General features: G+C 40.0%; 3 protein-coding genes across 4 annotated transcripts; 2 read left to right on the plus strand and 1 right to left on the minus strand.

The window, feature by feature from the left end:
- Window positions 1-5,649: 5,649 nt before the first annotated feature.
- Window positions 5,650-6,193, minus strand: LOC144704938 (18.1 kDa class I heat shock protein-like). The gene is made up of 2 exons (XM_078577525.1): window positions 5,989-6,193; window positions 5,650-5,924 (listed from the first exon to the last, which is right to left on the minus strand). The coding sequence occupies exons 1-2, from the start codon at window positions 6,191-6,193 to the stop codon at window positions 5,650-5,652; spliced, it is 480 nt and encodes a 159-aa protein (XP_078433651.1).
- Window positions 6,194-9,065: 2,872 nt separating this feature from the next.
- On the plus strand, window positions 9,066-14,661 carry LOC144704690 (GTP-binding protein-like protein). Of its 2 annotated transcripts, XM_078577197.1 has the most exons (11): window positions 9,066-9,232; window positions 9,485-9,538; window positions 10,110-10,283; window positions 11,818-11,889; window positions 12,235-12,294; window positions 12,482-12,591; window positions 13,162-13,461; window positions 13,524-13,715; window positions 13,807-13,858; window positions 13,948-14,035; window positions 14,235-14,661. In XM_078577197.1, the coding sequence occupies exons 1-10, from the start codon at window positions 9,191-9,193 to the stop codon at window positions 13,996-13,998; spliced, it is 1,107 nt and encodes a 368-aa protein (XP_078433323.1). In that variant the 5' UTR covers window positions 9,066-9,190; the 3' UTR covers window positions 13,999-14,035; window positions 14,235-14,661. The 2 variants fall into 2 exon arrangements, with proteins under 2 accessions (XP_078433323.1, XP_078433322.1); XM_078577196.1 differs by lacking the exon at window positions 14,235-14,661 and having other exon boundaries at window positions 13,948-14,200.
- A 10,902-nt stretch (window positions 14,662-25,563) lies between these two features.
- Window positions 25,564-27,082, plus strand: LOC144704780 (uncharacterized). Its single transcript, XM_078577304.1, has 2 exons — window positions 25,564-26,356; window positions 26,426-27,082. Exons 1-2 carry the CDS (start codon window positions 25,650-25,652, stop codon window positions 26,772-26,774), a joined length of 1,056 nt encoding a protein of 351 aa, XP_078433430.1. The 5' UTR covers window positions 25,564-25,649; the 3' UTR covers window positions 26,775-27,082.
- Window positions 27,083-72,089: the final 45,007 nt, after the last annotated feature.

Raw genomic sequence — 72,089 nt, forward strand, 5'->3', positions numbered from 1 at the left:
TCATAGAGTTTCGACCAAATTCTTAACTTTTATAGAATTATGCAAATTATTAAGTTAATTTTTACAACGCTCGTTTGGCTTTAGATAATTCAAACCGTTAAAAAATATATATGTTATGATCTTTAATTATGGTAAAATCATAATGAGATGTAAATGGGGGAGGCACAAATGAGCTTGCATTAGCCTAGTGCCAAAGAAAGGAGAAACAATGTTATATCCAATACGGGCCACTGGAACCTTTCTAGGATCCACTATTGCGCACATGCCTATCTATGTATTCTGTTGATTAAGGGATTCAAACTAAGGTTTCAACATTTTTTCCCAAGCCTGCTGTTTGTATAAAAAATCTAATAATACAAAATTCAAGAATAAATTAACTATAAAATTGTGTTCAACATCTTTTTTCCTCCATCTAGGCTAGGGATGGGAAGTTCATGTTTTGGAGTTGAATGAAGGTTGTTGGTCAACGAACAGTTCGTCAAAGGTTCCACAACGAAATGTTCTCAAACACTTTTTGTGTCACCTTTTCTACATTCGTATTTGTGCTTGTTTGCAACGGTTCACACGTTCTTGAGCGAATAATTTTTTTCTCCTATCCCTCATCCAGGCACCTCCATGGTTGAGATCCCAAAGCAAGGAGAGAGATATTATAATACTTTATATTTAGGGTCTTAAATGCCTAAAATGCCACTCCCATTCTCTTAAATCATGTTAAAAGTCGTTGACCCCATGCTTCTCTCACTATAATTTATTTAATAGCCCAGGTTTTTTGTTCCCAAATTCGAATATGAACTTGTTTTTTCCACTATGACACTAGATTTTTTCTTTTTTCTGGTGTCCTTGCTCGATCATCGTTTTGCACACTAAGATAACTTTATTTATCTATAATGAAGGGCCACTATGAATCACAACCACCTTGTGGTTATTTCGGTATGTTATTGTCCATATTATATTCAACCTCCTGGCCCTTCATGTGCTTCAGACCCATCTGCTCCTATGGCCATTAGGTCCCTGTGCTATATACGAGCCAATGTAGGCCCATTTGTTTCTCCATCATCTACCTATCATTATGATTCTGCCTAGTTTGAATCTCCAAATCGATGACGCCCCTAGTTAGATTATCAACACAATATATATATATATATATATAAGAGTGATTAAGGAAGTGCTGTAAGGCTAGCAGACTGCAGTATGATGAGTTTATCCCTCTCTATAGTCATGTTCTTGTCACGAGCTGGACTCGAACCAGCATTTAGCTTTTCAACCCACCGATCGTGACTTTTGTTAACCCGCTTCGCCTAAATCTTCAACTAAAAAGCGAATTAGAGTAGACTACATCCGGGGTGGCATGACCACATTGATCTTCTTCTATCTTTTATTTTAGTAATGCACGCTGTAATTGTTACTTCTATTTTCTATAAGTTTCTTAAATTGATTCCACTTCACAGCATTATAATGTTCATCAGAATCAATCACTTGGTTACCGCACACAGAATCAACATAGTTCTTGTAACACTTAATAAAGTGTGATACTACCATATTCCATTTCTTTTTATTTTTAGCTGGTGAAATGGTATTAAAGAAATCTTCAAGATAATCAGATGTTAATGGGATAGACTCATTACTTATTTTGTTTCCTTTTTCTGGAAGAATGAGATTTTGATTAATAAAATGATTAATTATTTTAAGTGGATGACCCATATTAATAAAGACCTTGATATATATATCAGGTATTACTTTTACATAAGGTGGAGTTGTGATAAAATTATCGTGTACTGTGTAGATTTCAAGTTGTTGATTCAATAATGATTGTACTACTTTCATGGCTATGTATGCATCCTTTTGATGAATGAAGTTTGCGAATGTTGCTGATAGTGTTTTTCGCTTATCCCGTATCGTGGTTGGTATACTTAAAGTAGCTTTTCGTCTCTTTTTTGTACTCCGTTCATAAACATTTATACATTCTTTTTTGAAAGCCATATAATCCTGTTTTGTAGTGAAAAAAGGTATACTATAGAAAATAGCTCTATCCTTTGCAGAACAAAACCAACTAACGATGTTGATCAATTTCATTAAATTTACTATGTCTGGATATTTATGATTCCAGAATTCATCGCTAAGTTTAGCGAGGTTATATGTATCTTTTCTACTTAGTGATGAAAAAAGCTCAAGATATTTATTGGTCTAATTATGAGATTGATGTCGAAGATGTGATGACAGTCTCAGCCCTTGCCCTTAAAATCTTTCGTAAAACGCTCTACAGAGCCCGAAATAAACTCCGTTCGGGATCAGATCAGATTCAGAATCGGAGAATAGGAACCCCTAAACCCTAAACCCTAAACCCTAAACCCTAAACCCTAAACCCTAAACCCTAAACCCTAAACCCTAAACCCTAAACCCTAAACCCTAAACCCTAAACCCTAAACCCTAAACCCTAAACCCTAAACCCTAAACCCTAAACCCTAAACCCTAAACCGAAGGTTTTCCAGATGAATCTGCTAAGAAGTCAATGAAGGCGCGAGTGAGCGGGAGCGGAGTCACGGATAAAGAAGATTCAGATTCATCATAAGAAAGTTCTGTTATTTTGAACATAAGAAGTCACAGCGAATGAAGAAAAAAGAAACCCGGAAACGATCGTTCCCGTTGGGTACTTTGCTTCTTATAGTCAAGGTTGTTTTCAAGCGCTTGAATTGAAGTAGCACTTTTTTAATATGAGTTGGGATTGTTTTCTTGCAGTTCTTCTGTTACTTCGGATAACCAAGCGAGGAGCGGGGGCGACGTGCGAATTTATGAGCAGGTGCGACGGAGCAAGAAAATAAGAAGAAGGAAAAGGGAGGCCACCCGGCCTCTCAATGTGCAACCTGACTTTGCTCAGCTAGTGCTTTCTTGAAGAACATTCGGTTACGAAAGTCAAGCTGGTTCAGCATCTGAAAAAAAAAAGAACTGGAGGGGCGACTTTAGGAGAGGAGAGGAGAGGAGCAGGTCACGAAGAATTCTGTCTGGTCGTACTAGGTTATCCGAAGGATAAGGTCTCACTACTGACTATGTGAATCTTTGTATCCCCAAGGAAATCCCATGCATTGAGATAGCAGGTTGGATCATCATCAAGTGCTCAATCACTGGAATGTTTGCTTTTAGATTTCTTCCAGTGCTTATCAAATAAGAATCTCAGGGTTGTAGCTTGACCCTGGTCTCGGGACTTCCCAAGTCACGGAGTCTTTGATAAAGTTGTAAACAAAAGTTCCCTATCCAAACTATTTATTTCAGAACCGAATGTTCAGCATTCAAAGGTTCGACCGGAGAAGAATACCGGGAATGAAAAGAGAAGGATCCCTAGAGGAGCCGGCATCCAGCCCACCTATCTCAAGTATGAGTTTCGCGAGATAGAGACAAATACCCAAGGCGCGGAAGCGGTGAATATTAAGATTCAGACGCGACTGACGGAGCGAAGATGCTGAACCTTAAGTTATTACATTCTTTATCTTTACTTCTACACTTCTTATAAATCATTCATCGTTTCTTTGACTTCGTTTATCCGCTGGATAACGTTTCAGCGCTCCTGTTCGCCTTGGAGTTCGTAACGTTCTTTGACTTCGTTACTTCGCTCCGTCGCGCGCGCGCGCCGCTCGTCTTCATCTTCATCTTCACCGCTTCCGCGCCTTATGCTCCGTAGCTTCTGCTCCCTCGCGCCTTCTTCATTTTTTCTGTTCTGTTTACTTCGCTTTGTAACAGCATCATTTCTTGAAGAACGTTTCTAACACTTCGCCGCTCGCTCGCTCACTCGCGTCTTCATCCTCATATTCATCGCTTCCGCGCCTCTTGCGCGGTTCTGGGTAGAAGTGGAAGCTCTGGCTTTCGAAAGGGCTGCTTTGCTGGTTGAATGAGGTGTGAAGTGTGAAGTGTGAGGTTTTAAGTGCTACCTTTGTGAAGAATGAGATCATGAATATAGAAATTGAATGGATTAATATATATATATATATATATATATATATATTAATCCATTCAATTTCTATATTCATGATCTCATTCTTCACAAAGGTAGCACTTAAAACTCTCTTTCTTTCTCTCTTTTATTGGATACTCTGATCATTCCTGACTTCAACTTTTCTCCACCTCATTCCCCTTTCCTAAATACATCTTCCCCTCTCTTCAAAATACAAAAAATCAGGTACTAGTATCTTTTCTATGTTGTTTGATCCCTTAAAGTGATTTCCACAACTATTATCTTTCCAGTACATTTTGTTACAGTGATCATACTTAACCCCTAAAATAGAGTTGTGACCTAAAGACCGGGATGTGGCAAAATAGATTTTCAAATAGATCACAGCCGAGAACATCAAATTTTATTAATTTTGAAATCATCTGGATCATGTATATAAAGATACACTAACAACTTTCATGCCCAGAGCCCAACAGTGAGGGAACTCCATTACAAAGTCAACATCCTCCACATCAATATCTTATATTTTTTCTAAAAATTCTGAACCATAAATATGTGAACCATGATACATCTTTAATACTGGAACACAATGCATTATTACTAATAAATGCCGCATAAATCATCTCATCGATAGCAAGAAAACAATCAACCTAATTTAGAGGTGATGGGTCAAGTTTAAAATTTTGATGCCAGGGTCCCCACAAATTTTAATATCACGCCCAGTCCAGCTGAAATTTTTTTTTCCCTGTTCCTGAAATCATTGATATTTTATTATCTATTCACCAAACAAAATCTGACAGTACTACTTTTGAGTTTCATTATACCAGTTGAAGACTGCAATTCCTGGGAAAGGACATTCTCTCCATATTGCACAATAGGATAGGGCACCTCAGTTTATAACTATCCAACTTTTAATTCAGATACATGATCTACCAATCTCATAACCTTCTAGACATAACATTGTGCGACTTCTTATCCAGTTAAGATATCACTTAAACTTGTACATCGTACATTGATTTTCGAAAATTGAAGTTGGAGTTGACTCACTTGTATATCAGGGACTAATATTTGGGCTTCAACATTTTTTTTTTAATAGGGCGATTTTTATTTATCATTACATCAGTTACATCTGAATATATGAACACATAAAAAATAGCTCATTCGTTTTTAATAATCAAGGGTCAACTAAAGAAGTGATTCTCAGCTAAAAATCAATCTCCACCTAAATTCCACAAATCAACATGAATTGCTCTTACATAAGATGTAGCATGGCTTTAAGTTTCTCTCCAACACGATTCATTCATTCCACACATATTAACTAAAATGTTTTATGATAATTTACGAGGTTGATGAATATGTTATGTATCAGACCATTGTGTATTATTCGTGGAGTTACATAACCATTCGCTATACTATAATTTATTCACCTATTAAAAATTAATTTCCAGAATTCAAACCATTCGCTGCTTACGATTAGGGTGCTACTAACAGTATGCATATCAGACGATTGTGAAACTACCATCATCAAATTATTCATTATTTCAAACATAGAAGGGACAAGCTAAATATTTTTAAATGATAAAACCATTGGCGGTCCACGCATTTTCTACATCTTTGCCGTTTATTTACTAAGTTCTGTATTTACGGAGCACTATATGTTTGATATACACACACACATATATATGTATATATTTTATTAAGTGCCTGATTTAGAAGATGTCGATGGGCCGGACGCTGGGCCGGCGGCCCTCCATTCCGGCCCGCTTGGGAACCGTCACAGTCAGCACGCCGCGCTCCAGCGTGGACCGTACGGCATCCATGTCAGCATCCTCCGGGAGCCTGAAGCGACGCCGGAACTTGCCACGTCGGCGTTCCACGCGGTGCCACGTGGCCGTCCCCCGCTCCTCCTCCTTGCTCCTCTCCCCGCTGATCTCCAGCACGTTCCCGTCCTCCACGTGGACTTTCACCTCTTCCCTCTTCACTCCTGCCCAACGAGAACATGACACGTGTCAGATGACGTCAGATCGCGGATGGAGGATGCGGTCAACCGGGAATGTCGGCGCGGAAGATGTGCGCGTCTGCGGTCTCTCGCCAGTCAACGAAGGTGTTGGCGATGGTGTCGTCGCCGCCGCGCCACGTGTCCGTCAGCCATTCGCTGCCGCGGCCATATGGATCCCACACATCGGATACGAACGGATCTAAGCTCCTTCTCCTGCCGCCGCCGCCGCCACCCCAGGGTATCAGAGAAGCCATTTTTTTATCTTTTAATAAAAGATAAAAAACAAGACTTTTATTTCTCGGAATTGAACCGGGCAGGGCTTTTTATGCGCTGCGCATGGTGCCATGCACAGTGACACGTACTCTCGATTTAAGCACGTGGCGATGAAATGCCCCGCTGCTTTAACACGTGGCGATGATATGACAAGTGTCTGCCACGTGGTGAGTTGTGTAAGAGTACAATTATTGAAGGAAAAAGTTCGTTGTGCAAGGAAAACTGTAAACAGATGACGGATCGTCTCAACCCTGTCGCAACGGCGACTATACGACGTCGTTTCCCTCGGTAGGCATCCGTCATCCGTTTCAGATGACGGTGATTGACAACGGAAAAGGGAAGACGGACGACGTAAATGAAGGGTGACGAAAGAAGAACGGAATAATATCGGAAAAATTAAAACATTTTTTAAAATTTAGAGCACCGGAGTAGAATGCTAACACAGATGCCGAGAGAGAGAGATTTAGCGAGTTTGAGAAAGAACTGGGAGAGATGGGGAGAGTGATTAAATGAGCTAGTGAGAGAGAGAGAGAAAGTTGGGAGAAAGAGAGATATATAGAGAAAGAGAGATATATAGAGAAAGAGAGATATATAGAGAGAGAGAGATATATAGATCAATGGAGAGAGAGGTAGAAAGAGATTTAATGAGAGAGAGAATTGGGAGGGGGAGAGAGTTTAGTGAGCGAGTGAAAGAGAGGGAGAGTTGGGAGAGGAAGAGAGATTTGGTGTCTGATAGAGAGAGAGAGAGAGATGGAGATAGAGGTAGAGAGAGGTGGTCCGGTGGATACCTGAGACGAAGGTGGCACAAGCACAAGGGCAGATGAGGGCCTATGTCGAAATTCTGAATGAAGTTCTCTCTTATGTTCCCTTCTTTATAACAGACGAACGAGTGAATGGAAACAAAGATGAATTGTGGATAGACAATGGTATAGATGACATCAAAGCATTTAAATAGACAACTGAACGGATGGCCATTCAGTCCCATCCTATCTGTCTATAACTGTCATTCATCATCCCTCCATAATCTTCTCCAAAAGGGAATAACATGTCCCATCCAGGACGTCGGGAACATGAAGGGAAGGACGGCGATGGTGACAGGCGGAACCATGACTTATAAACATCTCTGGTCTTGTCATAGGTCCCTAGGTTTTATGAAAAACTATTCACATCCCACATCATGGGCTCTGATGTCCCGTCCTTGTCCCATAATCCGACGGTGTCCCTGTCACACGTGACATAAGGTTATAGGAAGATTTTTTTTTTGAGTCTCTCGGTCGATCTCTCTTGGTTGCTCTCTCTATATCAATGTCTCCCTCTCTCTATATTGGTTACTCTCTCTCTCTCTCTCTGCCTCTATCGGTCTTTCTCTTTCCCTGTTCTCACTATCCCATCTTTCAAACTTTAAATCCATCACCACCGTCATCCATGATGGTCACCCCATCACGTTGCCCATCAGAGACTCTCCGACACATTCATGTCATCTGTCACTAGAATTTCATCACATCATCCCCCATATTGTGCCCTTTAAAAATGTCATCTGTCATCATCACTCACTCATCATGCTTCCATCTTTAGTTCTGGATCGACCCGGACGTGGACAATGGACGGGACGAATTTTGTCCCATCCGATGTTCGGATTCAGTGCAGGGACGAAGGACGGGATGAATTTTTTGTCCGACGGTATGAAAACCATCCCGTCCAGTCCTCCCGGGACAAACATTCGTCCCATCTGGGAAAAAACCGTCTCGTCCATTGTCCCAGACGAAAAAAAACCCATTTTATATTTTTAATATACTAATATAGATTTTTCTAATTTTTTTAAGGAAAATATGGAGGAGAGAGTATACAAAAGGACCTATGTACAATTATTGCTGAGCGGCGTCAGTTTGCCTGCGCGTAAAAAATACGGGGACTTTGATGCTAATTGTCATAGCGAGGCCACATGGATATATCTCAACTGTCAGATGTGAATCCGATGGTCTTTCATCCAGATTCATCCGTCCATCAGACAAGACCTCCGGACGGACGGTCTTTTTGTCCTACGGGAAAAAAACCCGTCCTGTCGGGTGGTCCCCGGACGAATGTCAGTCCCGAATTTCGTTCGCGTCCCCACATTATACCTCCATCACCGTGACAAATGACATGACGGATGACGTTTGACTTTCCCTACTCAGCAACTCAGCTGTCCCGATACAAAAGTAATGCCTTAAATCTCTGAAAATTTGTGAACAAGGCCCACTCTATGAGAAAATTTTGCCATGGTGAACCAGGTGAGAGTACAAGTGTAAATATAGTGCAGGGACGCGGACGGAACGGGACAAAATTCATCCCGTCCTATGTCCCATGTTAGCGTAGGGACGAAGGACGGGACGGTTTTTCGTCCGCGGACAAAAAAACCGTCCCGTCCAATAATCCCGTGACGATTTTTCTTCCCGTCCAGTCCTCCTGGGATGAATTTTCGTCCCAAAATTTGTCACGGACGAAAAAATACGTTATATATATTTAATTTATTAGAATATATTATACATTGTACTCGGGAGGCCACATGGCAACATCTCAACCGTCGTATGTGAATCCGGCGGTTTCCCGTCCAAATTCGTCCGTCTGTCGTCCAGAGACCTTCGGACGGACGATTTTTTCGTCCACACAGACGAAAACCGTCCCGTCCGGTGGTCCTCAGACGAATTTTCGTCTCAGAATTCGTCTTTGCCCCTAGACGGACGATTTTTTCGTCCGGGGACGAAAAACCGTCCCGTCCGCGTCCCGGATCTATAAGTGTAAATTAGGAAGAATTTGGGCCAGTGTAGGCTGGGCCGATGGGGGGTATATAAATGAAAGGGAAGCCCAGCCCACGACGTTCTTAGCTTGAGTGGGCTAAAACCCCGAAGAACGCGACTCCGAGGCGATCGAGAAATCGCCCGTCGGGGCTGTGGAGTGGGATATAGAATTTGGTGTGGAGCAGTTCAGGGGAAGCGGAAATGGCGACTGTAATGCAGAAGATCAAAGATATCGAAGATGAGGTAAACGAAGAAGGAAGAAACCCTACGTGTAGACCGTATTTGTGTGTTTTTGTACTCTTGGATTGTTCTGTTGTCTAATTTGGACTGGGGAGTTTTCATTTGGGGACTCTGCGATGCGCTTCTCTATGTTCTGTGGTAGATTTTTCAGTGTCGGCTTCGCTGTTTGAGTTCCATTTAGAATAGGGGATTTTAATGAATAAGTTTTTTTTTCTGTGTGGATTGCTCTGAGTTTAATTATTGGTCTGGTTTCAGATGGCGAGGACACAGAAAAATAAGGCCACTGCCCATCACCTTGGCCTGCTTAAGGTAATCTGGGTTTTACTTTTACTTCGATATGAGATGAAATAAAAATTATGTCTCAGCTGAAAAGAAACTCAATCTTAAAGTCCTCACTTGTGTTTGCGAAAAAAGTAACCGTACGTGAGCTTCTTTGATCTTTGGAACTAAGCAGATTGTTCCCTTAAATTTTTTCACCAGCTTATGTGGAATTTTTTTGAGATTGAATTCAAAGCAAACTTTTTCGAGCTGGAAAAGTTGCAGTGCACCTGTCAAGAAGTGCTTGTGATAGAATTTGCTCGTTCCGCGTTGATAATTACTGGTTGTATTTTTTCAAAAGAAAATAATTACCGGTAGTGTTGATGTGATCTGTTGTAGAAAGGCGAGAACTGGAAGAGCTTCTTGGTTCACAGAGAAGACGGCCAACGTTCTGATGTTATATATCTATGCCTGGATGGAAATTTTTTGTTCTTTAACATTTATTTTACTTGAAAATTCTATAAAAGAGATATCTGTAAATGGTTTTTGCTTACAAGCAGACGCTTCTGAAAGTAGAAATATCTGTTTCTGATCAACTTAATGTCCTTTTTCTTTCAATAAGGCTAAACTTGCCAAATTAAGGAGGGACCTTTTAGAACCATCGGGGAAAGGAGGTGGGGGAGCTGGTGAGGGCTTTGATGTCACAAAGAGTGGAGATGCACGAGTTGGCTTAGTTGGGTTTCCGTCTGTTGGAAAATCAACTCTACTTAATAAGTTGACTGGGACTTTTTCAGAGGTACGTCGGGTCAAAGAGAAATATTAAGATGAAGTCCACCTCTTTGTCTCATTTTTCGTCTATTTCTTGTAGATATTTCTCGTTTTTGTCAGATTTGTTTTTTACCTGGCATCATAAATTTGATTTCCATTTCATGTGCGGCATCAATTTAGAGTCTTCAGGTATAAATGTTATAACATTATAGCTATAAATTTTGCTATCTTGTGTTTTAAATTAGGCAGTCTTATTTTCGCATAGTATATCCCTGTCAAGACATACCTCTTGGCCAGAAGAGATCTATCTCCAGCGCCTTCAGGCCTGTAAGCTCAGTTAGGTTCCCAAAATAAAGATAACCACACTTAAAATATTGAGAAGTTACATATTTCAAAAAACAATTGATTAGTTGCTTTCTGTACCAGCTTACTCCTAAGTGTGCCTAGGCCCACTCTACTTGGGTCACTTATTCTCATATATGAGAAAAGGCAAGTCACTTGGGCCACATTTATAGCCCACTGACACAAGGGAACATAGAATAAAAAAGGGTGAAGTAGGGCCTTATAATTTGGGGCCTACTAAAATAACATAAACATGACATAAAAGAAAAATGACATAGAAGGAACAGGCTAATGATCCAATTATGTGTTAAAACTCAACTATAATTGAGTTATTCATTACGTATTCACAGGTCTCTTTGTTTGCCTCATCCTGAACGAGGGAGGCAAAATATTCTAGTGTCTTTATGAAATTTCATTGCCATTAATTTGTATACCCTTCTTGGAGGAAAAAAATGACAGTCGATCAGAATTTTTCAAGCAGTATCGATTGCATTCCCTAAAGTCGCACTATTTACATTTCAGAGTACTTTAAACTTCTTCCCAGAATATGAAGAAAAAGTTTGATTGTGATGCATACAAACACTGATTTATTTCTCCCCTCATTTTTACAATTTTTGGAGCTCCATCCGTAGATTTGTTGAAAAATGAGAGTTTCATTGGAAGAGAAGAAGTAAATTTTAGTCTGTCAAAAATTCTGGAATGCTAATTTTCTCATTGGCGGTTTATGTGCCTAAATTATTATTATTTTTTTGAATGAAAATGTGCCTAAATTATTCAAATGTAAAGTTTAATATCTTAATCCCACTAAATTTTAAACTTCGTTGGAGATTCATGCTGAGCGTCATACGTCCGGGCTAATTACTGGGAATTTCTGGTTCAGTTGCATACCTTCTTTAGAATGAATAAACTTCAGTGGCGTTTAATTAAAGCCTGAAGTAAATGAATAGGATATTTTAGTCTTTATGTATCAAAAATGTTTTGAATTACCTGTTAGAAAGTGGTGTATTAATATTTTTTTTAATAAAAAGGCTCTGTTCGATGGGTTCCCGCTTGTGATGTTTTTTCTTATAGTCTCTTTTGCTTGCTCTGTCCATAACTTTCTTATCTTCAATTGTTTTTCGTGTTCATTCTCCGGTGAAGTCATTACCTCGATTATATCATCTCACAGCTGAATCAGATTATTTGTTATCTCTGAACGATATTTCAATTTAATATTTCAGGTTGCGTCTTATGAGTTCACCACATTAACATGCATCCCAGGTGTTATTATGTATAAAGGTGCTAAGCTTCAGGTATCTTTTTTCTCCTAGTATTTCTTGCACGCTTTTATCTTATATGAATCATCATCGAATATATTATCTTTTGAATGACTTCTTTGGTCAGTAAACTCGGCAAACTGGACACTGTTAATTGCAAAATACTTTCGTAGATTTCTTTCGGGGATATTTCACCTACTTCTTACGTGTCATCTATTTTTTATCGTCAGTGTTTCAATGGTACTGACAAACCTCTGGCATATTTCTTTTCTGCAAGAATCTTTTACCTCTGTTGTGCTCATGTAAATCTCCATAGTGTTAAGATTTGACAGACTTTTTTGTGTTGTACTGTTCACTAATGACATCTTTAATTTCTCTCAGTTACTTGATCTACCTGGTATTATTGAGGGTGCAAAAGACGGAAAGGGAAGAGGTAGACAGGTAATGCTCTTTTACCGGGTCTAAAATGTTATTTCCTTGCTATATCAGATCATTGCATGACGCTTGAATTTTTTTCTTTTTCATATCCTAAGCTCAGGCCTTTTTTCTATTCCTCCTGGTTCTACTGTAAGATGCTATTAGACTATTTTTTTCTTTGTAATGTGATCTACGTGTCCTTGACTTTCAGGTGATCAGCACTGCAAGAACATGCAATTTAATTTTGATTGTTCTTGATGCGATTAAACCTATAACCCACAAGCGGTTGATAGAAAAAGAGCTTGAAGGATTTGGGATACGGTAAAGTACATGACTCTTACTACTGGAACCAATATATCTTTTTTTTGGAAAGAAAAAGATCCTGGAACCAATATTTTTTCAATGTAGTGTCTCAATTTTTCATAAAAAGTCTAGATTCGTGCGTATCTTTTATCTTTTATATAGTTCAAAAAAAAAATCATTGTATGTTTTATGCTGATGGAAACCCTATTTTTTGATTGAATTTTTTGCTGGCCTCATGTCTTTCAAGAATAATAGGCTTCTTTATTTGATTTGTTAATGTTTATCTGGGTTCAGATTAATTTGTATTTTTTAATTTGCACTGGTATCAGCACACTAAAGTACCGTATACCATTCGAACTTCGGAGTTAAGCGTGCTTGGGCGAGAGCAGTACCAGGATGGGTGACCGCCTGGGAAGTTCTCATTGGTGACCACAGCATGGGCATGTGATCACAGTTCTAAATTTTAAAAAAAAAATGTAGTTTTTAATTTATATTTTTCCTGTTTCTTTTTTTTGTGGAAATATTTTCCCCTTATATTTGATTTGAAGCCGTTTATGATGACACTCCGGTCCTCTTACTCTTTTGCAGGTTGAACAAGGAACCTCCCAACTTAACTTTCAGAAAAAAAGACAAAGGAGGCATCAATCTTACATCCACGGTCGCGACCACTCAGCTTGATCTTGAAACGGTTAAGGCTATATGCAGCGAGTACAGGATTCACAACGCGGATATAAACCTTAGATACGATGCCACGGCCGATGATCTTATAGATGTGATCGAAGGCAGCAGAAAATACATGCCATGCATTTATGTCATCAACAAGATCGACCAGATTACCGTTGAAGAGTTGGAGATCCTTGATAAACTTCCACATTACTGCCCAATCAGGTTATTAGAATTTTTTTTTTCACCCTTTAAAAATCCTGCTGATATTGGTGCCATCACCGCAGTGCACATCTGGAGTGGAACCTTGATGGGCTGTTAGAGAAGATATGGGACTATCTTGATCTAGTCCGTATCTACACAAAACCAAAGGGAATGAACCCTGACTATGAAGACCCTGTCATCTTATCCTCAAAGAGGAGGAGTGTGGAAGACTTTTGTGACAGGATTCACAAAGACATGGTTAAGCAATTCAAATAGTAAGTGTTCTTCATTCCCCTCTTCTTTTGGATTCCGTCGCTCTTGTTTTAATTTATTATAATTCCATTTGTCTTCGTCTTTATTCATCAGCGCTCTCGTTTGGGGTTCAAGTGCCAAGCATAAACCACAGAGAGTTGGCAAGGTCTTCTGACTACCCTAAACCCTAATCCCTAAAATCATTCTTCCTTAAACCCTTATACTAAAGCTTTGTTTATATTGTCTATATTGCAGGAACACGAACTTGAAGACGAGGATGTTGTTCAAATAATAAAGAAAGTTTAATCCTTTCACTATCACTGCACGTTCTGCTTGATGGCAGGTGAGAGTGTCTTATCTGTAACATGAAGGAACGTACTTGGTAGGCTAAGGGATGTTTTTGTTTAATTTTTCCATCAATTATATCTGTTTCCTGGGTAAAATTTCTTGTGAGGGGAGTTTTATCATGTTTGTTTTCTTAAATCAATGTCTCATACCTCAATGCTCATTGGAAATTGGTATTTAATGATTTTTTTTTACAGGAGCATATAATCCTGCTAAATCTCCTGTCCCTCTCTCTCTCTTTCTTTGACGAGAGGGAAGGAGTGAGGTAATGAGCTCTCAAATGATGAGAATGCTCAGATGATACTCACAGTGTTGAACTATTGCACTTGTGGCGACTAATACTCTCCATTGCCCCGGTAGTTGCCTTCATTCTTCTATGCATATTCTCATCAGGGGTTTTATGAAACCTAAATCTAGGAGGATCCAGCTTGGTTTGAGTGGTGTACTTCCAGATTTCCAAATAAGGCAGCTTGGTAGACAATGCTTTAAGGGAAGCTTACCTTCATCTCTGCTGAGGATCTTGGTTCAAAGGAGTCTAAAATATGTATCCAACAAAGCTTAAAGTATTTACCAATAGTGCAAATGAAACCCAAGTAAAAATTGGAGAAAAACAACCTTCTTGAATGGGATGATAAATGCCAAGTATAGAGGTCTATTATAGAATAAACAAAGAGAGCAGGGTCACAAAAGGCACAAGCTGATGTGAGGAACCACATTCAGAGCCGTCTTCAGCAAGTGAGTTTTCTGGAAAACTTTGTTGCCTTCCCCTTATCTCTTGAAGCTGGTTCAGTTGAACTCTCCAAATTGCTAAGCTTTGATTCGCAAAACCTCTTGTAGGTGGAAGTGATCTCCTTTAAAAATGGTGCTCTATGGAAACTTATGGAGAGTCCCTTCTCTACAAAAGGTACTCATCCTTCCAGAATTCTAGAGTGATCCAAAAACTACTAGAAGGGTCTAGAAGAGTCTATCCTTCTAAGTTTAGATCATCATAAGGGTTTGAGAGGAATATAGAATAATATTAAGGAGTTCAGAAGAGCCTAGAAGCTTCTAAAAACTCAAGAGTTCACCAAGTCAACCCTTATAGTCTTCTTTGTGTTTTTAGGCCATTCGAAGCTCATTTTCTGGTCATCATGGATGACAAAGAACTGCCAACAACTTTAATGATATGCAGCTGCATGATAGAGATGCCTTCAGGTCATCTTATAACTTACAATTGACAAATTTGAATTCTATATAAAAGAGATTCATTGTAGCATCATTTGCCTGGTTGAGTGAATTCTTCATGTTTAGAATTTTCTGGTAGCAGCCCTCACACACGTGAGGTTTGGGCGAAACATTTCAAGATAGGGAAGCATTGAGCTCATTATTGCAGCTGTCTGTCAGCCTCCATGTGCAAAACCTTCTCCATTTCTTTGTCAGTCTATGGTTAAATGGGCCTTTATCTCACCAACATGAGAAATAGTTGATATTCACATTACAATGACATTATGTGCACAAAGAAAAACATGAAAATAAAGATAAATAACTTCGAAAATAAAATAAGTCAAATGACATAATAATTAAAATAACAATCTGAAAAAAGAAGCCATAATTTAACTTTACATACATATTAATGTTGAATTTTGCCCTTGTTAAGCAGCTCTTCCCCCAGCCTCCCCGTGTCTCCATGTGTAGCTATGGTTTACAAATGGTAAAAAAGACTTAATGGATTTCTCATACTGGCTGGTTTAAATACCAACTGGTACAGTTAAATGGGCTGGGCCCATCAAATTACATTTTGATGTAAATGAAATAGAATGGCTGGTTCACACTTATTAACAAATTTACATATTAATGTAAAATTAATATTTTAAGAACATTAAATTTAACAAAAAGAAACTTAATAAATTTATACTAAAAATTAATTAATTAAATTATTTCAAGAAGTATTGAAATAAATTCACTAGAATATGACAAAGAGGGTTTTAGTTAATAGTACTAAATTAGAAAAATATGTAATTTATTTTTTGTTATAAAAATGAAAATAATTCAAAATGATAATAATGTTTAAAGCAATAAACTAATATAATAAACATATTAAAAATTTTAAGGAGATTGACTAAATTCAAGGTTCATTAAAAGGATTTTTAAAAATTTAATACAAAAAATCATGAAAAATGATGAAAATATATTTTCTAGATAAATCTATCACGTTCTTTTATTGTATTATTAAAATAAATTATTGGGATATCTAGTTATATTATTAACTAAATAAACAAATGCGAGAAGTCAAATATTCTAGCCAATATCGAGAGAGAGTTAAAAGTAGAATAAATGATTAAGGCAAGAATGGCTGATGGAGATTTGTTCAAGAAATAAATCCTTTAACATCAAGTGACTAATTTTCAAGTACAAAAGACAAATGATATCTTATGGATATATATTTATGTTTGTACTATGACCTACAAGTCTCTAATTATGGGATTAAAAAATCTTAATAGCTTATAAAACCACAAAGGTTGGCCAATATAACATTTTTCACCTTTAGTATGAGAAGAATAGATTCTAGTAAGATGATGCAATTAAGTCATTGGCCAATCCATTGAAAATATTATAAATTAATTCTTTAAATGTTTCCTAATGCATTATTCCCAAGTAAGGTGACCAATTAGGTTTTCGTAGTTGATAATATGCAATGCATTCTAGGAGTGTCACACATATGTGATATGACACATAAATAGGAATTATTGACAAGAATGGTGTATGAGTTAACTCCTTTTTGCCTTTAAAGATCATGCGTATGTTCCCATACTTATCAATATAATTTAATCAATATGATATTACATTATTGTTGTAATAAAAAAATTATTTGGTTAGCCTATAAGGAGATATTGGGACGATTATTTGTTAACTAGACTATTAATGGGATGTAAGGGTCACACATAAAAGGTTCATTATGTTTCAAAAAATATACTTTATGCACGAGGATTTTGTGAAAAACTCCATTTGGTATAAAGGACAATAGATCATTGGGTAGAGGGATCTATGCAACTGTATCCTTAGGGGGCCAATTCTTCTTCTCGCATATCTCCTTTCACGACCTCCCCAGGTCATGTACCTTATAATGTTGAGAAGATACCAAATTTATCTAGGACAGTGCTGATCAAGACGAACAGGAGAATATCTGACATGCATAGGTGATAACTCAAATTTGGGTATTTAATTCATCATTGATAATTGATTTAATATATAAGATTTATATAAGACATTGACTCTTAAAAATATGACAAGACAGTGAGGAGAACGGGTCATCTCCATAAGGAATGATGATTAGGGAACAAATGACTTTTAAATGGTGATTAGGGAATGATAATACAATTTGAAAGGTGAGAAACTCAGAAGTATGGTTAGGTGAGGAGGTAATTGACATAATATATGTGAAAATATGGGTAATATTGAGATGGTAGATATGTGATGAATAAATTACATAAATATGAAGGGATGAGAAGGATAATAAGTAGGGATATATATATATATATGTATAAAAATATTTATTTGTGTAATAATGGGCCATTTTGGATGATGATGATGGATAAATTAGATTTGGATAAATGGATATGGATAAGAAAAAGACAATAATGTAAGTGCAAGGAACTCCCCATAAATTCTTATATTTTGTTAGGATCAACGTGATTTGACACTTCGCAAGAGCCCTTTTACTCATTTTTCTTTCTTCAATCAATGATTTTCACCAAGTAACTTGATGGATCTCAAACTCACTTTCTTTCATTCAGTTTACAAGTGCAGGAAAAAATTCAGTATGATGTGTTACATCGATAGGGGTTGCCGATAAGAGAAAGATATAGTGTATGAATGAAGATAAGAGAAAGATATAGTGTAAAGCTTCATGTTTTTTTTCTGAAATTCCTTCTAGAGTGAGATATCACATTCTGAACTTGGATCATTTGCATCAATCCACATGTTTTATTGCCAGCATGTTAGTGGCATACTCAGATTTGCCAAACATTTAATCCATATTTTTGGCTTTTAACTACCAATATGACAGATTCACAGATTCTTAATTTTTTCATAATTGATATGTTCTCCCGAATATTCCGTGATCCATCATTCTTGCAGTGTAACATATCCTGTGATGAAATAAAAATAACATGTTTTAAATGACATTTAATGAATGATATGGCTCCACGGCCATGTCAGAGCATTTTTTTATTCAAGGCCAATGATGCAAGGCCACATGTCAATGCATTTTCAGCCTATTCTCATTACTTAATGATATTTTGATTTATATATTTTTCTGTGTTGAAACATGCCCCATTCCTTATTCCATTTATGTCAAATTTAATCTCCATATTTTTTAATGCTAACACCTATCTGATGTTCCCATCATATTTGTTACAAATGAAGTCAGTCATTTTTTCCTCCGACAAATGTCACTCATTAAAAAAAGTTAAGCCGTGATTGGACCATTACGACATTGTGATTTTCAATTCCATAACACAATTTCACAATTGCTATTGTAGCTAATCATTGTAATAAATTAATGTTTAGTGGTCATTTGAATAAATTGAATGGCATCATGTGGAGGATGGAGATTACTAGAAGAAAAATCCATCCAAAGACAAATAAATATTAATTTCAAATTGTATTATGATTTCAAAAATTATATCTCTATGAATTTTATGTCAAAAAATTTCAAAAAATAATATTATGACGATATAATTATTTCATTTACAAATAGTACGCTGAAAAATTCCATAAAAACCTAAAAACATAGAAAAGTCAAAATACCACTCCAAAAAAATATTTGATAATTCTAAGCTTGTTAATATGGATATAGTATATTTAATGAAAATAAATGTTTAAAATCCATGAAATTAATTTAAGAATGGTTGTGTTATAAATATTCTACAGGTTGAGAACCTATTGGATTTCAGGGCAATGATTGACAATATGAAGACCACTCACATAACATACCTTTAGAATACAAATGAGAATGTCAGTGATAAAATCAACTTGCATGTAAGCGAATATAATATCTTTATGATTACGTGAATGAGTTATCACCAGTGGTAAAAATATGAGACTTCTAGATGTGGTAGTTAACATGTCAAATATTCTTGTTTCTTACTCTAAAGGAACTGCCTTCAATATGAGAAGGGATCTTCTCAAGATTTTAATCATATTGGGAAGGGAGAGAACCCAATAAGAGATGCATGGACACCCAAGAAGAGATGGAGGTGGTGCATCCAAGGAAAGGCTTGGAAGGTGAACTTAGTTTGGATATTTATCTTGTTTCTTTTAAATGGGGGTTCTCATAAAACCATGTAACTTAAGTATATCCTTTGATCTCAGTAAACCTTATGCATGTGACCCTCTAAAATTATGAAGCAATATACTTAATTGATCTAGAAAAAAGTAACTCTTTATCGACTTAACCCAATTAATTAACTACAGTCAAGCCATGAGGTGTCAAGCTACAAAAAGTGCCCTAGAAGGTAGAGGGGATTTCATCCATTCTTCACTGAGCCTTTTTTTGTCATCGGGTTACAGAGTATAAATATTCTCTAACCTACATGATATTGGAAGAATGGCTTAGGATATGTTCAACTTACAAGAATGTGTCATCAAACGTAGTTCTAATGTCTCTAGAAAATTATGTAGAACTCTTTCTCGGATAGTTCCATTACCTGGGACAATGACATGGACACATCATCTTAATTGAGCTATATTATTTTACACTACAGGTGTAAGATCTAATATTTATCACACAATCACCTTCATGGAATTATATTTGAATCTAAGCTACAATAAACTAGAAATCAGGGTTAAATGTGGCATTAAGGTATCTGTTTATGAAAAAGTATTTATAAATTAATTTTTTAGCACAGAAAGAGGCGTTGAATCTACATAGAAAAGGTATTGAAAAAGTGAAAATTTTAATTTATTTATATTTTAGTTTTATTTAACCTCTCTGTACTCCACTCAGTTCATGCGCACTTCACATGGCTGCTGCGACCAAAGTGCCAACTAAAATATTTTAATTAGATTAATAAGTAATTTCATAAAATAAAATTCCAAAATTTTACAAGCATTATTGAATAACGTTTGGATTTTTAGCAGAATGTGGGAAAAATGGCAGCATATGTGACATCAAGCGGCGGAGAAGAGCGACAAATGTGGATAGTGTTGTTGATTATAAAATAAATGAATTTTAATTTCATGTCTCTTTATATATCCCAAAAACATAGATTATTAGAGGAGAGAATGATGGAGCTACCTTCAAAATTTTGGCCTGAAAATCCTAGATCTTTAGATATCATGTTTGGAAGCCAAATAATTCTACACCATTCATTATTCACCTCCCAGGCAAAGAGAGGTAGCCGCCCAGATTTCCTCTCTTTAGATATCATGGAGCTACCTGTCATGGATCATCGGCATGGTGGTAGAATTCTCAGATTTCCTGAAGGTTTTATGTTAAAATCTGCTATTGAAATGCATTTCAATTCACATTTGATAAGTATCTCAAAGTTTATAAAAATCTTCAATGATTGACATGAAAATGTGTGTTTGAACTTTGATTCCAGTCATAATTTTTGGTGGTGACGACGTCCACGCATCGACACCGGACGTGTCACCACCATCGTCCGAAGCCAGCACGACTGCTGAAGACTTGCCACCATCATCACCAAATCAAGTCAACACGCCGACATCAGGCACGTCTCCACCCACGCACGCCCCCTCACACGTCCTGACATGTCGCCAAAGGCAGATTCAGAACTGCCCCCTGACGTGATGCGAAACTACGTTGCTCGTCACGTCGCTCATCTTTATTTTATTTTTATTTCTTTAAGCTGTATTTTCTCTTTCCTCCAAGGCCTATATGTATAGGCCATTGTTTCAAGAAACAGTTAGGCAGTCATTATTCAAGAATTGAGTTTGTTTTTAACTCTTCTTGGAGGACTGCACAGCCTCCCCTATCCCTTCTCCAACCCTACCGCCGTTGCCGCCGCTGCCGCCGCCACCACCGCCGCCTCTCGTCGCCAACCATCTTCCTTCCCATCCTCTTTCCCCCTCTCCATCCCTCTCTTTCTCTCATTCCCTCTTGTCTCTCTTCTCCCTCCCCCTCTCTTCCATCGCCCTTGGCCACCCAAGGCAGCCACCCCAGGCCACCCAAGGCCGCCACCCTAGGCCGCCCAAGGCCGCCGCCCAGGCCGCTCAGGGTAGCCCACCCTAGGCCGCCCAGGGCCGGCTGCCCCAGGCCGCCCAAGGCCGCCGCCCCAAGCCGCCCAAGAACCGCCGCCCAGGCCGCCCAGGGCAGCCCGCCCAAGGCCGCCGCCCAGGGCAGCCCACCCAAGGCCGCCGCCCAGGGCCGCCGCCCTAGGCCGCCCAAGGTAGCTACCCCAAGCCGCCCAGGGCAGACAGCCCTAGGCCACCCAAGGCCGCCACCCTAGGCCACCCAGGGCTGCTGCCCAAGGCCGCCCAAGGCTACCGCCCAAGGCCGCCCAAGGCCGCTACCCCAGGCCGCCCAGGACAGCCAGCCCTAGGCCGCCCAAGGCTACTGCCCAAGGCTGCCCAAGGCTGACGTCATCCTTGTGCCACCCAAGGCACGCCATCTGCACTGGTGCCCGCGCAGCCTGCCCTGTCCATGCCCGCTCGTCCGTCTCGCTTTCTGCCAAGGCCGTACAATGCCCAAAACGCCCAGACCTTCTCGTTCAGTGGGCCATTCAATGCTCGGAATCGTCCAGTCTCGTCACGATCAGAATTTCCCGTAACCTCTTCACGCACTACAGTGCCGATGTACGCTTGAACTCTTTGGTGTCGATGTGTTCTTCGTCCATTGTTCCGTGAGAATCCTCCACCGCCATCAGATTTGATTTGATTTGGAATTCCCTAAAATTCTCTCTATCGTGAGTTTCTCTCGTGACGTGAATTCGAGTATTGAATTTGGTGCTTTGGCATCGTCGCGGTGGTTGAAGACAGTACTCCCGCCCTCGACGAGGAACGGGACTGCACCACCAGTTTTTCATCAGTTTTAAGTTCATAATTCGTTCGCGTGGAATTCTGTGGTCGGTTTTATCCATCCATCCTAGCCGTCCAGTATTCTCCACCCGTCGTCGCCCTACCCATAGTCGTCTTTTCCCCAAGCCGTCCTGCACCAAATAAATTCTGTGGTCTGTTTTATCCATCCATCCTAGCCATCCAGTATTCTCCACACGTCGTCGCCCTACCCACAGTTGTCTTTTCCCCTAGCTGTCCTGCATCCATGTGGATCTGAAAAGGAATAAAGTCTAAGGTAGTTTATGAGAGCTAAATGAATTATGGACCATTATAAAATAACATTTTTACACGTGCAAAGGTGCATTTAATGGGTTAGATGCACTTATTAAAATTAAATAATTGATTTTTATCCATTTGTCTAATGTCCTTCATACCAGATTGCATTAAGTAAAATTTAAATCACACACATTTTCATTGACTCCAAAATTTTCAAGTAAACAAGTTTGTTATAATTGGTGATCTGATTGGAATAAATAATCAATGGCCACATCCTATGATTGGCCACATTCTCAATGTATTATATTGAAATTAATAAAAATATCTATTATATTATGACTTCTCATTTTAATGATGAGAAACATGTCAAATCTACGATATTAATATTATAATTACCATGTTATTTGTGATCATGAATATGTATCCTTAACCATCCTTACCATCTCTTCACCTTCCTTCACTTTATCCCTCATCCCTCCACTATCTCTATATCCTCTTTGTTTCCAAATTTCATACATAAAATCTATTTCTCACTTTCGCATCTTACTAGAATTCATATTTATCTCAATTTATTATCATTTAAAAGATCCATTCTTATCCTTTAATCCACATCTAAAAAGTATAATTCCCTGATATATGTTCCCCATTTATAGAAACATTGCTCATCATTATCTAATAATGTTTTTAAGATTTATATCTTACATAAATATTGATACCAATATGAATTCTTATCACGATCTTAAACTAGTTTCTTCCTAGATACCAATACCTGAAGAGACGACTTTACTCGTCACCTTACAATTGAGTGATCTAACAAAATATTATTTGATTAAATCAAATTTGAATACATAAACATAAAGTTTATACTCCTAATTTTGATTTATCAAAAGAACAGCATCGTGAATTACAAGTGCATATGACATTTCCCAATTATTAGTTAGATGACTACACGAATGCCCTGCATAAGATATAAAGTGACCGCAATTGGTGGACACATTGAGCCAATTTCAAAATTTGAAATCTATGAAGATTGTGAAGCATTTCTTGTTTATCTTTGCAGAAAAAAATACATCAATATTCTTCAATGTGTCACGGTATGGTGAGCAAAAAGAGGTGAATATTCAATAAAGACAGTACTGACATTGAATTATCGGATGAGATCTGACAAATTCATAAAATGCAATGAAGATAACTATGATGACAGTAGATGTGGAAAGGTGACGTGGGTTGATACTTAAAAGGTGAACTCAAATTTTCACCTGTTAGGATCCAAAACCATTTTTTATTTAGATAAAAATACCATATTTTGAAAATATATTTTTTTATTGGAATGCCATTTATCAAATTCTAATATGGTGATGTAAACTAATCTGGTCTCAAGTGTTTAGGCATATAATATCATCTCTGATACATATTTAAATAAGTATTATAACTATCCTGATTATTAAAATGAGGAAATGGTTGTAAACTAAAATTTTAATAAAATTCAATTTATTTCATGTTTTTCATCAACCTCATTCACTACTAGTATAGTAGTACATGTAAACTTAGTGTTTAGTGAAGGAATTGTATGTGCAATTGAAAAGAGATGGGGGATATTCCAAGGAGTTAATATAAGGGCTAACAGGCGAGTTGATACTCAATATCATGCCATTATCCATTTCATTCACATCTTTGACTTCTAACATTGAATCAGGCATGTTTTAATATTAATCCCATTTTGTGTGAGTGGCCCTCTGTAGTTTAATATAATGTCTAAATGCTTCAACATCTTAATTTTGTATGTGATACAATCATGTTTCATGGACATTATTATTTTATGAAAAAAATGGTCAATAACATTCGTTTCTGACAAGCGAGTCACAATCCCAAATTCTTATGTAATTTAATAATTCATCATTTCATTTGATGCTAAAGTTATTGAGGTTCTTGACTCTATACACTAGTGTGCCTTTCTTTTATCTGATTTTTCCTTATTATATTATGAAAAAATGAGCATTACCATTTTGATTTTGATCCATGAACCAGAATCCAAAATCAGCCTTTACTTGTCTTTCGTTTTTCATTTGATGATAAATTTCTAAACATGTGAGACGTCTGTTTTTGATTTGAAATGGATAATGGGATAACCTAACTTAATTTAGAATTAGTATAGAGGTACGTTATACAATTAACCTATTTTTATGATGGATAACAACACACATTATTTGTTTCTTAAATGTCTAAGAATCCTACTTCTATTTTCTTTACCCCTTAAAGGTATATAGTGAGACATGTACATAGTTGACATTAGCGTTATAATCTTGAATGCATCTAACAATTAAAAATTAAGGTGAATAAAAAATTAATCTATGTTGAAAGCTAAGACTGGTGACATGCTACAAACTTTGGACAGAATTTTAGATTCTCAGAGCGAGTGATTGAACAATCAGAATGTGGGTTTATAATTGTTGATCAACAACCCAATCATCTAGACAAAGAGAATGCGCCTTCTCCCACATCCTCTCCTCAAAGTACCACTCTTGCTGCACACCACAACCTCCCTCAAGATTTTTCAACTGTATCCTCGACCAGATGGAAAATAATGTCAAGAACTACGTTGGCATCAAATAAAGCTAAACTTCATTGAAAAATATTAGAATAAGTTAAAGTACTGTACAATATAAAGAACTCATTTTTGACTACTTTGACTGTATCCATGGCCAGTAGGGCAGCAATGTCAAGAGACACTTACCATCAAATTAAGATAAAGTTCATGGGAAAATATTATAATTAAGTTCAAGTACAACACAATATAAACAACTTATACTTGACTGTTTTGACCGTATCCTCTACCACTTTAGAAAAAGTACTGTCAAGAACCATTTTATCCTCAAATTAAGATAAATTTCATGCAAAATTATTAGAATAAGTTCAAGAACAATACAATATAAACAACTTATACTTGACCAGCTTGACTGTATCCTTGACCACATTAGAGTTTTTTTATAGTTTACTACTCTAAAGCAAGTCTGCAAGTCCCCATCTTCTTCCTCTTCCACACTTTGAAAGATAGTAAGCAGCTTCATAGACCACTATACCCTAAAATTAAGATAAAGTTCATGGAAAAATATTAGAATAAGTTCAAGTAGTAACCCACCTAAACAACTGATATTTGACTATTTTGACTGTATCCTTGACCACATTAGATTTTTTTTTTTTAGTTTAATAACACTCCCTACTCCAAAGCAAATCTGCAAGTCTCCCCCCCCATCTTCTTCCTCCTCCACACTTAGAAAGAAAAGCAAGCAGCTTCCTCTGGGCAACACTCTCCCCCTCACCTTCTTCTTTCCCTGAGAATGAGGGCACGCAGTCTCCGCCTCTTCTTCTTCCCCCACGACGCCCTCTCCCGACCTCCTCTCCTCCTCCCAACCTCGCTCTTCTCCTCCGACTCCGACCCGATACCCACCTCGCCAATCCTCGATCTCCTCATCAAATCGCTCGGGTTTTCCCCAGAAGAAGCGGCCGGGGTTTCCAAGCGCCTCAATCGGCTGAAACCCCCCAAGAACGCCGAATCCGTGCTCTCCTTCCTCAAGCTGAAGGGCGTGAGCGAGGAAGCCACCAAGGAGGCCATATCCCGGCGACCCACGTTGCTCTACGCCGACGTCGACCGCAATCTCTCCCCCAAATTCGAAGCTTTCGAAGCCATGGGCTTCTCCGGCTTGGATTTGGTCCGGACATTGGCGAGGAACAGCAGTCTTCTCCACTACAGCCTGGAGAGGAAGCTGATGCCCAACATCGAGCTGCTCCAGCGAGAGTGCGGCATCCCCGGGCGGCGTATTTCCAAGGTTCTTCGCCGGAGCTCTCGCCTCGTCGGCCGCAGCGCGAGCTCCCTCAAAGATCTCATCTCCCGGGTCAGAGAATTGGGTTTTTCTCCCGGGTCCGTGGCCTTCGAGACCTGCCTCCACATCGTCGATTCTCTCAGCCGGAGCTCCGTGAAAGAGAAGATCGAGCTCCTCAGAAGCCTCGGCTGGAGCGAGGAAGAGACCCTCGGAGCAATCCGAAGGTGCCCATTTCAATTCTTCCTCCAATTTCCTCGAATCACGGCGAAAGATCGAACCTTTTTCTCCTGCAGATACCCTTTGATTCTCGGGTTGTCGGAGAAGAAGCTGAGGGGGTCGGTGGAGTTCTTCGGGGAGAAGATGGGGTGCGAGGTGTCGTACTTAGCCGCGAACGCGGTGCTGTTGACGTTCAGCGTGGAGAAGAGGGTGAGGCCGAGGTTTGTGGTGTACGAGGCGCTGAGGAGGATGAAGGTGCCTGAGGGGGGGTGGAGCTTGATCTCCATTTTTTCGCTGTCTGAGCGGGTTTTTTATGAGAGGTTTGTGCTCAAGTACGCTGACAGACATCCGGAGGTGAGAGAAGCGTATAAGAATGCCAGCTTTGGGACCAAGGTAGATTTTCTTGCCGGTGCCCAGAGTGGGTGATGAATGATCATGCAAGAAGGGCCTTTGGCGACGGCCATGGTTCGAATTTTAGAGAGAGAGAAAGGGAGGGGGTGAAAACTGTGTTGCTTGCTTCTCTTCCTTCTCTTTTCTAATGGTCTCTTCCTCTCTCTCTGTCTCTCTCTCTCTCTTTCCCTCTTGCCCTCTCTCTTTCTCAACCTCTCTATCTCTCTTGGCCCTCTCTTTCTCAACCTCTCTCTCTTGCCCTCTCTCTCTCAACTAGGGTTTGACTGTCCCGGTCCGGTTTTCTGGCATGGGCCTAAACCTTGACTGAAGTTCTGTCTGGTTCCTGTCCGGTCTTGTTCGGTCCCGGTCTGGTCCGGTACGGGGGTGGCGGAGGCGTTTTGCGCGGGGAGCAGCAGCGATGAGCGCTTGGGGCGGGTGATGGGAGGGGCGACGGGGAGGGGGATGGGTAGTGCATGGGACAGGGTCCAGTCTGTTCCGGTTTTTTGGCATGAACCTAAAGCTTACCTGAAGTTAGGTCCAGTTCCGGTCTGGTCTTGTTCAGTCCCGGTTCGGTCTCTCCTCCTCTTTTATCCTATCTCTTTCTCAACCTCTCTCTTTCTCTTGCCCTCTCTCTTTCTCAACCTCTCTCTTTCTCTTGCCCTCTCTCTTTCTCAACGTCTCTCTCTCTCTCCTCTCTTGCCCTCTCTCTTTCCCAACCTCTCTCTCTCCTCTCTTGCCCGCTCTCTTTTTCTCAACCTGTCTGTCGGTCTCTCTCTCTTTTGCCCTCTCTTTCTCCACCTCTCTCTCTCTCTCTCTCTTTTGTCCTCTCTCTCAACCTATCTCTCTCTTACCCTCTCTCTCGCTGCCCTCTCTCCATCCCCCTCTCTATCATCTCATTCTCTCGCTCTTGCCAGCTCTTTCTATCTTTCTTGCTCTCTCTCTTTCTCCTCGACCCTGCTTTGTTTCTCTTTCTCAGTCTCTCTCATGCACTATCCCTCGCTCTCTCCCTCTCCCAATCTCTGGGGCATACTATCCCTCTTGCTTTTGCCGTCTCATTCTTTGTAGACAAAGAATACTAGAATAGTATATTTGGATGTGAACAAATAAAAAAAGATTATGAGGATTATCAAATAACCAAGGCATCTTCTTTGGGTCTGTTACGTCCTGATATACTCTGTTAAGAGAAAACACTGGATCTAATGGAGAAAGAGAGATGAGAGGGAGATACTTCTTCAAGTTCAACGGAATACAAGAACTCCACAAGAAATCCTATTCCAAACATGAGAAGGAAAACCTTTAAATAGGTATAAAAGAAATGACCTAATTCACCATTTGATCCTAAAATAAGGAAAACCCAATATTGTGTGTGTTGCATGACAACCTTGTTGGGTTTCAGAACCCTCTATCACCATGATCCAGGATCTAGTGTGTAACAGAATATTGAATCCAAAATGGATTTGAAAACCAAAGGTATCACTTTTGTATGGATCAACTCCAATATCTCTTGGTTCCTTGAGTGAATATCTTAAAACAGTTCAGATGTCCGGCCTCAAACGTATCCACTTGATCTTTAGAGCGCTAAATCTCATCTTCTTTACCCTGAAAACCTAGAAAGAGAAAAACAAGAGAGGGGGGCACTCAAACTAACTCGCATGCGTATCAAATGAGGTTGCCAACCTCTATTTATACTATCCGAAGATATTTACATAAAGGTCCCTTATAAATTCCCCATTAGTTAAGCCCTTAAAATTTAGAATATATGTACAAATGTCCAAAAATCTTGTGTATGACCCTTTGCGCTCATGTATCGGTCTAGTTCAAAACTTCACTCGCCAAATAAAATTTATTGGAATGACCTTATTCATTAACTATATTAAACATAGAATAATAAATTACATATCAATTCAACCCAATTGATTGGTCATAGTTAAAATACAACCATCTATCCATAATTTGTCTTTTGTGTCTTAGGCTTGAGGACCACTTATATGATCATGACATAAATCAACCTAATTATGTTTAACAATCGTACCATTTAAGAATTAATACAGATCATTTTAGTGAACTATTTATCCAAAGAGCAAAAAAAATCTCTCCTTCGTGTCTCAACACTAATGGCTACATAATTGGCCATCAGTGTGAGACACTAAGGACTAGATAGTTTTATTCTATTAAGATATATCAATGAATGTGGGATGTGCGATTGGCTTGCAGGTCAGATACATTTACAATAATACTTACTGAAGACATTTACTAAGATGACATAAAAAATATAAAGTTAGAAATAATGGGATAGGGACCCTAGAGATCATAGTGAACTAGCTCTTGAGGTTTTGAGGCTTTCCAACCAGGTACATAATTTTGGCGAAGGAAATGGAATGCATCATGTATCATATACCTAATTTCTAATTTATTTGTTGGAGCATCTGTGGAAGTAGAAAGATGGTACAAACCATCCTTCAAATGGCTCCTTAACTGAACTTGGCTAATTGTCTTTTCGTTGACTGATAAAAGTGATATGTGATTAGTGGTTAATTAAAAAACATTAATTATTTATTATCTATAGAAGAATGTAAATTTATTTAAGTTCATAAGATAGGAAGATGAACTATTTGATGTTCAAAATTGAGCCATTACCAATGTAGAGCCGATCACTGCCATCATTGGTAGTTGTTGAATGATAGATACATCAAAAAAAGTTGAGTTGTTTTATAGGTGTATGGAGGACGATTTGAATGGTCTACGTAATTGTTGGGTTGTTCATTTTGCCAAGTTGGGTTGTTAAACCTTTGGAATGTTTAGTTAATGCATTTACAGAAATAATGAACTATGTGACCTAGTTGGCACCATAACTTACATTTGGGTGTGCATAGATTATTATGGTGCCCTCTTTCTTGTCCTCATCTTCCTGATCTGATTGGAAATAATAATATGCTTTATTTTCTATTAATATAAATTCTCTCTGTCCTTGGATCTTGTGATGATGGCATATAGCTTCATAATTTAATCTGACATTCAATACCACTTCATCCAAATGCGTGCCATCATATTTTGGACCAATTCCTGTTGGGGGGGGGGGGAATTAGAACTACTTCTTTGACTGGTTTACTAGTTGCTGCTAACTCATCACTGATGTGTCCGACCTGCCGCACACCCTTTCACCTGATAGTCCAACCTCCCGCGCACCTAAAAGTTGACATCTGCCGACGACGGCGGGGTGGACTGCACACACTCCAAGCATCGTACCCGCTACAAGGGCTTCACATACTCCTGTTGGTACGAGTGCTCTTATTATGGCCTTTATTAGATATCACTCATGTACCTTTTTCCTTTCTGCACCATGGGCGTGGGCGAGCAGGGTCTGTGTGTAATTGGGACATGTATGCTTGCTCTATGCTTATAGGCTCTGATAAACACTACATTTAATAAATAAACACCCCTGGGTGGCATTCAGGTCATGGATGGATCGGTCTACGGGCACAATCTTAGGGTTGGCCCTACCGGACACTGTGTTTTTTGCCAATAATAAAAAAACTCATCAGTCATGGATCTGATTTCTTGCACATATTCATCATTTCTCACAGACCCTTTCATCATATTATTCAGCTTTATACATAGGCTCATCAACTTGGACTGATTCCTTGGCACCAAATTTTTTTCATTGGACTCCCATGTATCTCAAAATGCAAGGATGTATGGATTCAGAAACAAAGGCAAAAATAAGCATAAATACATGTTAGTCCAGATGAGTCCAGCCCTCATATTCCAGATGAATTTCAATGTAGCCATTCTAATCTAAAAAATATGCAAGAGGGAAATCTTGTTCGATGATCATTTTCAACCTAGGTGCCTTTGATTAATAGAATGACCTGTCCTTTACAGAAGATACAATTAAATCTTTCCAATTGAAGAAGAATTGATATAACCGATGGAAGGACATACATGACATTTTCTTGTACATGAATAATGGATTGGTATTCTTTGGGAGGTTGCAATAGCATCTGATGTCAAATTTGTAATTGTTGATGCTAGACTGTCACCATTAGGAAGATCACCCTGATACCATAAGTAAATTTGATGGAAATGGAAGGAATAGAGAAGAGAGGGGACAAGAGAAGAAGAGACTGAAATCAATTAATAAAGGTTGTTTATAATTATTGTGAAACAAAACTATAACATAAAATAGATTTATATTGAAAAAATAGACGGTCATTATAGAGGCCCATTATAAATTGAACATTAATTGTTACTTGATTTGAATCTGATTGGTTTGATTATACAGTTTTAATTTATAGTTCGAGGTACATGTCTCGAGGTGTTTCATGTTGGTATTAACTTAATTCCTATAGGTCCTTATCAACTGTATGGGTTTAATCATATTGGATATGATTTATCCTTTATTAGATTGTTTTTCATCTGATTGAAAGTCTGGATAAATCTGAGACACATTTGTGAGCCCTTCCTACACCACTCTTTAACCTTATTTATGGCCTCAAGTTATGATAGAGTTTTAGGTCTTTTCTAGTGATCATTTGTGAGTTTGTGATTGAAACATGCACCTTAATCTTTCACGAGTATTGTGTATGATGGTGAGGGGGATATCGAGAGCAAGGTGGAGTGAGGAGAGAGAGAAAAAAATATGAGAGCGCGAGAGGGAGCGAGGGTGAGAGATAGTGGAAGGAAGATGGAGACAAGGTGAAAGAGAAAGAGACGGAGAGGTAGAGGGTGTAGAAAATAAACTCCCAGGATTTAGAAAGGATATCAAATAACCAGCACACAGAAAATACCCAATGTTTTTTTGTTAGTATTATCGTGTCCTCATGTATAATCATTGTAAAGTGAACAACATTCACTCTAATGGGGACACAGAGAGAAAAAGTTAAAAGAGGAGAGAAAGTCCTTGATCTATGGAAAGAATCCAAAGTATAAATAAACAGTATAAAATAAGCAAAAAATGACTTAACATTTTCACCAAAATGGCGTAGATGGTCCAAAATCCTAAGATTTAGAACCTCCCAAATTTGGTTTCTTTGGGTAAGTTAATTAGCCAAGATTTCTCTCCTGCATTACTTGGCTGGGCTAGTAGGATACGTTCCATTAATCTCCATCGTGGCAGACACTCCAGCCCAATAAGCTATTGCTCCACTATCTCATGGTCCTTCACCAACATCAAACTACTTGCAATGCGAATAATGTCCAAGCACTAATGGAACTCATCTATCATGACCACATTCATCAATATACTTGTTGCATTTTCATCCATGTGTATGTTTCATATTGCAATGTACATGTTGGATTCTGTGGAGAAAACCAGAACAAACAAAATATGATGGCAAATTAAGGTCCAACTTCATCCTCAAACAAAAATTTTGATGCTAAAGATGCATATGTTGGGTTCATTGGCTTTGGTTTTTTGCTTGAAATAAAATTTCATGCAACCTGAGGTGGAAATCAATTCATCATTGATCTATAAAGACCTCTATCATCTCATCACCTTGTGTGGAAATGATTCTACCCTTTACTTGCTCCCTGGAATAATTTTTTCATGCGGCTCATGTGTTTGGCATCAAGATGTATCCTTGCAATTGACATGGTGATGGATCTCCTCTTCATCTTAAATATTTATTGAAGATCAATATAATATTCCTGCCAACAAGTCTCACTAGAAGGAGGGGGATCATGAGAGGGAGAGAAGACAAGTGATATGTCCAGATTTGGTAGGCATGGGCACCTAAAATGGGGGCCACCAATAGATATTATGCTTGTGCTCCTCTAGGCCCATGTATCACTCTAGTTAATAAAATTAATGGCCTATAATATATTTTTCAACCATATTTATTATCTCTATCAACATTTACTCTCTAATCGAGCCTTAATTGGCAAGTTTAGTTTCCAGCCCAAGGCTTACCAAGTTAGACCTTGTGCTCTATAAAAATATAGTAATTAAAATCTCTCATCGAACCTTTGATGTTATTAGTTACTGTATATGTTTAACCTTTCTTCTGCGTGAAGACTCTAGCATGAATTAGAGTATGATTAACCTTCAAGCCCTAATCAGTCATTTATTTAATGTTTATGAGTAATAGAGATCAATGGAGAGTGTCCTCTCCAATATCTTTAATATCTGAGCAAGGGATTTAATTCATATTCTTCCTTGAGTCAATCTCCTCAAGCCCCAATCCTATTTTGACCACTCAATCACCTTTGTGAACTTCTTGCTATATCCAAGCTAAAATGTATGAATCCCAATGTCTTAGTTTGAATACAGCCATCCATACAGAAGATGCCATTGGTGCCTTTCGTCGTCAGACCACTTATATGACCATCACATGAATCAACATGATTACTATTTAGGTGTGATACTATTCCGGATTCATACACATCAATTCATTAAAATATTTCTCTAAAGGGAACCCAGTTTTTATCTTGTGTCTCCACACAAGTGGCCACATGATCAACCATAGTTATCATATAAGTACTATCAAATAACACAATTCTTTCCAAATAATTTGATGTCTGTCTCTAATATCCATCAAATAGGAATATTTATAATACATGTTTGAAGACTAATAATCACTGTTTATGATCTCATCATCATTCACTAAGTCATTACACATATTCAACGACTTCATTATAAACGTCTCAAAATAACTGTTCATGTGAATGAATTTAATCTTGACATCAAAGTGTGATTAGTTTTACGATTGCATAATAACGACCATATCGATCATATACATCGTGTAAAGTGGGAGACTTTCGTGTTGACCTTGTTGACTAGCCATGAGTGAGTGCATTAGCATCATTTCCACTATAGATGAGAGCACATTAGAGTTATTAGCATTAATAGGGTGCTATGGTTTATCCTTTATAAAAGTAAAATATCACTGGGCTCCTAACATCTAGTTCAAGCTACTCAGCTGGTCGTCCAGGTCCTTGAGTCATAGAGGGAGCTAATAGTCTTCCTGGACCCATCCAATCTTAACTGAGAATTATCCGAGGATCCCATTATGCATTATATTGTCATGGCACCTAAAATTATGCTCCTTGATACATCAAATGCATCATATTGTACTTGAATACTGAGATGGAACTTAGGGGGCTGCAAAATATCAGTTTCCACACCGGTTCTTACATAAATGTAATGTGAGATCTTACTCATTTTATACGAAATAAAAATGAAAGTACTGAATAAATTTACAAGGGAAACACAGTTGCTGAGTGTAAACATGAATGAATAGAAAAATCCATCCATTCTAACACTATAGGGGGTCCCAAGTTGGTAACCTCGTGCTGTATGAGAAAGTATAGTGGTAGGGATGTATTATATTGTTGGGTTATGGTGTCATGGTTCAATGATAGAAAACATCTTTTTTATGCAACGTAAGATATAATCAATTCAGAATCAATATTTAAATCAATACATCATATGTACCTTGTGGAAACTTGTTCCACCCTTGACTTGCTTACATCAAGATTTTTCTAAAGCCGTTCACATGCCCGACCTCTAGAAGTATCCACGCGATCAAGTTGCTCTTGGATTTCCTCTTCTTCTCCAACTCTTCTTGAAAATATTGAAGATCTTCTCACCACAAAGACCCTATCATTGGTTTAGTGGAGAAGTGATCAGAAGGAGAAAGGGGGGCTCCGAGCTCTGGCTGACCTGGGTGACCCTTCTCTAATTTATATTTTACTTAACATTTTTCTCAAAAACCTATCAAGCAAAATATATTCACGAATGCCCTTGTGATATTATGTGTGTGACCCTCTACGACCATGTGTCATTCTAGTTATTAGAAAAATGTTTCCCAAAATGTAGTCATTAGAAAACCTTATTCATTAAATATAACAACAAATAAATAATTAGCTAAGGATTGATTGAACCCAACCGATAGGTTAAGTTTCCAACCCGTGGGATGCTATGCTACACCTCATGCTCTAGAAGATATAGAGTAGTTTTCGAACTCTCTCATGGAACCTTAACCATCATCTGTTACATTATATGTATAATCCTTCAACTGTGTGAGACTGTTGAATGACTTAGGTTATGGTTGATCATCAAATCCTGACCCATCATTCGATTAGTACTGATACATAACATGCATCATTGGAGAAAACCTTCTCTAATATCTTCACTCAATCATCTCCATGAGCTTCTTACTATGTCCAAGATATGACTTGTTTGAACCCTGTTATTAGAGACTTGTAAATCGTAGTCAAAATATAGTCATCCATGTACGAGATGTCTTTGGTGTGTCTCATATTAGTGGATCTCTAATACAACCGTGACATGAATCAACTTGATTGGAATTTAGGTGTAATACCATTCAGAGATTCTTTGGATCAATTTAGTGAACTCTATCTCCAAAGAGCACCTACTATCTATCCTTAGAATTGTTACACTAATAGCCATAAGATCAACCACACTTATCGTATAAGTAGGATCAGATAGTGCTATTCTATCTGAATATTTCGATGTCCATCTAGACTCTCCATCGAATAGGAATATTTAGAACACATGTTTAAAGACTAGTGATTAGTGTATGATGATCTCATCATAATAATTAACTAATATTTTATTCAATGAACTTAAATAAAAACATGGTGGTGTAATTTGGCTTGACTACCAGATAGTATCCACCATACATGTCATAGGAAGTACCAATATCACCAGCTTCCAGTATGCAAAAATATTCCTCTATTTTACACTTAATGGATACATGCCAACTGTCCAACGTTTCCAAAATGAAAGCCTGTCAACCACGTTGTGATCTGTTAAATTGGAGAATAAATGATGATAAGTGGGATTGATGATAAAAATGATCAGTTGGGTATGACTGTGCCATCTCTAAATAGGATAATCTGTTCGGGTTTGACGGTTTCATTCCATAATTCATTTAATGAGTAATATGTGGACGAGAAATAGTACATACCTGGTAATTGTTGATATACAAGTTTGATGTGTGCTTATTCTAACCCCATTCTCTTCTAGGATATGAGCTGAATCTTGGAATTGAATGGGTTGGATGCTGAATGAAAACAAGCTAATTATAGCTTTAAAATATTTCTTAGCATTAAAATATTTTAATGATATTTTATAAAAATAAATTAATTCTGAATGTTGAGATATAATTTTATTGAGATTTTAAAAGGTTTTATGAATAGGGATTCAGGAATTTGGAATTGAGTCATCTCATGTATCAGAATATGAATATTATTGCCAATAGATTGGCACATTTCTCAATACAAATATTATTTTTTCAGAAGTTAAATGAAAACTGGATAATGCTTGGAAAGTGGCAGTATGCCATCGAGTTGCATAAAATTAAAAAGGAGAAAATACCATCAAATGTAATGTGATAGTGGAAATTAATATTTGTTTCATCACACATTGGAAAAAATAAAACTGCAATGAATGCTTTGACCCGAAATGAGCATGTGATAACCCATCCATCCCAAGAAACAATGTACCAGAGAGCCTGATCATTCTGAAAATGAACTCCTATTCCTGACAACATGGCAATAGGGTCAATATCAGAGATGATTGTTGACCAAATACACGTCAAGAATTCGTTGATGGCTCAATATCTAAGAATCCAAGAGTCTTGAGCCAACATTTTGAGATCTGATTCTTCTCTCTCTCTTTCTCCTCTACCCATCTAAGAAGGATATTACAGACATCTTGGAATTACTGTTATAGTCGTATGCAAAGTGAAAGAATTGGCTTCATGATCCATCAATTTTCCTGACGTATGAATTGTGCAAAAGGGCATAATACTTCATCTCAAAGAAGAAAAGTGGATGATCCTGGAGGCATATAAAGATCGAAGGTGAGTTCTTTCTGTTTGCATCTTTGACCTCCTTTCTGAATGGGTGTTTGTGTTTCCTGGGGTGAAATGAATCACTATAAACATTTTATTATTTAATCTGTACATTTAATTTAAAATCCACTCAACTTAGAAACTTTAACATTTTTTGTAGCAGAGAAAGGAGGTCGTCCATGAGGAGATTTGATCCATTTTGATTATTTTTGTAATTTTTATCATGGGAATATACAGAACTGGATTAGAACGAGACTATTTTTACAAATGGCATGATTATTGAAACTTAAAAATTGCGTCACACCCAGAAGCCTCCATAACTCCATTTGTCAATGACCCGGGCTTGCCACGTGGCAACGTCAGTTTTTTTAATGTTTGATAGTACTTCACACCCAAAAAGAAGCGAGCTATATCCGAGCAAAGCTTGGACACATAAGTCAGCTTTCATTTCTCTATGGTAAAATAAGAGCTGATCCACGTGCTTATTATTTATCCTATGTCGCAACAGGTCGATAGAATACTACTGATAATCTCAATTTTAGGGTTAAAATTCATCATTGGTGATTGAGATTATTCAATAAAAATATACTCACAACCGTACTTAAAAATACGTAGTTAGTGATGAGTACGGATCGTCTCCACAAGGAACGATGTTTAAGGAATTACTTTCTTATACTAGTGATGATGAACAAGAGGATCGATGAAAACAAGATTGGAGGAAGTGAGCTAGTGATATCAATTAAAAATACGTAAGTTACAAGTTAATTTAACTTAAATAAAAGAGTAAGTGCACGTGAAAAACATGATGATGGACGATGGTATGAATGACGATAGTGATTGGATGTGGAATGGTACGGTGGCGAGAATGAAGAGACAAGAAAAAAGAGTAAAATGAGAGTCAAAGAACGAAGATGAACCCTGATTACGTTAACTACGACGTTGGGAAAGAGACAATGTAAGGCGAAGATTGATGGGGGACCATCCAGCCTTACAAGCATCTCGTCTGTGTTTTCCTTCGCGTGCACGTGTATCCGTTTTCTTTTTTCCCTAATTGGGCCCTCCGTTTAAACTTTTGGGTCTTATTTTCTTTTTCCAAGGAAGAAGGCCCATCTTTCCCCTACAAGAGGGGAGGGGTGTCCATCGCAAGAGAAGAGAGCCATTGAAAAAAAAGAATTGTAAAAAATGTAGTCCTTTGTGATCTGTGGTTTAGTTTAGGAGTATTTTGAGAGATTTTAAAAGTTGGAGTTATTTACGAAATTGCCCCTGCGAGAGGGAAGAGCTAGGGTTTCGTCGTGAGTTTGCAAGAGACCCGTCGCCGCCGTTCCCTGCCGCCGCCAACGCCGGGCTGCCACCCGCCAGTTTGCCGCGCCGTCAGCGGACCAGGCCGTAGTCCCGCGGGCGCCACTACGAGTAGCGCCCGTAGCCACGAGCCGCGGCCGTAGCCGAGCTTAGTGGCCGCAGCCACGGGAGCGGCTGCAGCCGCCCGCAACGGCCGTAGTCGCCGGAGCAGGCCACAGGCGCCTGAGCAGTGGGCACTGTACACAGCGCCCACCGCCGCTCGCAGCGGCCACGACCCCCGAAGCAGCCACAACCGCTCGCAGCGGCTGCAGCCGCTAGAGCGATCGCTGCCGCTCGTAGCCGTCATGGCAATTCCAGCCGCCAGAGCAGGCCGCGGCCGTCGAAGCAGGCCGCAGCCACCAGAGTGACCGCAGCCACTGGAGCAAGCCGTAGCTGCCAGAGCGACCGCAACTGCCAGAACAGGCTGCAGCTTCCGGAGCAACCGCTGCCGCCGTAGTGGCCGCGACCGTCGGAGCCGCCATGGCAGTGAGGCCGTGCAGCCGCACCGCCGTGCAGCCGTGAGGACGAGCAGACACGCAGCCATGAGGACAAGCAGATGCGCAGCCGCAGTCACAGCTCTCGTCATGCAGCCACGCGGCCGCATGGCCATGTAGCCACGTAGCTGCGCAGCCACACTGCGCAGCTTCGCCACCGCGCAGCCGTGCAGCAGCAGCCGCAGTCGTTGCCGCGCAGCCGTGCAACCGTGCAGCCGCAACCGCGCAGCAACACAGTCCTCTCCTACATGCGCAATAACCGTCAGCTTTACCACCGCGCTCGCCGCCGAGCCATCACCTCGCCTTCATGCGCAGCCGCCGTCGGTACCACAGTGCTCACCTCCAAGCCGTCATCGTGCCTAGCTGCGCCTCGGCCGTCATCATCACAATACACATCCCCGAGCCCTTCGCCGTGCCTAGTGGCGCCTTCAACCTCGATACCGCACTTGCCTCTGAGCCCGTCCCGGCGCATAGCCGCACCGTCACAGTCCCTGTCACCGTGCTCGCCGCCGAGCCATCCCCGCCCCTATATGCGTGACCCCATCCGTACCACCGTGCTCGCCTCTGAGCCGTCACCGCGCCTAGCTACGCCTCGGTCGTCATCATCACAACGCTCGTCCCTAAGCCCTTCGCCGCGCCTAGTGGCACCGTTGTCCTCGATACCGCGCTCGCCTCCAAGCCCGTCCTGGCGCTTAGCCGCACCGTCACAGTCCTCGTCACTACACTCGCCTCCAAGCCCAACGCCGCACCTAGCTGCGCTACAACCGTCCTCGATACTACAAAAATTATCTTTGTTTTGACAGATTACATTGAAGAGGAGGAGACCTCCAAGAGAAGGGAGGAGTCCCTTGAGGGAGAAGAGGAAGCTGCCACCGCCTTGCCGCCACCGTCGCACTGCCATCGATCATAACTCGCATTAGCAACGCCAGATCGCGCCGTCGCCCCTACTTCAGTCTCCTGTAGGAGAGACCGTCGGAGTATGCCGCCGCCGTCGCCGCCGCCGCCGCCGCCACCGCCGTCGACTCCGGCGCCCAGCGACCGTTGTCAACACCCTTACCAGGACGCTCGCCACCGTCGCCTTACCCGCCTTATGCCGCTGCTCCGTTTGCCGTCACGTACCTGCCACTCCGGTCTCCTAGAGAAGCTCCAAGGAAGACGATTGCCAGATGACATGCCGCCGCTAGTTTACCGCTTAAAGTACATGCCGTAGTAGGATATACAACCGCCGCTGTGCATCGCCGACACCTATCTTTGTTGCCCGATAGCAGATTGAAGCCGGGTCCAATCCGCTACCACTATCAAAGTGTCCGCCCCGTGCTGCCGGTTTGCCGCACTGCCCTCCACTCCTTGTGGTGTAAACACGAGCCGTCGATCCCGGCTGGACGTGTTACATCAAAGATACTTACCGTAGATCCTTATGTTCTGACAGGATAATGGCAATTTACGAGTGCCAGTAAGCTCTCCCTCTTCTCCAATGCTTCTCCCCATACACCCAGGACACCAAAAAGACTCTTGATGCATCTCAAAACTCATTATCTTTCAATCAGCCTACACAAGTAGGAAGCAAGTTCAAGATGAATTTTATAATGATACATGCCTCTATTTATAGATCAGAGGGAATAGATGGAAAGAGGAGAAAAGAAGAAGCAAGACTGAAAATTTCAGCTCAATCAGAGTTGTAGATCAAAAGTTATGGCCGTTTGAAGTTGAAGAAATCTTAGCCCTTGAATTTTTCTCTCTCCTCATCATTGTCATCATTTTTTGTGCACTTTGAGAAGTCAAGGCACCATATATTTCATGTCACTTGGTCTTTTGTGTGCGTTTTTTTGTATCTCGAGTGGCGCTTGTCATTTTCCACGCCACGTGTGCCTAGAAAGAAGACAAAAGGTGAAAAGGACAAAAAAAAATAAAACAAAGAAAGAAAGATTCACACTGATGTGGCAGCGCATCAGAGCGCGCCACGTTATCGCAGTTAGAATCAAAAGAGAGAGAACAAAAAGTAAAATTTTGTCTTATATGCCTCAGTCTTCTAAGCATTTATTATTGAAAAAAGGGGGATCTTTTTTGGGTTCGTCCACGCCATCCTGTGCAGACAGAAATAAAAACACGTTTTCGTTAGTCATAAATGCAATCATCGCTTTGCGAAACATTAAGTGATGATTGCCCGGTCAATGATTGGCTGACGCCAATCATTAACTCAGCTAATGATTAGCTGAAGCCAATCATCATAGATAGCTAAGATTCATTGCCATTTGACAAATCGAACGGTGACATGTGGCGGCACAAAATAAAGGGGCTTAAAAAATATTTCAAATTTCATATTAATTAATAAAAGCCCAAATATATACATATATACTCAGAAAAATCATATATTTCCAAATTTAATGTCAAAAAATTCCAGCAAAATCATATTTTGTCTCAAAAATTATATTCTTCTAGAATATATGGTTATACAAATCCCAAAAAATGCAGAAGATTCAGAAATGCATTCTAAAAATAGATTTAATCATTTTAATCTTGATAACAGGCAAACATAATTAACTTAATGCAGATAAACATGTAAATATGATCATATAAGGCACTAAAAATGCATGTTATCAACTATTGAGGAAGATGATGATGAAAACCCAAATATTTCACCTATTACTTTGGTCATATTCCAAATTTATTCTTTCAATCTGATGGGTTTAAATTAAATCCCGTAAAAAAAAAAATCAGTTACCAACTTGGGCTCAAACTCCCAAATCCATTTGAACTAATATCACCCTTCTCCAACCTCAACTAGAGAGAGAGACACATCTATGTCCCATTCTTTCAACTGGGCCAACCATATCTAGAAATGCCCAAACAAGCCCAAACCTTAGCCACCACCACCTTCCTCTTCCTCTTTGGAACAACGAGCGAAGAACTCTACTCCCTCTTCTTTGATGAAGGAAGATTCTCTCTCAAGCTGCCATCTTCCTCGCTCTCCCTCCGCCTTCTTATTCTTCTTCTTCTTCATCACATTCTTCTTGCAGAACGAGACTTCCTAGCAGCGCAAGAATGCGCATCGCCACAACCACCGCCTCTTGGCCATCACAAGAAGAAGAAACCTCACTGCGGTGGCGATGGCAATGGCGCTGCCTCCAACACGGCGCAAGGCCTCGTCTGCACCCTGCTTAGAAAGAATGGCCATGCCAACCAACCATTGATTCCCACCTTAAACAAGCACGTCCACTCACCAAACTGAGCACTACTTCCTCATGTTTGAAGAACTCGACAAGAACGACCGCTGACCCCAATGTCTCATGGTTCATTAAATCTCCACCCCTAAATTCAAAAAATCCAGATCCAAATTAAACCCTAATTTCCTATTTTTCCCCCAAAATTGCAGGTCTTCTAGTGGATCCCAGCTCAGATCTAAATCAAGAACCCTAATTTTATTTTTTCCCCTAAATTTGTAGATCTTCTGGTGGATCCCAATTCAAATCCAAATCAATAACCCTTATTTTCCTTTTACCCTAATCGCAGATCTTCCCATGGATCCCAATTCAGATCCAAATCAAGAACCCTAATTTTCTTTTTCTCCCCCCAAATCGCAGATCTTCTAGTGGATCCAAATTTAGATCATAGTAAAGAACCTAATTTTGTCCCCCCCCCCATATCCCAGATATGGATGCATGACCCAATTATACGACCCTATTAAGGATGCATGATTAGGACTCCACCCAATTAGCGATAGCCAGTGTCTCATACTATAGTTCACTCCTTACTTCACAACTGACAACCGTGAGTGAGGATCTACTCAATTCCATCCCCCACTTGGTGACCGACCAAAAAAATGCCCTACTTACGACCCTTCTTACACGAGTAGAGATCAAGGAGGTGGTAGTTTCCTTTTGTTAGAACAAGGCCCCATGACCGGATGAATTTTCTACAAAGTTCTACATAGCATCTTGGGATATCATAGGTACGGACTTGGTGCTACATAGCATGTTGGAATATCAAGGAAATATTCACATGTCAAGTCCTACCTAGAAGTTTGAAATCCACTTTTCTGGCGCTTATACCAAAAGTTGACAATCCAGTTTCTTTTAGAGACTTTCACCCTATTAGTCTTTGTAATGTATGCTATAAAGTTGCATCAAAGATCATTAAAAAACAACTAGGGACCTTTATTTAAAGACTCATCTCACATGAACAGTGTGGTTTTGTCAAAGAAGGACAGATCCATGGCAATATCATGCTCGTTCACGAGTTAGCTTAGCCACAAGACACATATTCTGAGCTCGAACGTCATCATCAAACTAGATATGAATAAGTCTTTTGATCGAGTCAAGTGGAATTTACTTACCAAAGTGTTACATTACTTTAGGTTCACCGATGTATTCATCACTCTAGTGGATGTACGCATCATAGAGAATCATTTCTCTCTCCTGGTACACGAAAACTCCACTGGCTTATTCATGACCACGAGAGGCCTATGGCAAGATAAACCCATCTCACACACCCTTTTTATATTGATGGATGTTCAGCTGATTGCTCACACGAGCAATCTCCCGCGGCCTCATCGAACCATATTCTACCAAAAGGGGATGCTCGGTCCTCTCCTACACTCTATTTGCAGATGATGCCATCCTTTTCCTCAATAGATCTAAAAAATCTATTAAGGAACTTATGAGTGTACTCCCTGCCTACGAGCGGGCTTTTGGCCAGCTCGTCAATGCCGCGAAGAGTAGCTTTATGGTCGGTCCATCCACCACTATAAAGCACTCTAAAATTATCCAGCACTATACCCAATACTCACGAGGGTGCCTCCCTTTCGATTATCTCGGATAGCCTATCTTTCTCGGACATGCTCGGTATCATTATTCTGATGCCTTGTTGGCCAAGCAGAGAAAGAAACTAGATGGATGGAAACTTTGTTTTCTATCGTTTCGTGGCCGCATCCAACTTATTCGACATGTCCCCATGAGCATCCCGTTGCATACCCTAGAGGTCCACTCACTATCGCTAGTACGGGTCGAGCCCATCTGTTACGTGCGAGAGCCAACAAAATTATTCTGTTCCACGCTTTAGTCTGCGTTGTCGCTTTGACGATGATCAGAAGATCACCCTAGAGCTTGGAGCTCAGCAAATCACCACGAGTCAGGGCTTGCAAGTACATCCGTCTAGGGTTCACGCCATCACGTAGTTGCATCTCGTTAGGAAATTATCCATCAGACAACATCATTGATGACGTCTAACAACATTTAGGTATCCGAGCATCAACTCTGTACCCCGGGATGACGTCACCAATGTTGTCCTGCATCACCCCACTTTGCGCCTCATGGACTTTGATTGACCGTGGCACAACTGCTCACGAGCAACACACGTCGCCTTTTGGAAACAGCATGGCCATCCCTTAGACACGTTATCCCAGGCCTTGAGTACTCCCATCGGGACCTCTCATGAGCATCCTATTTGGACACTTACCCTCGATGGGTCCTTCTCCTACTGCTCTTCTTGGGCGCATTTTTGCTAGAATCCCCCCTTCCAACACTACGGTCGCCGCATCTGCCATCCGACAATCATCACTCATGTCTCTTTCTTCCTCTAGAGACTCAAGCATCGTGGCCTCCCGACTGATGATTGCATGACTCGTATCGGTCACTCACTCAGTTTGTGTTGTAATTGTTGCCCCACATTTTCCCAAGCTGAAACTATGGAGCACCTCTTCCACAGTGAGACATCCCTATAGACTGTTGGCACCAAATTACACATCATTGGCGCCCACTACTATGTACTCCTGATGGAGGACCATCCATCTGATCACGTCCAGACTCGTTGCCAGCCCCTACACGGAGCTCGAGCCGACGTGAAGAACTAACACTTCCACTATCAGGCTTGAAGAAAATTTCGTGTCATCTTGGAGCGTCTCAAGTCGTCTTTGTGTTCTTTTTCTTTTCATTATCTTTGGATTATCGAAGGCCCCTTCCTGCATGAGTAACGCCCTCCTGCGTGTGGTTTCAATTTTTTTAATTGTGATTTAGCTATCATCTTTAGGGGAAGGAAATTCCTATTGGGCTTCTTCTCCCCCTAAAGATGCCTTCTAAGGGGAAGCCCAATAGGCTTTCCCCTTAAAAGGGGGCCCAATAGGCTTTCCCCTTAAAAGGGGGCCCAATTGGGCCTCCCGCAACTACCAGTTCCTCTCTATAAGGAGGAGGACGGGTGGACGTGGGAGGTTTAAGGCTTGAACGTTGTGAAGAATTTCAGATCTGCATTTCTTTTGACAATAATTTTCTTTCTATCGTGATGTTATGTTCTTGAGGAAGAAGAAGAAGCTACTTTGAGAAGAAGAAGAAAAAAAATTATTTCGTTTCTTGGTTGTGTTTCCTACTCGTTCTGTTATCTGCGTTAGATTACCTTACAGGTCGAAGCTGAACAACTACAATTATTGATTTCTGAAGACTCAACCCATCATCGCTGTGATTGTCCTTGAGAGAAGAAAAGATTGTTTTGTCATAGTAGATATGTGAACTGATTTGGGCAACTGTCAGATTGATCGAACAAGTGCAAATCTCTTCATCCTACCCGGCATTTCTTCGATTCACCGAGAACTATGAGTTTATTCGGTCACATTGAATCATCTGCTCACTGAGGATTTGATTACGATTCTGGAATCAGTGGGCAATATAGTTGCTGGATTTCAAGCTCCGTCCTTCAGCTTCAGCTTTAAGCGGGACCGTCATCGATTGGATTTGTCTTCAACACGATATTATCTCCGCTGATTCTCGAGATCACTGTACACAGATCAGGGGCATTGAGTTCTTCGGGAATCTAGTGCCGATCGGTCGCCGATCCTATGTCACTGATTTGGTGGTCCTGCTGGTTGAAATTCAACCATTCCAAATCTCCCTTACACCGACGGATCATCCACGAGTCTGTAGAACATGGTTTAACTCCGACAATCAGTTCGTGTTGCGCCCGACATAAGGATGCTTGGCCGATTCAATCTTTTTTTCAACCTTCGTTTGCAGGGCTTGATTCAAGAGACTTACATGATCTCTATCGATCCCCTTGAAGCTTGGTCACCCCCTGGATCCATTTGTTTTACTTCTTCGACGTGTCTTGATTACTACAAGGATAATAAATGACTTCTGCAGCCAATATCGTCACCCGAATCTTGTTATTGACCGTAAGATTCTACATTGACATTCTGTGGAAGGAGTGTCTTCATATTCTTGTTCTTCTTAAGCGATGTTGACCAAGCATTGGTTGTGACTTTTCTCTTGCTGTGAGAGTTGCCATCCTTTGGAAGACGTATCTCACATCGCATAAGATACTAGTTGCTCCGCCTTGTGAATGTGACTCCTGAAATTCATGCCACCCTTCTTGGCATTGCCTTCGTCAACCTCAACAGTCAACCGCATGCCAGAAAACATATTATGATCTGCTGAGCTATGGATTTCCTATTGGATCTATCATGATACGCCTCAAGGATTTCCTACACCAACCCCATGTCCGCTCCTCTCTCCTTACATTATAGTGTTAATTACTTCTTTCAGTGCCGATCTATAATTGCTCGTCGCCTGAGGAGTTTTTAACAATTATAGGACTTAGCCGCCATCATCATGTTAGGCCATTCTCTGCTCTTTGCGGTATTCGGATCTGCTCGTTCACGTCGACGGTGTGGACACTCACGGGCGGTGATGTTCCCCACCTCGTTGGCATCGAGCTGAACACCCCGATCCGTGGAAGCTTGATCGTGATAAAACCTGTCACATGTCGTCTGCTGATTCACATCTCATTTCATTCGACAACGAATGTATTTCTCATTATTATTTTCTCAAATCATATATGTTAATTCACATCATTTCCTTGCTTTTAGTGGTTGTCCTCTGTGACGTAACATGAATTGTTGATTCCCAACTATCGTGTTACATCACCTTCTACTCTACTCCGTTAGAGTGTTTTGGCAAGAATTTTCTATCCCGAATATGGTTTCATCGGAGCACATACCTACATGTCACCATATCTTACTTACTGTGGGAGATTTGGAAAGGGCAAAATTCTTCTAATTTTTCAGGGATCCACATGCAAGCACTCCACATCATGCGACAAGTCAAGCAATGGATGCAGCACGCCCACCATCTCATTCCCCCCTCACCCTCACCACAGCCCTCATATGTGATCTTCTTCGCAATTGGGGTATTCAGGTGACCCTAACCCCCATCTCCATTCAACTACGAATTATCCATTGGCACCCACCGCCAATTGACATACTCAAGTGTAATGTGGATGGTGCAGCCAGGGAACCGGGGTCTTAACGGCAGGGGAGGTATCTTTCGTGATCACTCATGGAGTATTCTCTTTGCTTTTTCGTCTTTTTATGGCATAGAAACTAACACATCAGCCAAGCCTATGGCGTTACGTGATGGTTTGCTCCTCTGTGAGTAGCAAAACCTTCACAATGTCATCGTAGAATTGGACTCACATGTGTTAGCAAACATGCTCTGTGTGGGTACCTGCATCTAGAGGCCGTAGCAATGAGTATGGCAAGAAATCATGTAGTGCCCCCCCACTTGATTAGCATCCGTCACCAGCTACGCAAGGGCAACTAAATCACAGATGCCCTTGCAAACCATGCGGTATGCACTCGAGCCCCCACTACTCTTTACTTCTCCTGGCAGGAAATCCCTCGGGCAGCTCGTGGTTGCCATCGCGTTCAGCGTCTTGGCTTACTAGCTCTTCACACGCGACGCACCCTATCAAAGGATGGCCCCCGCGATTGGCCTATTGCATGGAGTACTAGAGGCAGGAGCGTCACCCTCTCGCCTTACTCATGTACGCGTCATGTACCTCCACGATGTCACGTGTTGACAATGGGGAGAGCTCAGCCCACTCCATCCACCATCACCGTTGCAGGGGACCCTGCATCATGTTGGTACGAGCGACCATCTCTGAGCACCTTCTAGATATCACTCATGCACTTTTCCTTTTCCTGAACCATGGGCATGGACGAGTGGGTCTGAGTGTAATTAAGATATTTACGCTCGCTCCACGCCTATAAACGCTGATAAATAATCTATGTCATATATACCAAACCCCCTCGTTGGCGTCCACAACATAATTGGATCAATCTACGTGCACAATCGCACAGTTGGGTGTACCCCCATCGTGTTTTTTGCCAATTCAAAACATTTTCAAAAAAATTGCAGATTTTCCAGTGAATCCCAGCTGAGATCCAAATCAAGAATCATAATTTTTTTTTTTCCCAAATAGCAGATCTGCAGGTGGATCCCAATTCAGATAAAAAATAAAGAGCCCTAATTTTTTTTCCACGAAATCACAGATCTTTGGTGGATCCCAATTTAGATCCAAATCAAGAGCCCTAATTTTTTTTTCTCCCCGAAAATTACAGATCTTCCAATGGATCCCAATTGAGATCCAAATCAAGAACCCTTAGTTTAATTTTTACCCCAAATCGTAGCTCTTAAGGTAGATACCAATTTAGATCCAAATTAAGAACCCTAATTTTTTTCCTAGATCACAGATCTTCCAGTTGATCCCAATTCAGATACAAATCAAGAACCCTAGTTTCCTTTCCCCCCACCCCTCCCCATTTGCAGATCTTCCGAAGGATCCCAATTCAGATCCAAATCACGAACCATCATTTTATTTTTTTTCAAAAATAGCAGATCTTCTAGTGAATCCCAATTTGGATCTAAATCAAGAACCCTAATTTTCTTTTGTTCCCTAATAATCGCAGATCTTACGGTGGCTCCCAATTCAGATCCAAATCAAGAACCCTATATTTCTTTTTTGCCCCCCAAATCGTAGATCTTCTGCTGGATACCAATTCAGATCTAAATCAAGAACCCTAATTAACTTTTTCCCCCCAACTCTTAGACCTTACTTGATCCCAATTCATATCCAAATCAAGAACCCTAATTTTCATTTTTCCCCCTTCAAATCACAGATCTTTCAGAAGATTCCAATTCTGATCCAAATCAAGAACCCTAATATTCCTTTTTTAGCCCCAAATCATAGATCTTCTGGTGGATCCCTATTTAGATCCAAATAAAGAACCCTAATTTATTTTTTTCCCATAATCACAGATCTTCTGGTGGATCCCAATTCAGGTCCAAATATAGAAGCCCAATTTTCTTTTTCTCCCCCAAATTTCAGACCTTTCGATGGATCCAAAATCAGATCCAAATCAATAACCCTAATTTTCTTTTTTTTCCCCTCTAACAGATCTTCTGGTGGATCCCAATTTAGATCCAAATCAAGAATCCTAATTCTCTTTTCTTTTCCACAGATTGCAGATCTTACGGTATATCCCAGTTCAGATTCAAATAAGGAGCCCTAATTTTGTTTCTTCCCCCTAAATCGTAGAGCTTGAGGTGGATCCCAATTCAGATCCAAATGAAGAACCTAATTTTCTTTTTTTCCCCCAATCCGCAGATCTTCTGGTGGATCCCAATTCAGATCCAAATCAAGAACCCTAATTTTATTTTTTCCCCCAAATCACAGATCTTCGAGTGCATCCAAATTCAGATCCAAATTTAAAACCCTAACTTTTTTTTTCTTTTTTTCCCCAATCGAAGATCTTTTGAAAGATCCCAATTCAGATCCAAATCAAGAACCCTTTTGTTTTTGTTTTCCCAAAATTGCAAATCTTCCGTTGGATCCCAATTCAGATCCAAATCAAGAAATCTAATGTTCTTTATTTTTTCCCCAAATTGTAGATCTTCCGGTGGATCCTAATTCAGATCCAAATCAAGAACTCTAATTTTTTTATTTTTTCCCCAAACTGTGTATCTTCCGGTGGATCCTAATTCAGATCCAAAGCAAGAACCCTAAGTTTTTTCCCCCAAATCGCAGATCTTGAGGTGGATCCTTATTCAGATTCAAATGAGGAACCTTAGTTTTGTTTTTTCTCCCCCTAAATTGCAGAGCTTCTTGTGAATCCCATATCAGATCCAAATCAAGAACCCTTATTTTGTTTTATCTTGTAGCGAATTGTAGACTTCTGATGGATCCCAGTTCAGAGCCAAATCAAGAACTCCAGATTTCTAAATTTTCCCCAACTTGCAGATCTTTCGGTGGATCCCAATTCATATCCAAATCAAAACTCTAATTTGCTTTTCCCCCCCAAATGCCAGAACTTGCTTAATCAAAACTCTAAGTTGCTTAATTCAGATAAAAATTAAGAACCCTAATTTTCTCTTTTTCCCCCAAATCATAGATTTTCTGGTGGATCCCAATTTTGATCCAAATAAAGAACCCCTAATTTGTTTTTTCTATAAAATTGGAGAGCTTCCCGTGGACCCCAATTCAGATCCAAATCAAGAAGCCTTATTTTGTTTTTTCCCCCAAAGTGCAGATCTTTCGGTGGATTCAAATTCAGATCCAAATCAAGAAACCTAATTTTGTTTTCTTTCTAGTAAATCGCAGAGGTTCCACTGTATCGCAATTCAAATTGAAATCAAGAACCCAATTTTTTTTTCCCCCCCAAATTGCAGATCTTCTTGTGGATCACAATTCAGATAGAAATGAAGAACCCTAATTTTGTTTCCCCAAATCCTAGATCTTGAAGTGGATAACAATTCAGATCAAAATCTAGAACCCTAATTTCTTTTTTCCATTAAATCGCAGATCTTCCAGTGGATTCCAATTCAGATCCAGATCAAGAACCCTAATTTTCTTATTTTCCCTCAAATATCAGATCTTTTGGTGGATCTAAATTCAGATACAAACCAAGAACCCTAATTTGTTTTTCCCCAAATCGCAGATTTTGAGGTGGATCCCAATTCAGATTGAAATTTGAACCCTAATTATATTCTTTCCCCTAAATCTCAGATCTTGTGGTGGATCCAAATTCAGATCCAAATCAACAACCCTAATTTTGTTTTTTTCTGCCCCAAAGTAGACATTCCGGTGGATCCAATTCAAATCCAAATCAACAACCCTAATTTTCTTTTTTTTCCTCAAAATCACAGATTTTTCGGTGGATCCCAATTCAGATCCAAATCAAGAACCCGAATTTTTTTTCCTCCAAAATCGCAGATCTTTCGGTAGATCCCAATTCAGATCCAAATCAAAAACCCTTATTTTATTTTATTCCTCCAAATCGCAGATCTTGAGGTGGCTCCAAATTTAGATTCGCATCAAGAACCCTAATTTTCATTTTTTCCCCTCTAATTGTAGATCTTTTGGTGGATCCAAATTCAGATCCAATTAAAGAACCCTGATATTATATTTTTTCCCCCAAATTGCACATCTTCTTGAGAATCTCAATTTAGATCCAAAATAAGAACCCTAATGTTTTTTCCCCAAATTGTAGATCTTGAGGTGGATCCCACTACAGTTCCAAATGAAGAACCCTAATTTTATTTTCCTTCCCCCCAAATTGCAGATCTTGTAGTGGATCCCAATTCAGATCCAAATTAAGAACGATAATTTTATTTTTTCCCCCCAAATCACAAATCTTCTGATAGATCCAATTCAGATCCAAATCAAGAACCCAAAATTTATTTTTCCCCCTTAAATCACAGATCTTTAGGTTTATCCCAATTAAGATCGAAAGAAAAATCCTAATTTTATTTTCTTTCCTCCTAAATTGTAGAGCATTCGGATGGATCCCCATTCAGATCCAAATCAAGAATCCCAATTTTGTTTTTTTTCCCAAATCACAGATATTCTGGTGGATTACAATTCAGATCAAAATTAAGAACCCTAATTATGTCTTTTTCCCCTAAATCGCAAAACTTCAAGTGGATCCCAACTCAGATTTAAATAAAAAACCCTACTTTTTTTCTGCTTCAAATCGTAGACCTTCAAATGGATTCCAATTCAGATCCAAATCAAGGACCCTAATTTTCTTTTTTTCCCCCAAATCACAGATCTTTTAGTTTATCCCAAATCTGATCTAAGTAAAGAACCCTAATTTCATTTTATTTTTTCAAATCACAGATCTTGAGGTGGATCCCAATTCAGATCCTATCTCATACACCCTTTTCATATTGATGGAGGAGGTCCTCAGCTGATCACTGATACGAGCGATCACCCGAGGCCTCATCCAACCCTATTTTACAAAAAAGGGGTGCGTGATACTCACTCATTCTCTATTTCCAAATGATGCCATTCTTTTCCTCAATGGATCTAAAAAATCTATCATGAAACTTATGAGTGCACTCACTACGTACGAGTGGGCCTCCAGTCAGCTCGTCAATGCCTCGAAGAGTAGCTTTATGTGTGGTCCATCCACCACCGTCAAATGCTCAGAGATTATCTAACACTATACTCAATACTCACGCAGATGCCTACCTTTCGATTATCTCAGATTATCTTTCTCGTGCCCGCTCGACATCATTATTTCGATGGCTTGCTGGCCAAGATGAGAAAGAAACTAGATGGATGGAAACTTCATTTTCTACCCCCTGGAGGATGCATCCATCTTATTCGACATGTTCTCATGAGCAATTTGCTATATACCCAAGCAGTCCACTCAATATCGCTCATAGCCCTCCCATCTGTGGAGCAACTGTCTGCACATTTCTTATGGTGTGGTCACCTCGAGGGAGAGACTCACCTCCATTGGGTTTCTTGGATCAGATGCCCTTGGGACGTCCAAGAGATGCTTCAAAAGAAGCTCGTGAGGCATATCGTACCATGCACTCCCCATTGGGGAGTTTCATCTCGGCGAAGTATGGCGAGTGGGCTCGTTGAGAGTCAGACCTGTGAGACCATCCCCTGAGGCGTACTTGGCGGTGACACTAGCTAGAGATAGCCAATCTCATTCGGTGGCATGTTGGCAAAGGTGTGATTAGTGCATGGTATGATACCTCGCTTGAAGACACGCCTTTAGCCTGCCACCCCCACTTCGCTCCTCATTGACTGCGATTGACCGTGGCACAACTGCTCACGGTTAATGCGTGTCATCTTTGGGAAAGGCATGGCCTCCCCCTACATATGTTACCCCAGGCCTTGAGTACCCCCATGGGGTCCTCTCACAACCGTCCCATTCGGACGCTCACCCTCGATGGGAGCACTTTTGGAGAAATCCCCTAACCAACAATGGGGTCACGGCATCTGGAATCTGGTGATCATAACTCGTGTTTACTTTTTCCTCTAGAGACTCATGCATTGTGGCCTCCTGATTGATGATCCTGTCACTCGTATATATCACTCACTTAGTTTTCACTGCCATTATTGTCCAACTTCTCCTCAAGTTGAGACTATGGAGCACCTTTTTTTCCATAATGAGACATCTTTAGACTACTAGCACCAAATTCTACATCATTGGCGCCACCTACTTTGTGCTCCCTTTACTGTAACACTGCTAGAGTGTTTTAGCAAGATTTTTCTCTCGCTGGCACACTCTCATTGGAGCCCATACCTACCCGTCACCATTGCTTTTCTACTATGGGAAATTTCGAAAGGGAAAAATTCTTCACATTTTGCAGGTACCCTATTTGAGCATTGGACATCACACGACGAGTCAAGCAATGGATCCAGTGCATCCACCATCTCATCCGCCCTAGCTCACATCTCAGCTGTCACTTGTGATCTTCTTCGCACTTGGGCCATCCCGATGACCCCAATCCCCATCAGTATTTGATTACATATTGTCCATTAGCACTCCTACCAATTGGCATACTTAAGTTGAATGTGGATGGTGCAGCCAAAGGGAACCCGGGACAACCCAATGGGGGTGGTATCCTTCGCGATCATACATGGAATATTCTCGTCACTTTCTCATCCTTTTTATGGTATTCAAACTAATACAATAGTCGAGGCTTGGGCGACACCGGATGGTTTACTCCTCTGCGAGGAACGAAACCTCCACAATATCATTGTAGAGTCAGACTCACATGTGTTAGTTGAAATGCTTTGTGCAGGTGTGTGCTCCCAGTGGTGGCTGCAACGCGTATGGTAAGACATCATGCGGTGGCCCCCTCGCTTAACTAGTGTTTGTTACCATCTGTGCAAGGGCAACTAGACGGGGGATGCCCTAGCCAACCATGCGGTATGCACACAAACCCCATTCTCTCTTTTCCTCTTGATAATTCAGATTTTGGGGTAATTAGTGATGAGCTAACTTCACTAATTAGTGTCGTTGGTTTATCCGAATTAAAACAACAAAAATTTATAATAACCTTACTAGCGTAGGGAGAGTAAGGGTCGATCCACAGGGAGCAAGGGTTTTGTGCTTTAGTTTTGTACTTTTTAATAATTTTAGAGGTAGGTTTACTACATATGAAGATAAATAACTAATTAAATAAAAATATATAACAAATAAAAATAAAATATTATTATAATATTATAATAATATTAATAGGCAGAAAAAAATTTTGGGTATTTTTTAGGAGTATTTGAAAGCTAAAACAAAGTAGGAAATGAAACAGTTTGGCGCTCTGGACTTAGTCAAAATTTGGCTAAGTCCGGATGCCAAATGGGGAAGGTTCCTTGGTGTAGGAGAGAGAAAAAAATGGACTGTACTAAAATCACTCTAGAATGAGTTCTAGAATGAATTTTAGAGCATGGTTGGATGCACTGGAACCGTCTGGATATTGGCTAGCTGATCCAAGACTAACCAAAAGAAAAGACGAACAGAAAAGAATGAAAAAGGAGAAATAACAAGGTAACCTCTTTGTCACACCCGCTAAGGTCCAAGGGACTTCTTCTCCTTTCCACCAGCTTCTTCAGCCCTTGATGCTTCCTGCTCAGCCTGGCACTCACTGAGGTGAATGGATCTATGACTCAATTGCACTTAGGCCACCAAACATTACTTTGGATTGAATCACAAGATGAATTTTACAATAGGGTGAAGGGGTTTATATAGGGAGAGAGAGCAAAGGAGAGCCATTGGATTTTTAATACAATGGATGGCCAGATCTTCTTTTTAGGGTCATGATCCACGTCCATTATGGTCCTCCAATCAGCATTGAGACCTTTGAAATACCCCCTGGACGTTCAAGGCTTCTTTCCTTAATTAGCATTAAAGGTGCTATCTTTAAGTCTCCACCCTTGGATGTTTTGTGGATTGAATGGCTGGATCTTCTTCTCTGGCTTGGATCCACGTCCAAGGTTGTCCTCCAATCATCATTTAAGCTCCTGAAATATTCATAAATAATCATGACTGGACCTTCCCCTTGCCCTCCTTTCTTTGGCCCAACATGCCTCTCATAGTGGGCTTAGTGGAGCTTCCTTAGTGGGCCTTTAGACTAGAGCCAATTGTCGTGCTTTGGGCCTTCTTTCTTGGCCCAGGGTTGTGGCTGAGCCTGCTCCTCTGGTCCAAATAGCTTCCTCTTCATTTAATTATCCCCTTTATTCATGAAAGTTTCCCCTAATTCCTGCATCTTCCACATAAACTAAGAAGAGAGTGAGATTCATTCCACTTAACTCATTGAGTTAAGTGGGGTTAGTCCCACAAATGATAATAATTAACTCCAAATTAGAAAAAGGTGATTTTGTTTCATGATGTTTCACAACTTAACATAAATGTTGATAATATATCCAGATAAAGATAAAGAAGTACATAAATTAGCTGAAATTGCACATATATATTACTATCATTTTGGATTTATCACCTCTCTTGGCACGAACCCCCGTAGGCTGCTCATGGATGCTACCGCGTTGAGATTCTCGGCCTGCTGGCCCTTCGTATGCATCACATACTGTTCAAGAAGGGCCCCTCGGACTGGCATATTGCATGGAGTGCTGGAGGCAGAAGAGCTCGCCCCCCCGCTTGACAGTCTGACCCGCTGCATACCTGAACGTCGACATCTATAGACGACAGGGCGTACTGTGCACACTCTAAGTATCAACATCGCTACGAGGGCTCCACACAATGCTACTGGCATAAGTTACCCCCTCCCCGCTTTTATAGGTATCACTCATGTAATTTTCTTACCTACATCATTGGCATGGGCGAGTAGGTTACTGTATAACTGGGACATGTACACTCACTCCACGCCTATAACCGCAGATAAACAACCTATTTAATCACTAAACATCCCCTAGGTGGCATACAAGGCACATATGGATTGGTCTATCGGCACAACCGTAGGGTTGGTCCTACCCAGCACTGTGATTTTTGTGACAAAAAAATAAGAAAATTGCAAATCTTCGGGTGGATCCCAATTCAGATCCAAATCAAGAACCCTAATTTTCTCTTTTTCCCCAAATCACTGATCTTCTGATGGATCCAAATTTAGATCCAAATCAAGATCCCAAATTTTGTTTTTTTCCCCAAAATCACAGATCTTGAGGTTGATCCCAATTCAGATCCAAATCAAACACCCTAATTTTGTTTTTCCCCCCTAAATTTTAAGCCTTCCGGTAGATACCCATTTAGTTCCAAATCAAGAACCCTAATCTTGTTTTTTTCCCTCAAATTCCAGATATTTTGTTTAATCCCAATTCAGATCCAAATACAGAAGCCTAATTTTGTTTTTTCCCTAAATCACAAAGCTTCTGGTGGATCCCAATTCAGATCCAAATCGAGAACCCTAATTTTGTTTTCTCTTGTTCCAAATTATAGACCTTCTAGTGGATCCCAATTCAGATCCAAATCGAGAACCCTAATTTTGTTTTTTCTTGTTCCAAATTGTAGACCTTCTGGTGGATCCCAGTTTAGATCCAAATCAAGAACCCTAAAATTCTAAATTTTCCCAAAAATTGCAGATCTTTCGGTGGATCCCAAAATAGATCCAAATCAAGAACCCTAATTTCATTTTATTCCCCCAAGTCAGAGATCTTGGTGTGAACCCCAATTCAGATCCAAATCAAGAACCCTAATTATATCTTTTTCCCACAAATTGCAGATCCTTTTAGTCAATCCCCATTCAGATCCAAATAAAGAACCCTAATATTATGTTTATTCCTCCAAATCACAGTTCTTGTGAATCCCAAGTCACATCAAAATCAAGAACCCTAATTTGTTTTTTCCCAAAGCACACATCTTCATATGGATCCCAATACATATCAAAATCAAGAACCCTAATTTTCTTTTCTTTTCCCCCCAATTGCAGATATTACAGTGGATCCAATTCAGATTCAAATCAAGGACCCTAATTTTATTTTTTATCCAAATCACAGATTTTTCGATGGATACCAATTCATATCCAAATCAAGAACTCAAAATTTTGTTTTTTTTCCCAAATCGCAGATCTTTCAATGGATTTACATTCAGATCCAAATCAAGAACTCAAATTTTGTTTTTTTTCCCCAAATCACAGATCTTTCAATGGATTTAAAATTCAGATCCAAATCAAGAACCCTAATTTGTTTTTTCTCCCTAAATAGCACAGCTTCTGGTGGATTCCAATTCAGATCAAAATCAAGAACCCTAATTGCTTTTTGTTGCCCCAAATCATAGATCTTCCAATGGATCGCAGTTCAGATCCATATCAAGAACCCTTATTTGGTTTTTACTTTTCTCCCAAATCTAATATCTTCCAGTGGATCCCAATTCAGATCCAAATCAAGAACCCTAATTTTATTTTTTGCCCCAAATCGTAGATCTTTTGGTGGATCCCAGTTCAGATCCAAATCAACAACCCTAATTTTATTTCCTTCCAAATCGTAGGTCTTCTTGTGGATCCCAAGTCAGATCCAAATCAAGAACCCTATTTTTTGTTCCAAATTGTAGAAAATTAAGGTTCTTTATTTGGATATGAGTTGGGATCCACCAAGAGATCTGCGATTTGGTGGAGACAAATGAAATTAGGTTGTTTTTTTATTTGTGAAACCCTAAATGCGGAGGTGAGATGTTGGTATGTTGTGCTCCAGCAGAGCTGAAAAGGTACCTAAGTCATGGGATGAATGCATCTTGCTCAACTTGTGAGTACCTTCCGCTGCTTATCATCGTCACCTACCACCCAGGGGTAGTGTCACTATGAAGAGGGATATGTCAGAGTGACTTTAGATGGACAAGAATATGGAGAGAAGCTTGTCTCTATGAAGATTCTACATCTATTGGCTCAGGTACCTAAGTTAAGTTCTCTAGTTTGAATTTCTATCAGTGGGAGAATTTTGTATTATTAACACTAGAAAGCTACGTGTTTAAGTAAACACTTAGTGAACGACCCAATCGCAAAAGATACCCCAGGGTTTGAAGCCCAGGACGTAGAGGAGGCCTTCATCCAAACTTCTATTCTTCGCACTCTACCCTCTGAGATGTATGACTTCTTTCTCCACATTAATACTGTATAGCAAATGGGGGATCAGATCCACAAAAATTGTTTCAAGATGAATGATATCTGGAGGGTTTATGCTCTCATGGATTGAGATCAGAAAATAACGCAAGGTATTCAGTGTGTTATGGAATTTTCATGTGAGTTCAAGGCAATTTGGCGTGAAGCAGATCACTATTAGCCTTCCAAATATCTTGATGGCCGTGATAGACAATATACCATTTGACTTCAGATGCTTATATTTATGATAGGTGTGAAATCAGTGTATGATGATGTGCGGTAGTAGATCATTTGCCAGGAGATAGTACCAACTTTACATGAAGCCTTCCGTACTCTCATGGAGGAGGAAACCATACTGAAGATCCGCTTTCCTGATGAGAAGCATTACTCCTCTATCCTACAATCAAGAGAGCTCCTCCACCAACTAAAGCCCAAGAGAAAGAGTAAAAGGAGTGTGGACAGAATTGTCACGGTGGCAATAAATCTCTCTCCTCCAGAAGTAGAAGTTCTCCATCACCTCCTTCAGTTCAACATCCATAGCTTCACTCCATAGTTTAGAGGGGATTGCATGTTCGACATCATGTGGAACTTTTAGTGTTCCCACTTTAGCCACGAAGGTCTGATATGGCTGACCAAGTTGTTCATAGGATATGATATTGGAACTAGGGTAATGGGACTTCTTGGTAAATTTCTGAATACTCTTGCACATTGTGATAAGCCAATATGCCTGCTCAACATCACCCTCCTTTTCCCCAAGCCTTGGAGATACTAAATCAGTGCTCACAGCTTCAGCATCTTCAACTGGGACAACTGAGGAAGGAGATAAGTCTAAGACTGCTCCAATTGGGTGGGTCACTCTGTGACCAATGTCAGGATGGACAGACTCATCAAAACACCCTTCCCTTTTAGATGGTCATTTAGTGGATACATCTGGACTGTATGGTCATCATATGTGTTGTGTGAAGTGACCTAGGGTTCAATTTCCTTCAGAAAAGGTCCATCCACCTCCATAAAAAGCCTTGCCTCATTAAATGTGACTCTGGTTAAAGGTGTAGAACCATTGTGAGGTTGGATGATGGCATTTTTAAGCCTTCCGATTAGAGGAATAACCCAAAAAGATGCGCCTTATAAGACTTGGGATCTACTTTGTCCACATATGCTGAGTTTTCATGGACATAAGGGACACAACCAAATGTCATGGAGAGGAGATTAGTCCTCAGCTTGACATGGGGGAAAAGTTTTGGTAGCTTCTCAAGTGGACTCTCATCCTCCAGTTGTTGAGGATGTATCTTGTTTGTGAGATGAGTTCTAGTGAATAAAACTTCCTCCAATAGGCCTTAGAAACACGTCTATGCAGATGCAAAGTTCTAGATATATGCATGATGTACCCGATTCAGCACTCTGCTAACCCATTCTGCTGGATTGTACAAACACATGATGATTCATGATCAATTTTTCATGTTCAAAATAGCTTGACACCTCAGCATTAAAGTAATTCTGCTCTTTGTGAGACATAAAAAAGTGGACGGGATCTTCCAGCACTTCCATACAGATAGAGGCGCCTATCAAGAAGATACTCATAAAGATTTAAGATTGAGGTCTCATTAGCTGAAGAAGACCCTGGTGAATCCACATGGCCTGTTTGATGAACGTAAGTGATGGAGACATCGTAAATCGGTCTGCGGCCATCACGATATGTCTTGAGTCCTACTACAGATACCGCAATAACCTTTACCGAGTATGGAGAATTGTCGAATAACAGATACCTTGGTCTGCTATATTCACCCCAGCCCACAGGCACAAATACTCGGCACAGAATGTAATCCCATAGTACTCCAAAGACTCAAAAATAGTCAATCAAGAAGGTGCTAAGGCCCTTCATGAAGAATTATGTCTGCTTGTTCGAGGTTATCCAAAGGATAAGGTCTTACTACTAACTATGTGAATCTTTGAAACCCTAAAGAAATCCCATGCATTGAGATAGCAGGTTGGATCATCATCAAAGATAGGAATGGGTGCTCAATCACTGGAATGTTCGCTTATAGATTTCTTCTAGTGCTTATCATATAAGAATCTCATGGTTGTAGCTTGACCCCGGTCTGGAGACTTCCGAAGTCACGGAGTCTTCGATAAAGTTGTAAACAAAAGTTCCGTACCAAAAATATTTATTTCAGAACCAAAGAAAGAACGTGGGTACCGTGATTAGCATCAGCTCAGAATGTGCTCCATCCCAAATATAAACAATTGGGACATCCAGAAAAGTAGTTTTGTATCCAGAATAAAGTAGGTTGGATCATGTGGATGTCTCTTCTCAGAATCTGATATTCACTTCAGCATATCACATTGCAGATCCAACGTAAGATCCATATTTATTGTCTGGGATTGCACGTCATCCTATGTAAAGTGAAGAGGTTTCTAAGAAAACTCTCTTTATTGAGGTGTCAAACTGATTATGGATCATTTCATAGATTAATTTGATGGTCTTCTAGACATTAGATTTTTTCAGTAGGTAAGCCTGCCTAAGCTTTGTACAGTCATCTACTAATAGAAGGAATATCTTGGCACCCAAGAGATTGGATAAGGGGTTGGCCCCAAATCATTGACGTGCAAATGGTGCAAGGGAATCATACTCAGTGTACTAGCATTACTGATGGAAGATGGTATGTCTTTGGCCAACTGACATGCTTCACACACCAATGAGTTTACATCACAACCAGTGACTAAAGAAGGAAAGTAACATCTCATAAGTTCAAATGGGGGGTGGCCCATGTGGCTATGTTGAAGAAGTACATTGTGGGGTGGTCCAAAGGCATTTGTATCAAATGTGACGGTTAATAAAAAAATTTGGGTAATCCGAGGACAAAAGAGTTGGAAGATAATGCCTGTTCAAAACCTAAGCAAGTTTCCTCATTAGCGTCCGACCACTTCAACAAATTGTTTTTTGACAAGGTTGTCAATGGCTGGGCAACTAAGGCATAAATCCTGACAAATCTATGGTAATACCCTGATAGGCCCAATAATCCTCCACTTCAAAAGGGTTTCAATTTGGGGTCAGTTGATACTACCAAGGCTGATATACCATGACCCAAAATACACAATACATTGATGACCAAAATGACTTTTTTTGAGAGTTTATGTAAAGCTGGTGCTTGACTAGCAACTGAAATACAAGGGTTAAGAGCTGCTCATGTTGTTGGATACCATTGCCTTTAAACCATAATATCATAAAAAATACCGATGCAAATTGCCGGAGATGCTTTCTGAAGGTGGAGTTCATTAGAAACTAAAATGGGGCTGGTGTGTTGAAATGGCTGGAGCCTGAATTGAAGATAACCACCATTCATAGAGGAGAAACTCATCTATTTGCATACGGTTCTCCTAAGAGATCTGTTGTCCCACTTTCTCGTCTTCTTCTTGTACTATGTAAATATGAAAATTTTGATACGCCCTCACTTGTAAATCAATACTTGGAAGGAAAATTCTAGATCAACCCATTCCAATTCCAAATGGCTCCTGATGAAGAAGGAGAAGAGAGAGGGAGAGAATAGGTAGAAGGGCGCTGGAATTGAAGAAGATGTCGAGCAAAAAAAATGGACGAGGCTTGGGCTCGGTGCATGAATGCTGACCTCGTGTAGGGATGGACGTCTGCAAGACGAGGAGGGGTTAGGAGGGCCCTAGGAAAGCAGTGCAGAGATGCACTTACAGCAATCTAAAGCTCTTATTCCTCTCCAATAATCCTCTTAAATAGCTCGTGTTATTGGGCCTCCATGGATTGATCTGTCCTTTTACTTCGGCCTGGGTCAACATTCATGTATGCGATGGTGTATCACATCAGCTTCTTCTGACATTAGTGACCTGGCGTATATCACATTGCAATGGTAGCATAGGGCTTTACCTTTCCCCTACACACATCATTTATTTAAAAGTCGAATCCCTTTTCTTTTTTTGTGGCAAGAGTTGTGGTCTCCGGTACTTGAAAGAGTCTTCCCTCTGCTTCCTCTCGCTCCCATACGATGAATATTATGTGGCCGTCAAGCCAATCCCACCACCATGTTTATTTAAGTTCATTGACTAAGATATTATGTTCATTATTATTCTAATGTGATGTTTATAATGAAGTCCATGAATACGAGCAATGACCAAGTGAATTATGATGATATCATAATACAATGATCACTAGAATTTAAACATGTATTCTAAATATTCCTATTCAATGGATAGTCAAGATGGACATTGAATTATCCTGATAGAATAACACTAACTGATCCTACTTATACGATAAATATAGCTGATCCTATGGCTATTAGTGTGGCGACACTAAGGACAGATAGTGAGAACTCTTTGGAGAAAGAGTTCGCTGAATTGATCCACATGAATCCCTAACTGGTATTATACCTAAACGTCAATCAGGTTGATTCATATCACAGCTGTATAAGTGGTCCACTGACCTGAGACACCAACATTTTGAGTATGACTTACGGGCCTCTAATCATGGGATTCAAACCATTCATAGCTCGGATGTGGTGAGAAGTTCACGGAGATGATTAAGTGATCAACACGGGATCATCTGCCCTTTGTTTAAGATGGGATTCAAACAAGTCTTCTTTAAGTCAATCTTGTGGATGGACAACAACATTTTGAGTACGACATACGGGCCTCTAATCATGGGATTCAAACAAGTCATAGCTCAGATGTGGTGAGAAGCTCACGTGATGGAGGACCATCCAGCTGACTCTGCTCTGACCCATCGCCAGCCCCGTCGCGGCACCTGAGCCGACGTGAAGAATCCACAGTTCCACTACCAGGTTTGATAAGCGGCATCGTCGTCTCGCTACATGTCTAATGTCCAGGTGCAAAATTTTATGATTTTATGTTTTCATTGTTGTTGAAGTAACGCGAGGCCCCTCCTGCGCGAGTACCGGCCTCCTGAATGCTTTCCTTATTTGAATTTACTTAGTGTCCTCTTTAGGGGAAGAAAACCTTGTTGGGTTTCTCTTCCCCAAAGAATCCTCTTAAGGGAAGCCCAATAGGCTCCCCTTAAGAGGGGGAAGGGCCCAATAGGGCCACCGTCCCCCCACAACTGCCACTTCCCCAATATAAGAAGGGAAGAGCAGACGTGGAGAGGAAGAGGTCATTGTGTATTCCAGATCTCGTTTTATGTTCAGTAGTTATTTTTTTTTTTCATCGTATTTGTACTGTGAAAGGAGAAGAACTCAACGAAAGGGAAAAATAGAAAGCGTGGATTGTTACTTGGTGTTGACCAACACCAGATCGCACCAGTGTTCACTTGTTGAAGAACCGATCCCACGTTGTTTTCAATTGAAGAAGTGCAGACGTCCTCTTCCAGTTTTGACCTTTCAGATTCTTCAAGGAGTGTCCTGTTCAAGAAGAAGAACATCGATCGATTGTTGTCACTCAAGGGAGTGGTTATTTCTACGATCGTGATTAAACAACGGCGCTTGTGGCTCACTTTTGGCAGAAATTTACCACACTTATCATCTGATCAACGATCTTGACCAAATTCTTCCTCATATTTCTGAAATCTTCGTCAACAAATCCCGTTCTTCAGACCCTGGATTGTATTTTAAGCCGCGCGAATTTCGATGGGAGCCGGTTGCCTTTTATTTGGGTGATCGATATCCCAAACTACTGAAGATCGCTTGAAGACAACTTAGTGAAGTTTCAACCGTCATGAAATTTTTATGATTGCCGTTAACGCAAAATCAGCAATGGATCTGCTTTGGGAAATCCCAGATTTCTGAATGACGGTGGTGAAAAACAGTGTTGGAACTGCTCTCCTTCTTTGGGTATAACTCATGGATTTGAAGAGAATCGCCACTGGCGGTTAAATTATTGTTGGCTTCAGTTGTGGCCTTCCGCCATTTTGACAGACGTGAGCTGCCCATATCAGCCAGTCGTGAGAACGAAGCACCTTGACAAGCAAACCCCCCCCCCCCCACCTGCAGAATATTCTCACCGGCTGTTCTGTGCGACCCCCTGAGTTCTGTCGTGGACTACATCACCGATCGTACCAAGTCCACCACCTCAGCCGCTCGATGAAAACTATCTCTGGTGATTGATTCCTATGATGGCTGTGACTCGGCCAAGGAGGACTGTCACTACTCTTGAAAGTGAACCATCATCATCGAGGTCAGGTTTCCTTCCCTCTCCTCGATTTCTTTATAGTATTAGTTACCTTTTTCAGTGCCGATCTCTAAATTGCTCAATGCCTCGAGTGATCTTCATAAAAAATTTAAGAATATCCACCATGTTGTGTTAGAAAGATTTCTTGACGATGTTGGATCGGGTCGACTACATTGGTAGTGCAGACGCTCTTGGACAAAGTTTGTCCCCCACCACGTTGCCTTTTCAAGTTGGTCACCTGGATCAATGGAAACTTGATTGTGACAACACCCGTCACGTGTCATATAGTTGATCTGTGTCTCGGATCATTCGACGATCAATGTACTTCTCGTTATCATTTTCTCAAATCATCTTTACATTCCACATCATTAACATTGGATTTGTGTTTATCATCTTGACGTAACACGATGTGTCAATTCCAATTGTCGTGTTACATCATCATGTAGATGATTGAGTGGTCAAGATGGGATCATCTACCCTCAATATAAGAGGATATTGACTCAAGGAAGATGACGCAGAAAAATCCCTGGACAGGGTAGTGTGGATATTGGAGAAGGCGTTCTCCAATGATCCCTGTTATGCATCAGTAGTAATCGAATGATAGATTAGGCTTGTGATGATAAACCATACCGTAAGTTGTTCAAGAGTCTCGCGCAAATGATGGATTATTCATATACAGTAACCGATAACGGTAAAGGTTCCATGAGAGAGTTTGACACTACTCGATATCTTCTAGAACATTAGGTGTAGGTTAGTACCCCAGGGCTGGAAAGTTAACCTATCGATTGGGTTAAATCGATCCTTAATTAATCTATATGTTGATATAGTTAATTAATAAGGCTGGCCATATCAATAACTATATGTTGATATAGTTATTGGGCCATTAAAGTTATTAACTAGAATGATCCATGGGCCTAGAGGGTCACATGCATAAGGTCATAATGGCATTGGTGGATATATTTTACTTTATGGAGTTTTTGAGAAAAACTTAAGTAAGATATCAATAGGGAAGGGGCATTAATTTCAAGCACCCAGGCCAACCAGATTTGATAGCCCCTCCCTTTATTAACTCTCTTCTCCACTCAACCAAGGAGAGTGTCTTCAGGATTTTTAAGAAGAGTTGAAGAAGACGAGGTGGAGATTCAAGCGCCAAGTGATTGTGTGGATGCTTTTAGAGGTCAGAAACATGAATGGCTTTAGAACAAGCTCAAAGCGGCAAAGTCAAGGGTGGAACAAGTTTCCCACAAGGTACACTTGATGTTAGATTTTAAAGATTGATTGTGAATCGATTACCACTCTTCCGCAGTCGTGGAAATTGTGTTTTCATGGACGAAGCAAGGCACCGAACCCAACACCATATATATAATATTTACATGCATTTAGTGACTGAATGTTCCCAAAAGCATACAATCAGGTCTAGGATTTCGGGCCCATGACTTTGCTGGCAAGACTTTGCTGGCATTTGATATGATTTCGGGCCCATGTTTACGAGCGACGGAGGCCCACAAAGTCGAAACAACCCACGAGACCCTTGGAAGCCCTAACTTAAGGGCTTGGGGAAGGAGGAAAAGGTAGACAATACCTACGTGAGTAACTCTCTCTCTCTCTCTCTCTCTCTCTCTCTCTCTCTCTCTCTCTCTCTCGTCCCCAAGCAAACCCTCACTTCCCCACATTTGGGCTGTTCTCACCTTCTTCCCTGGGCAGACAATCTTCCCTATGACGGTGGCGGCTGCCCTCACTGGAAGTGTCTGATGTATCATAAATCATGCCTTCAAATCAATATTTTTTAATGGTTTATGAAGTCACATAATGAAATGAAGATGAATTTTTATGTTAAATTTCATTTTTATGCAATTATTCATCCATTATGTAAAATGTCATATTTTAAATGAGTTTTTGTGTTGTTAAAACAATATTATGAAATTTGTTGATTAAGGACAAAGAAAATAAAAATAATAATAAATGAAAGATAATAATAGAATATATATATATATATATAATAAATAAAAAAAGGGGCTCCCAAGGAGCCACCAAGGTGCGCAATCTAGGCCGCACCGCAGGCACCACCCGTAGCCACAGCCAAGGCCGCAACCGCAAGGGGCACCCGCAAGGCCAGCTCCTCAAAGCGGCCCCTAGGAAGCAGCAGCCCGTACCCAAGGTAAGTCATGTTAGTTCAATTTGTATGTTTATGAATCTCAACATTTATAAACCATTTTCTTTTTCTAAAACGAGCAATATGGGAATGTTATAATACATCATTTTTTAGAGGATCGGGCCGGGCCATGAATGGGCAAGAGTGTGATCGCGGCCCATCAGGCCATGATCTTAAGGAAAATAGACACAAAACCAGACTGGGCTTTGAGCCAACCCGGCTCGAAGCCCGTATCGGTTCAGGCTTTTAAAAAAATAACGATATAATCTTGACCGTCGATCTTCTTTTTGAAGATCTAACGGTTAAGATCAGTTTTTAATTATTTTTGTATTTTTATTTTTTTCCAGGCAACATCTCAGTGACAACCGCCGACTTGGGCGAATCAAACATTAACACCTGGACTATCGACGCTGGCGTAGCATGATTGACGAAGCAAGGTCCACCGGAATTAAAGGGGTCCACGGCTATGATTTAATCGTAGCCGTTGAACCCCCAACACATGGATCTAATGTACCAGGGACATCAATGACTTTGTCTTCATCCCCCCGCCTTCCCCCTCGCTGAAACAGTTATTCTAGCGATGAAAAGGCAGATTTCTGTCAATACGTTGCCAGAGATGGTGGCAGAAAAGTCCCATATCGGTCAGGAATGTCTGTAGACCACTCCTAACCTATAAACATTTCTCTAAACAACCTGAAACAGATCTTTCCCCGCCAAATTTCAAGACAAAATATTATATTTTTTTGACGGAGGAGTGCCATTTCTATCTCCTCTGTGCTCGATGTTCTAGGTTGTCGGTTGTGACAGATCCGTGGCCTGAAGAGATATTTGAGAGAGAGAGATCTTAGAAAAAAGATCAAGACTACTTACGTGAAGGACGACGCGGCCGTCCCGGGGGTTAGGAGCCGTCGGTGACCTCCACATGTTGCAAAAATCCAGTAAGTACATTTTAAATTTTCACACATATTATGTAGTAAAAGGATTAAGGAATCATCTCCTCAATCCATCTCCTCGAAATCAAAATAAGTTTATTTCTAGAATACTATTCAAAAATCAAAAACAATTTCCATCAAGGAATTTCAACAAATACTTTTCGTGCAAATTCTTCAAATGATCATTAAAAATCATTTCAAATATTTTTAAACCAATTAAAAAACTATAAAAGATACAATAAAATCTAGGAAGATATAATTCCTATTTTATGTACATCTTAAGATAAAATACCTTAAAAAATCTAGGAAGATATAATTCACTATTTTATGTTCCTTATAAATATCCATATAAATCCAATTTCTTCTCTTAGGCATTTTATCAAGCACTTTGTTTTCAATATTCGACCCTGCATTTGCTCCTATAATTAGACTCCGAAAAATTCTACAAAAACTTCCTAAAATCATTAACCAACCTCTAATACCTCTTTATGAAATTAGAAGTCTAAATAAAATTTTATATATATATGCGTGTGTATATAGATACAGTTCTTAGTGGAATCATTAAAATAAATCCCCTCTCTATATTCCCTAACTCATTACTCAATTCTATCTCTAAGCACCAGTCCCTGTGGAGACAACCTTACTCTTACTTATACATCTTTCAGTAAGTTTAAAAATTAAAATTTTTATTTCATCAATGAGAAAATAATGACAACGACAAAATTAGACCCCATTTTTGCCTTTGTCAACGTTGACCTACGGCAATCCCAGAAACTTTCTCCTTGTCTTCTTCTTCCTTTCCTCTCTTCCCTCTCGGTGGACCCTTCTTGTTCTGTTCAGGAATGTTGAACACCAGTCGAAGGACTCCATACGATTTGATATTAGTAACGGGATCTTATCAAGTGGTATCAGAGCAGCCGGCGATCCTCAGACCACTCCACGGCCAAGAAGAAGATGGCCTCGGAGACTCGGAGCGCTCCCCAAGGGGTGCTCAAGGAGCTCGAGGTGAGTATATCTAACAAATTTCATTGTTTTAATTATTAGTTTCAGGTTTGATATCGGTTCAACCTCTCCAATTAGATTCTCTTCTTCAATTATATGTTGGCATTCTTATTTTTATTTCAAAATCAGCTCGAAAGCTCTAATTTGATAGGTTTGCAGCCTAAGTGGAGTACATCTGTGCTTGAATTTTGTGGTTTTTCTCTCGAAATCCATTCCATCTCTCGAATATGATTGTTTTGCTTGAGGATGAAAGATCAAAATAATATGTTGAAATTGCCCGATCTCGTGTATTGGAGCAAACGATTTCCCCCACGTGCTGCACAGCGTAGCCCCTTGCATCTTTCAGACGTGGATCCAAGGAAACACGAGATTCAGTTTCTTTGTGCAAAATCAGGCCACCGCCATGGCAGAATGATTGAGGTGCTAAAGAGAGGTTGAAGTTCCCTTCTGCTACCCGTCAACCCTTTGCCAGACACGCCTAGCATAAATTATCAATTATTGACAAAAGAATAAAACTGTTTATGTGAACGAATTTAATATTGACATTGAAGTGTGATTGGTTTTATGGTTTCATAATATCAACCATATCGATCATATCCATCATGTAAAGTGGGAGCATTTCGTGTTAACCTTGTTGACTAGCCATGAGTGAGGGCATTGTTATCATTTCCACTATAGATGAGAGCACATTAGAGTTATTAGCATTATTAGGGTGCCATGGTTTATCCTTAATAAAAGTAGAATGTCATTGGGGTTCCTAACATCTAGTTCAAGCTACTTAGCTGAGGAGCATGTGGTCACCTTGCTCCTCAGATCCTTCTTGGTGGTGATGAAATTGCTCTAGACATACGATTAGCTATTTTTTGGCAAGGGGCCCTGGACGACCAGCTAAGCAGCTCAGACTAAATGTTGGGAGACCTAATGAAATTTACTTTTAAAAAGGGACAAACGATACTACTCCCTTCATGCCAATAACCATAACGTGCTATTGTGTGCCATGCAAATGATGATAAATCTCATATTTATGGCTAGGTAACAAGGTTAAATCCAATTCTCTTCCACTTGACATGCATTACATGATGGATAGTATGCAACAGCCAAGTCAACCACACTTTTCTAATGATTAAGTTCATTGAAATAGATATATTATTATTAATATTCATGTGTGATCTCTGTTACTATTCTTGTTAAGCACTATATCCCTGATGCAAATGACAAACATGCGGCTGCATTTAAAAAAAGTTAAGACAAATCAGCAAAATCTGTGATACAAGATATTTTATTTGGGAATTTATTACTCGCATATTGTATGTAAAATTCATGAAAAAATTTAAAAATATATAAAATCTGAAATTGCCCGATCTCGTGTATTGGAGCAAACGATTTCCCCCACGTGCTGCACAGCGTAGCCCCTTGCATCTTTCAGACGTGGATCCAAGGAAACACGAGATTCAGTTTCTTTGTGCAAAATCAGGCCACCGCCATGGCAGAATGATTGAGGTGCTAAAGAGAGGTTGAAGTTCCCTTCTGCTACCCGCCAACCCTTTGCCAGACACGCCTAGCATAAATTATCAATTATTGACAAAAGAATAAAACTGTTTATGTGAACGAATTTAACATTGACATTGAAGTGTGATTGGTTTTATGGTTTCATAATATCAACCATATCGATCATATCCATCATGTAAAGTGGGAGCATTTCGTGTTAACCTTGTTGACTAGCCATGAGTGAGGGCATTGTTATCATTTCCACTATAGATGAGAGCACATTAGAGTTATTAGCATTATTAGGGTGCCATGGTTTATCCTTAATAAAAGTAGAATGTCATTGGGGTTCCTAACATCTAGTTCAAGCTACTTAGCTGAGGAGCATGTGGTCACCTTGCTCCTCAGATCCTTCTTGGTGGTGATGAAATTGCTCTAGACATACGATTAGCTATTTTTGGCAAGGCCTGGGCGACCAGCTAAGCAGCTCAGACTAAATGTTGGGAGACCTAATGAAATTTACTTTTAAAAGGGACAAACGATACTACTCCCTTCATGCCAATAACCATAACGTGCTATTGTGTGCCATGCAAATGATGATAAATCTCATATTTATGGCTAGGTAACAAGGTTAAATCCAATTCTCTTCCACTTGACATGCATTACATGATGGATAGTATGCAACAGCCAAGTCAACCGCACTTTTCTAATGATTAAGTTCATTGAAATAGATATATTATTATTAATATTCATGTGTGATCTCTGTTACTATTCTTGTTAAGCACTATATCCCTGATGCAAATGACAAACATGCGGCTGCATTTAAAAAAAGTTAAGACAAATCAGCAAAATCTGTGATACAAGATATTTTATTTGGGAATTTATTACTAGATATTGTATGTAAAATTCGTGAAAAAATTTAAAAATATATAAAATCTGAAATTGCCCGATCTCGTGTATTGGAGCAAACGATTTCCCCCACGTGCTGCACAGCGTAGCCCCTTGCATCTTTCAGACGTGGATCCAAGGAAACACGAGATTCAGTTTCTTTGTGCAAAATCAGGCCACCGCCATGGCAGAATGATTGAGGTGCTAAAGAGAGGTTGAAGTTCCCTTCTGCTACCACAACCCTTTGCCAGACACGCCTAGCATAAATTATCAATTATTGACAAAAGAATAAAACTGTTTATGTGAACGAATTTAACATTGACATTGAAGTGTGATTGGTTTTATGGTTTCATAATATCAACCATATCGATCATATCCATCATGTAAAGTGGGAGCATTTCGTGTTAACCTTGTTGACTAGCCATGAGTGAGGGCATTGTTATCATTTCCACTATAGATGAGAGCACATTAGAGTTATTAGCATTATTAGGGTGCCATGGTTTATCCTTAATAAAAGTAGAATGTCATTGGGGTTCCTAACATCTAGTTCAAGCTACTTAGCTGAGGAGCATGTGGTCACCTTGCTCCTCAGATCCTTCTTGGTGGTGATGAAATTGCTCTAGACATACGATTAGCTATTTTTGGCAAGGCCCTGGGCGACCAGCTACAGCTCAGACTAAATGTTGGGAGACCTAATGAAATTTACTTTTAAAAGGGACAAACGATACTACTCCTTCATGCCAATAACCATAACGTGCTATTGTGTGCCATGCAAATGATGATAAATCTCATATTTATGGCTAGGTAACAAGGTTAAATCCAATTCTCTTCCACTTGACATGCATTACATGATGGATAGTATGCAACAGCCAAGTCAACCGCACTTTTCTAATGATTAAGTTCATTGAAATAGATATATTATTATTAATATTCATGTGTGATCTCTGTTACTATTCTTGTTAAGCACTATATCCTGATGCAAATGACAAACATGCGGCTGCATTTAAAAAAAGTTAAGACAAATCAGCAAAATCTGTGATACAAGATATTTTATTTGGGAATTTATTACTCGCATATTGTATGTAAAATTCGTGAAAAAATTTAAAAATATATAAAATCTGAAATTGCCCGATCTCGTGTATTGGAGCAAACGATTTCCCCCACGTGCTGCATAGCGTAGCCCCTTGCATCTTTCAGGCGTGGATCCAAGGAAACACGAGATTCAGTTTCTTTGTGCAAAATCAGGCCACCGCCATGGCAGAATGATTGAGGTGCTAAAGAGAGGTTGAAGTTCCCTTCTGCTACCCGCCAACCCTTTGCCAGACACGCCTAGCATAAATTATCAATTATTGACAAAAGAATAAAACTGTTTATGTGAACGAATTTAACATTGACATTGAAGTGTGATTGGTTTTATGGTTTCATAATATCAACCATATCGATCATATCCATCATGTAAAGTGGGAGCATTTGTGTTAACCTTGTTGACTAGCCATGAGTGAGGGCATTGTTATCATTTCCACTATAGATGAGAGCACATTAGAGTTATTAGCATTATTAGGGTGCCATGGTTTATCCTTAATAAAAGTAGAATGTCATTGGGGTTCCTAACATCTAGTTCAAGCTACTTAGCTGAGGAGCATGTGGTCACCTTGCTCCTCAGATCCTTCTTGGTGGTGATGAAATTGCTCTAGACATACGATTAGCTATTTTTGGCAGGCCTGGGCGACCAGCTAAGCAGCTCAGACTAAATGTTGGGAGACCTAATGAAATTTACTTTTAAAAAGGGACAAACGATACTACTCCCTTCATGCCAATAACCATAACGTGCTATTGTGTGCCATGCAAATGATGATAAATCTCATATTTATGGCTAGGTAACAAGGTTAAATCCAATTCTCTTCCACTTGACATGCATTACATGATGGATAG

This window comes from Wolffia australiana, chromosome 6 (assembly GCF_029677425.1).
Source record: "Wolffia australiana isolate 7733 chromosome 6, ASM2967742v1".
Taxonomy (NCBI): Eukaryota; Viridiplantae; Streptophyta; class Magnoliopsida; order Alismatales; family Araceae; genus Wolffia; species Wolffia australiana.

What these genes read in the sequence shown, in the direction of transcription:
- LOC144704938 (XM_078577525.1), bottom strand. Translation starts at nt 6,193, where the DNA reads ATGGCTTCTCTGATACCCTGGGGTGGCGGCGGCGGCGGCAGGAGAAGG. An exon ending in CTTCCGCGCCGACATTCCCG is followed by an intron (nt 5,925 to 5,988) that starts GTTGACCGCATC and finishes CTCGTTGGGCAG; the next exon opens with GAGTGAAGAGGGAAGAGGTG.
- LOC144704690 (XM_078577197.1), top strand. Translation starts at nt 9,191, where the DNA reads ATGGCGACTGTAATGCAGAAGATCAAAGATATCGAAGATGAG. An exon ending in TCAAAGATATCGAAGATGAG is followed by an intron (nt 9,233 to 9,484) that starts GTAAACGAAGAA and finishes GTCTGGTTTCAG; the next exon opens with ATGGCGAGGACACAGAAAAA. An exon ending in CTTGAAGGATTTGGGATACG is followed by an intron (nt 12,592 to 13,161) that starts GTAAAGTACATG and finishes ACTCTTTTGCAG; the next exon opens with GTTGAACAAGGAACCTCCCA.
- LOC144704780 (XM_078577304.1), top strand. Translation starts at nt 25,650, where the DNA reads ATGAGGGCACGCAGTCTCCGCCTCTTCTTCTTCCCCCACGACGCCCTC. An exon ending in ACCCTCGGAGCAATCCGAAG is followed by an intron (nt 26,357 to 26,425) that starts GTGCCCATTTCA and finishes TTTCTCCTGCAG; the next exon opens with ATACCCTTTGATTCTCGGGT.